The sequence below is a fragment of the Haliotis rufescens genome, unplaced genomic scaffold, assembly GCF_023055435.1.
Source record: "Haliotis rufescens isolate VD_foot unplaced genomic scaffold, xgHalRufe1.0.p SCAF_6, whole genome shotgun sequence".
NCBI classification, from domain to species: Eukaryota; Metazoa; Mollusca; class Gastropoda; order Lepetellida; family Haliotidae; genus Haliotis; species Haliotis rufescens.
The window spans coordinates 18,302,505-18,374,593 of record NW_025964334.1 but is presented as its reverse complement, the minus strand read 5'-3'; the positions used below and the strand labels follow the sequence as shown (position 1 = coordinate 18,374,593).

Genomic DNA, 72,089 nt, shown 5'->3' with positions numbered 1-72,089 from the left:
GAAAACATTCAGTGACACTTCACTATCACGAAGACACCTTGGATGCAGAAGAGTTCCATGACATCTCAAAGCATTGATTGCCAAGATTATATTGAGTGGCACCTCACTGTTATGAAGACACCCTTGAAACAGAAGACTTCGAAGGGGATATTTTTATTCATCGATGGCTAAGGATACGTTCCCTGACACTTCACTCTCAGGAGGACAGCCAGGAAGCCGAAGAGTTTGATGAGGACATTTCGAGGCATTGATTGCCAAGATTGTATTGAGTGGCACTTCACTGTCACGAAGACATGCCTGACACTAAAAAAAATTCGATGAGGACATTTCGAGGCATTGATCAGTAAGAATACGTTCAGTGACACTTAATTGTCACGAAGACACCTTGGATGCAGAAGAATTCCATGAGGACATTTCGATTCATTGATTGCTAAGAAAACATTCAGTGACACTTCACTGTCACGAAGACGCCTTGGATGCAGAAGAGTGCTATGACATCCCGAGGCATTGATTGCCAAGATTATATTGAGTGGCACTTTATTGTCACAAAGCGACCCTTGAGACAAAAGACTTTGAAGAGGATATTTCTATTCATCGATTGCTATGAATACATTCCTTGACACTTCACTGTCAGGAAGACACCTGAAATGCCGAAGTGTTCTATGACATCTCGAGGCATTGATTGCCAAGATTATATTCGGTGGCACTTCACTGTCACGAAGACACCCTAGAGGCAGAAGAATTCCATGAACACATTTCGATTCATTGTTTGGTATGAATACATTCAGTGACACTTCACTGTCACGAAGACATCTTGGATTTAGAAGAATTCTCTGACATCTCGAGGCATTAATTGTAAAGATTATATTGAATGGCATTTCATTGCCACGAAGACACATTTGAGACGGAAGAGTTTGAAGAGGATATTTCTATTCATTCATTGCTGAAGATACGTTCAGTGACACTTCACTGTCACGAAGACACCTTGGATTTAAAAGAATTCTATGACATCTCGAGGCATTAATTGTCAAGATTACATTGAATGGCACTTCATTGCCACGAAGACACATTTGAGACAAGAGTTTGAAGAGGATATTTCGATTCATTCATTGCTGAGGATACGTCCAGTGACACTTCATTGTCACGAAGTCACCTTGAATGCAGAAGATTTCTCCGACATCTCGAGGCATTAATTGTCAAGATTATATTGAGTGGCACTTCATTGCCCCGAAGACACCCTTGAGACAGAAGATGTTGAAGGGGATATTTCTATGCATTCATTGCTGTGGATACGTTCAGTGACATTTCACTGTCACAAAGACACCCTGGAGGAAGAAGAATTCCGTTGGGACATTTCGAGGCATTGATTGCCAACATTATATTGAGTGGCACTTCACTGTCACAAAGACACCCTTGCGACAAATAAGTTTAAAGAGGATATTACTAGGCATGGATTGCTAAGAATATATTCAGTGACACTTCACTGTCACGAAGACACCTTGGATGTAGAAGAATTCCATGAGGACATTTCGAGGACTTGATTGCTATGAATACATTCAGAGACACTCCACTGTCACGAAGACACCTTGGATGCAGAGGAATACCATGAGGGCCTTTCGAGGAATTGATTGATATGAATACATTCAGTGATACTTCATTGTCACGAAGACAAATTTGAGACAGACGAGTTTGAAGAGGATATTTCTAATCATTCACTGCTGAGGATATTTTCAGTGACACTTCACTGTCACAAAGACACCCTGGAGGCAGAAGAACTCCATGAGGACATTTCTAGGTATTGATTGCTCTGAATACATTTAGTGACACTTCACTGACACGAAAACACTTTGGATGCAGAAGAATTCTCTGACATCTCGAGGCATTAATGGTCAAGATTATATCAAATGGCACTTCATTGTCACGAAGACACCCTTTAGAGAGAAGAGTTTGAAGAGAATATTTCGATTCATTCATTGCTATGAATACATTCAGTGACACTTCACTGTCACGAAGACTTCTTGGATGCAGAAAAATTCTCTGACATCTCGAGGCATTGATTGCCAAGATTATATTCAGTGGCACTTCACTGTCAGGAAGACACCCTGGAGGCAGAAGAATTCCCTGAGGACATGTCGAGGCATTGATTGCTTTGAATACATTCAGTGACACTTCACTGTCACGAAGACATCTTGGATTTAGAAGAATTCTCTGACATCTCGAGGCATTAATTGTAAAGATTATATTGAATGGCATTTCATTGCCACGAAGACACATTTGAGACGGAAGAGTTTGAAGAGGATATTTCGATTCATTCATTGCTAAAGATACGTTCAGTGACACTTCACTGTCACGAAGACACCTTGGATTTAAAAGAATTCTATGACATCTCGAGGCATTAATTGTCAAGATTACATTGAATGGCACTTCATTGCCACGAAGACACATTTGAGACAAGAGTTTGAAGAGGATATTTCGATTCATTCATTGCTGAGGAAACGTCCAGTGACACTTCATTGTCACGAAGTCACCTTGAATGCAGAAGATTTCTCCGACATCTCGAGGCATTAATTGTCAAGATTATATTGAGTGGCACTTCATTGCCCCGAAGACACCCTTGAGACAGAAGAGTTTGAAGGGGATATTTCTATGCATTTATTGCTGTGGATACGTTCAGTGACATTTCACTGTCACAAAGACACCCTGGAGGAAGAAGAATTCCGTTGGGACATTTCGAGGCATTGATTGCCAACATTATATTGAGTGGCACTTCACTGTCACAAAGACACCCTTGCGACAAATAAGTTTAAAGAGGATATTACGAGGCATGGATTGCTCATAATATATTCCTTGACATTTCACTGTCACGAAGAAACCTTGGATGCAAAAGAGTTTGATGACAACTTGAGGCATTGATTGCCAAGATTACATCCAGTGAGACTTCAAAGTCACGAAGACACTTTGGATGAAGAAGAGTTTGAAGAGGATATTTCCATTCATTCATTGCCAAGGATACGTTCAGTGACACTTCTCGTCAGGAAGACGCCTAGAGGCAGAAGAATTCTCTGACATTTCGAAGCATTGATTGCTGAGAATATATTCAGTGACACTTCACTGTCACGAAGACACTTTGGATGCAGAAGATTTTTCTGACATCTCGAGGTATGAATGGTCAAGATTATATTGAGTGGCACTTCATTGTCACGAAGACACCCTTTAGAGAGAAGAGTTTGAAGAGAATATTTCGATTCATTCATTGCTATGAATACATTCAGTGACACTTCACTGTCAGGGAGACACGTTGGATGCAGAAGAATTTGATAAGGACATTTCGATTCATTGATTGCTAAGAAAACATTCACTGACACTTCACTATCACGAAGACACCTTGGATGCAGAAGAGTTCCATGACATCTCAAAGCATTGATTGCCAAGATTATATTGAGTGGCACCTCACTGTTATGAAGACACCCTTGAAACAGAAGACTTCGAAGGGGATATTTTTATTCATCGATGGCTAAGGATACGTTCCCTGACACTTCACTCTCAGGAGGACAGCCTGGAAGCCGAAGAGTTTGATGAGGACATTTCGAGGCATTGATTGCCAAGATTGTATTGAGTGGCACTTCACTGTCACGAAGACATGCCTGACACTGAAAAATTCGATGAGGACATTTCGAGGCATTGATCAGTAAGAATACGTTCAGTGACACTTAATTGTCACGAAGACACCTTGGATGCAGAAGAATTCCATGAGGACATTTCGATTCATTGATTGCTAAGAAAACATTCAGTGACACTTCACTGTCACGAAGACGCCTTGGATGCAGAAGAGTGCTATGACATCCCGAGGCATTGATTGCCAAGATTATATTGAGTGGCACTTTATTGTCACAAAGCGACCCTTGAGACAAAAGACTTTGAAGAGGATATTTCTATTCATCGATTGCTATGAATACATTCCTTGACACTTCACTGTCAGGAAGACACCTGAAATGCCGAAGTGTTCTATGACATCTCGAGGCATTGATTGCCAAGATTATATTCGGTGGCACTTCACTGTCACGAAGACACCCTAGAGGCAGAAGAATTCCATGAGGACATTTCGATTCATTGTTTGTTATGAATACATTCAGTGACACTTCACACTGTCACTAAGACACCTTGAATGCAGAAGAGTCCCTTGATATCTCGAGGCATGGATTGCCAAGATCATATTGAGTGGCACTTCATTGTCACGAAGACACCCTTGAGACAGAAGGCTTTGAAGAGGATATTTCTATTCATCCATTGCTAAGGATACGTTCCGTGCCGTGACACTTTACTGTCAGGAAGACACTCTGGATGCAGAAGAATTCCAATGAGGACATTTCGAGGCATTGATTGCTATGAATACATTCCTTGGCATTTTACTGTCACGAAGGCACCCTAGAGGCAGACGAATTTCATGAGGACATTTCGAGACGTTGATTGCTAAGAATACATTCAGAGACACTTCACTGTCACGACGACAGCTTGGAAGCAAAAGAGTTTCTTGATATCTCGAGGCATTGATTGCCAAGATTATATTGAATGGCATTTCATTGCCACGAAGACACATTTGAGACGGAAGAGTTTGAAGAGGATATTTCTAGTCATTCATTGCTGAAGATACGTTCAGTGACACTTCACTGTCACGAAGACACCTTGGATTTAAAAGAATTCTATGACATCTCGAGGCATTAATTGTCAAGATTACATTGAATGGCACTTCATTGCCACGAAGACACATTTGAGACAAGAGTTTGAAGAGGATATTTCGATTCATTCATTGCTGAGGATACGTCCAGTGACACTTCATTGTCACGAAGTCACCTTGAATGCAGAAGATTTCTCCGACATCTCGAGGCATTAATTGTCAAGATTATATTGAGTGGCACTTCATTGCCCCGAAGACACCCTTGAGACAGAAGAGTTTGAAGGGGATATTTCTATGCATTTATTGCTGTGGATACGTTCAGTGACATTTCACTGTCACAAAGACACCCTGGAGGAAGAAGAATTCCGTTGGGACATTTCGAGGCATTAATTGCCAACATTATATTGAGTGGCACTTCACTGTCACAAAGACACCCTTGCGACAAATAAGTTTAAAGAGGATATTACGAGGCATGGATTGCTCATAATATATTCCTTGACATTTCACTGTCACGAAGAAACCTTGGATGCAAAAGAGTTTGATGACAACTTGAGGCATTGATTGCCAAGATTACATCCAGTGAGACTTCAAAGTCACGAAGACACTTTGGATGAAGAAGAGTTTGAAGAGGATATTTCCATTCATTCATTGCCAAGGATACGTTCAGTGACACTTCTCGTCAGGAAGACGCCTAGAGGCAGAAGAATTCTCTGACATTTCGAAGCATTGATTGCTGAGAATATATTCAGTGACACTTCACTGTCACGAAGACACTTTGGATGCAGAAGATTTTTCTGACATCTCGAGGTATGAATGGTCAAGATTATATTGAGTGGCACTTCATTGTCACGAAGACACCCTTTAGAGAGAAGAGTTTGAAGAGAATATTTCGATTCATTCATTGCTATGAATACATTCAGTGACACTTCACTGTCAGGGAGACACGTTGGATGCAGAAGAATTTGATAAGGACATTTCGATTCATTGATTGCTAAGAAAACATTCAGTGACACTTCACTGTCACGAAGACGCCTTGGATGCAGAAGAGTGCTATGACATCCCGAGGCATTGATTGCCAAGATTATATTGAGTGGCACTTTATTGTCACAAAGCGACCCTTGAGACAGAAGACTTTGAAGAGGATATTTCTATTCATCGATTGCTATGAATACATTCCTTGACACTTCACTGTCAGGAAGACACCTGAAATGCCGAAGTGTTCTATGACATCTCGAGGCATTGATTGCCAAGATTATATTCGGTGGCACTTCACTGTCACGAAGACACCCTAGAGGCAGAGGAATTCCATGAGGACATTTCGATTCATTGTTTGGTATGAATACATTCATTGACACTTCACACTGTCACGAAGACACCTTGAATGCAGAAGAGTCCCTTGATATCTCGAGGCATTGATTGCCAAGATCATATTGAGTGGCACTTCATTGTCACGAAGACACCCTTGAGACAGAAGGCTTTGAAGAGGATATTTCTATTCATCCATTGCTAAGGATACGTTCCGTGCCGTGACACTTTACTGTCAGGAAGACACTCTGGATGCAGAAGAATTCCATGAGGACATTTCGAGGCATTGATTGCTATGAATACATTCCTTGGCATTTTACTGTCACGAAGGCACCCTAGAGGCAGACGAATTTCATGAGGACATTTCGAGACGTTGATTGCTAAGAATACATTCAGAGACACTTCACTGTCACGACGACAGCTTGGAAGCAAAAGAGTTTCTTGATATCTCGAGGCATTGATTGCCAAGATTATATTGAGTCGCATTTCATTGTCACGAAGACACATTTGAGACAGAAGAGTTTGAAAAGGATATTTCTATTCATTCATTGCTGAGGATACGTTCAGTGACACTTCACTGTCACGAAGACACCTAGAGGCAGAATAATTCTATGACATCTAGAGGCATTAATTGTCAAGGTTAGATTGAGTCGCACTTCATTGTCACGAAGACACCTTGAAGGTAGAAGAATTCGATGAGGACATTTCGGGGCATTGATTGCTAAGAATACGTTCAGTGACACTTCACTGTCACGAAGACACCCTTGAGACATAAGGGTTCTTAGAGGATATTGATGGGTCATAGGATAGTCTGTAATAAATCACAGAAAAGACACAGACGAGTTGCATGGAGACGTCTGGAGGCAATGTTTGCCAAGAAGCTGTTCAGTGGCAATTGACTGTCATGAAGAAACACTGGAAGCATTAGAGTGCCTGCCAACAAGACTTCTGGGGGCAGAAAATAACCAAGAAGACCTCTATAGGAATATGTCTGCAAATAAGACATCCTTGAGGCAAAATGCATCACCAAGAGACTCTCCGGTACCAGGTTTCCCACCTTCCATGGTCACTAGTACCAAAATAAGACCTCTGGCGACCTCTATCTAAGGGTCGGGTATGCTTCTGAGGCACGTTAGGTTCAGAGACTTAACACTGCACTAACCTGACTAACCCGCACTAACAACCTGAACGTAGGCGCATTACTTTATAGAAAGACACTTCCAAATTCTTTAGATTTAGGTTCAAAATCGGGGATTGTTTGGTTGTCAGAGGCTGTGTCAGCCTCTTTGTATCCGCCTGAAGCATGCCCGACCACTGGATAACGACGGTCACACACTGGAGGCAAAAGAAGGTCAAGAAGACATATGAATGCAGTGATGCTGCTAATAAGATAATCAGTGGAAATTGAATGTCACGAAGACACTCTGGAGGCACAAGAGATCAAAGTGCACATTTCGAGGCATTGATTGCCAAGAATTATTAAGTGGGACTTCTCTGGAACGAAGACACCCTGGAGGGAAAACAGTGACATGAAGCATCTTGTGGCATCAGTCAGGAAGGCAGAGGGATTCCATGAGGACATCTCGAGACATTGATTGCTAAGAATATATTCAGTGACATTTCCCTGTCACGAAGACACTAAGGATGCAGAAGAGCTCCATCGGGACATCTCGAAGCAATGATTGTCAATAATATATGTATTGACATTTCCCTGTCACGAAGACACCCTTGAGGCAGAAGAGTGCCAATAACTCCACGAGGGGCAATGATTTCCAAGATTATATTCATTGACAATTCCGTCACGACGACAACTTGGAGGCAGAAGAGTGGCATTTATCATGAGGAGGCAACGACAGCCAAGGATATATTCGGTGTCAATACATTGTCACGAAGACACCCTGGAAGCAGAAGAATTCCATCTCGAGGCATGGATTGCCAAGAATATATTGAGGGGCACTTTACTGTCACAAAGACACCCCGCATTCAGAAGAGATTCATAAGAGGACATTTCGAGGCATTAAATGCTGAGGATATATTCTATGATACTTCTTAGTCACGAAGACACCCTGGAGCCAGAAGAGTTCCATGAGGACATCTCGATGCATTGATTACCAATATTTTTTATATATGGCACTTCCTGTCACGAAGACATTTTGGATGCAGAAGAGTTCTCAGAGGCCATTTCCAGGCATTGATTACTAAAAAATTTAAATGACACTCCACTGTCATGAAGACACCCAGGTGGCAGAAGATTTCCATGAGGACAAATCGAGGCATTCATTGCCAAGAATATATTTTGCGTAACTTCACTTTCACGATGACACCAGGGAGACAGAAGAATTCAAATCGGCCGTTTTGAGGCATTGATTACGAAGAATATTTTCAGTGACACTTCGCTGTCATGAAGAGGTATGAAAGTTCCAAGAATGTTAATCTCGGAGCATTGATTGCTAAGAAGATATTCAGTGATAATTCACTGTAACGAAATTATTCGAGACTTCTTGAGGAAATGATTGCCAGAAGATATTCAGTGTCACTGTCACGAGGACACCCTGGAGGCAGAACAGTGCCTTTCACTTCAGTGTCTATTTCTGCAGATATTTGTTAGGTCACAGTGACCTATTTTCAATGAAAAGCATGAACCATATTTTCGTTGTGACATTGAATTCCACCATGAGACTTCATATTTGGTTTTATATACTGGTTAACCCTTGAAAATATTGCAGTTGATATTGATAATGTCAAGGTCACGTGTTCTCAATAATAAAAATCGTTCAATGTAGTTACAATTAATTGAAATGACGAAGACCTACTATAAGGTCTAAATGACTAGGCTATCAAATGCAATTTTCCATAATAATCCCCCAAATGTTTTCACGTCGAAGGTCAGCATTTATGTTTGTTTGTTTGTTTTTGTTAAGTGTATTCTAGATTCTCTGGACATGGCACTGAAAAACATTAAATGACACAAACCAATTAATTCCTAAGATCGATTGGTTGGCACGTCACTCGTTCAGCAATTATGATTTTACAACCAGTTCTCATCACCAGTTGTGGATGGACGACGTCCTGAGGGCGGCGATTTGAAGTGATGAGGTTTTAGTCACTGGATTGGTCTGTCTTAAGAGCTTACACCTATGTTTTCAACTAAAAATAATCAAACATGTGATTCTCTTAAATTGAGGTCAAGGTCATTACACCAAAAGTGCTTGTAACTTTCTGTTTATGGTAGCTAGTAGAATAACACTTTCTGTTTTGAAGTTGTCTTCTTTCCAAACGGGAAATGATGTCATTTAACTGGAAGTGCCAACAACTTTCTTAGTAATGTTGGTGCAGAACTGTTTTTAGGTTGTGATGCATTGAGCTTATGTTATGTTTGGCCTTTACTACAATTAAGTCAGTTTGTCTGTTTTCCCATTACAGAGGTGAAGGGTGCTTACATTGACAGCTTGAGGCACAGGACTAATTTCTACTGCATTTGGCAACATGAGGTATCCGTGATGAATCTAAAACATGTATTGATGAGGTCATCGCTTGAGTAGATGGACGTTAAAATGGGTCATGATACACGTTTGTTGTGGTAAAGTTTTCGCTATTCAAGAAAAATTATGTAGGGACTAGTTCTGTGTTGCATGTAATTTAATATATTTATTCATATATGTTTTACATGTTTGTCCTTGCATCTGTAGGTAGTTGTAGAATAGCATTACTGTTGTAAATATGTAAGCTTAGTGCCATAAGGTAGAAATGGATCCCATACACCTGGGAATATTGAAACAATTTAAACCTTTAAAATTATGGTCGCGGTTGTTTGATCAACATCCATGGCGAGATGAAGTATGAAATGCATTGTTTCGATGCTGTCAGTGCCATTCAAATTGATCAGCAGAGACAGATAGCATTAATTATGAGAAACAAAACGCGCTGATGGCTGAAAATCAATGTTACGACAATACTAATTCTACATGTCACCAATTTGTAAGAGCTTACTTGTAACGTTGTCTTTCTTTTTCATTCAGTATGAATCACTTGATCCACCAAGACTTGAACGAGCTGTGGAGGACAAGTAGTTGGTACCTGACAAAGGCCACTGTGATGGGCATTACTTGCACCGGGTACCACCTGGAAAAGTCGCAGTTGTGCCCCGAATGATTGTGCACCGTCCTCTAATCACTCGAACGTGATGCCACACTTACAACTACTGTGGGACTAGGTGGTTTCAATATCATACTTGTGAGGCTGACTTTCATGAACTATAGTGTCACGCCATTTTTCTGTATCAAACCATGTATAATAAAAGTATGAAAAATCCACCATTTTGTTTTCATTGTAGCTAATCGGGCATTTGAAGCCATGAGAGTATGAAATGATTTGTTGAAAATCTTGATATGATTCCCTAGTTTATCAGGCCAAATGATTTTCTCTTACTGCAAAATATATTGATTGACCACAGAACCTAATGTTTCAACACCAACGTGTTGTTTACTACAAAAATGACTGCTGAGCGATATTTTGAAGTACATAATACAAAGTGGTAAATAATAAATGTCTGGCAGAAATTTCTGGAGGTATAAAAAAGGTTCTTCTAGAAATTTCTGCAGTACAAAACAAATCAGTCAGAATTTTCTTCAGAAATGCATTTGAGCTCATTTGAGGAACATAAACTTTGCAATGTTATTAAGTGTGTTCCTGTAGGCTCGATCCCTTTATGGTCATGTTCGGACTGCTGACCATTCCAAAGTTGTATCGCCTCTCCTTCATGTAAGTTATATCCCAGCTTGTTACATGTAGGTTCATGCGGAGGAAACGTCTGAAGCGGTACAGAACGTAGGAGAACCCAAATGTCAGTAAAATGATAAAATGTAAAACCTAGCAAATTCGAAAATTAGGCTACAAAAAATACAGTGCTCTCGCTGTCAGTTGACAATGCATTTGTTTAAAAACAACTCTCGCAATGCGATTAATTTTGATTTTCTAACAAAAATGATCACACATATCTTCACACCGCGATTAAGTTGTAACCAGGGTGAAATATTCACGTGAAACGTGTGACGCACCGCCTGAGAAGGGATGTATCAGGGTGTTTCTGTTCAAATAATGTTTTCTCATCAACTGACCTGACATAAATGATCAAACGTGCGCCATTCATTCAATATTTGGCAAGAAATGACATATGTTCTCTTCTATGGAAACTCATTGAAACACAAAGAAAGTAGTTCCTGCAGTTTCGTTTTATTGGAAAAGTTTCCACTGAGGCGTACAGCAAAACTCAGCGTTCTAAATGAGCGAACACCACAACATGGCCAGATCAGAATATTTTAGTGAAGTGACTTATGCTTTGAGGACAAAAGACGCATCAACAGCCACTGTTTTATTCGACTATTTAATGTTACAAAAACATCAGTTGAAAAAAGAGGAAGTAAGAAATATAAGGAAACAAAAAGTGAAACATAAAAAGTAGCCAGTTCCTGGTACTACATATCACCAATTCTGAGTCACTCGGGTGAATGAGAGAGCTCAGCATTATTCCGGTCGTAAAATGTTAAAATTGCAGAATAAAGTAGTGTGCTGCTTGTTGGTCAGTTCGGGAAACATGCGTCTACGGGTAATTGATGGGTGGTGACACCAGAAACCCTGGATCTGCCTATGCCTCTGCTTGCTACACAATAATATAAAATATAATATCCGTCGCTAGCTTGTCAGTTTTTGCTGACTGTGTCGTGAAACAAAATTCAACATAATATACCACACATCACTTCACGTACAAAAGAATAATTGTGGATATCCTATCTTGTGTAAACGGGACAATTATAATAGCTTTTCGTCACAGGGATCACGTTTTACACATGATTCTTATTATTGACCATAAGAGAGAAATGTCCAGAGGAGATAATGCCGGACTGCACGTTCCACTCTTGCCTATGAATACATTACATTACCACTTTCACATGGCTGTCCAAATCGCCAAACATTAAAGCCACAGAACATTTGGGCTAGATGGGACCCAAAGCCTTCTTTAATCATGACGATGCGGATCAGTTTTGGAGTCACGTAGTGGTCTCAATAGCTACCGAGAACAAGGCCCATTTGTGAACTGACATCATCACTGCTTGAACTTTTATTGACTTATTTACAATTACTAACATTCTCACATTCAGGCCATCATTTCCATGTGAGACGTTGACTTGCCTTTACACGTGTTCGCAATGTGTGGGGCAGAAAAATCGCACCTTTTCGCAAACATCCGATGTCATCACTACTTTTCACAATTATTCATGAACACTTGATATGGTCGCACTCGTAGAATGTACATGGATGTCACTTTTATTTCCAAGTTCTAATTTTAGCGGTTACACTGTGTGTAACACTCACGCATATTAATTTAATTCTTCAGGGAATTGTGTTGGCGTTTGCTGTATATTACAAGATACATGTTGAATGGAGCAATGCCTTTGATCCCGTTTGTGACGTGGTATTATAACAGTGATTGGTGATTAATGAACTGTCATAAAAATATCGAGCAATTAAATTTGGAGAATCGACATCTGATGTGGACATGGCAAACGTTGAATTACGAATTGTTGTATAAGAGCACCAATTACTGCATTTTTAAGATATCACATAATCCCCAAATCATTAACGATACATCCAACAATGGGTATATATATCCAATCAACAACATTGGTATTCTATGTTAAAATAGAAAGCATGTAAGTCTCCTAAAAGCAAGGCTTGACCAACTTACTGGTACATTAGCATCAAATAGGATATCAATATGGTCTAATCAATGTATTGATGTACGTGGGGAAACCTGGCCAGCATACATGTGTAATAATATACAAAGCAATATGTCATCAGGTCGGTTCGTGCCCAGTGAAGATCCGGGGTAGAATAGATCTTCAGCAGCCCATGCTTGCCGTAAAAGGCGACTATGCTTGTCGTAAGAGGCAACTAACGGGATCGGATGGTCAGGCTCGCTAACATGGTATCCCAATTGCATGGGTCAATGCTCATGATATCAGTCATATATCATGAAACACTGAACATTGAACCATATATGTAATCCTGTCACAGGACACCTCACATTTGAAGTCAGGATTTGTGTGAGTCAGTGTGTTGGGTTTAACGCCGTTTTGAACAGTATCCCAGTTATATCACGGCGTGCCAGCTAGACGTGGGCTGAAAGCCCATAGTAATGCAGGTTTCAAACATTTATCACCTTGGTGAAACCCACAAGCACGGGTGTGGTGCTGGCAAACCTAGAAAGGTAATCGGGGCGAACAGGGATTCGATCTCACAATCATATGTTTTCAATGGACCTAACTCTGCACAGTGAATTGCTGAGCCTTAGACGACTGGGCCACCCATGGACTTAAATCAGAATTTGAGCAACAACTGTTAATGCAACGTTGCGAGGGCACCTTTTTAAAACGACGTCCAAGCTAATACTTGATTATCTGTTATTCTATTCATTGAACCAATGACCTGCATGCACAAAACATGATAATGATGTACGATGAAACTATTCCATTGTCACAATGGATGTTATGTGTGGATAGTGCTTGAATAGGATCCGACCCGTGAAGATCCGGGGTAGAATAGGTCTTCTGCGACCCATGCTTGTCGTAAGAGGCGACTAACGGGACCGGGTGGTCAGGCTCGCCGACTTGGTTGATGCATGTCATCGTATCCCAATTGCGTGGATCGATGCACATGATGTCAATCACTGGATTGTTTGGTCCAGACTCGATTATTTACAAACCGCCTTCATATAGCTGGAATATTGCTGAGTGCGGCGTTAAACAGCAAACAAACAAACTGTCGATAGAATTTTAGATCTTCACAAACACCGGGTGTGACCATATAGACAGAATCTCGTTAGGGTTTGTGATTTTTACATTTGCCCAATGACCATGGTGAGTGTTGTTGGGGATACCAAAGGTGACAGTTTACTATTAGAGGAAATTGGTTGTGAGTACTTATACCATTTGGATAGGATATTTTTAGGATTTTAATCCTTTCTTTCGCTGTGGGTAATCCTTTCACGTTGATGGAAGGAAGTCACTCAACCAGGTCATGACAATGGTGATGCGCAAGGCTCGGAATCACGAATAGATCACTAGAGGTGTTGATGCAGGCTGGACATGCAGCATACAGCATTTCCAGTGTAGGCTGGCACCTCGTATTTGTTTCACTCGGTATTTAAAACCTTGACCATTCACAGGTGCATTTGTCTATTTACAATGAAGTTGTTTGGCATTCCCAGTATTTATATAATATCTCACTGATTACTTGTTAACTGGTCACTGCAAGTGCCTTAATTATTTAAGTTTCAGTGAACTGAGTTTATTCACATGTTAGTTTCAAAGGTTGTGACAGATACTTGTAAAATCCTCAGTTGAGTTTACTCACTAACTACTGTGAGCGTTTTGGGCATGATATCTGTGGGAATTGTATAAACACAGTAACTACTAAAAGCGGCGTAAAACCATGCTCACTCACAGTAACTGCTAATCCTCTGCATTGTGCTGGCAAATTGGAGATAAACCTGTGACGATCAAACTCAGTTAGAATCCTTGTTTATCTGTGACATCTTCCAACTGGAGACATTTTTGTAAATTTGAAAAGGGATGATGAATTTTAATATTCATATTATTGAAACCGTCCTTTTTAAGGGACCGTTTATGCCTAGAATTGTTACGGGGAATTAACTCCAGGATCTCCACGCCTTCAAAAACAGACAGAGAGGTTCTCAGGCGAAATGCACTACCCATCTGTCCAGTTTGGAATTGATAACAATGGTTTCCCACATGGTGGTCAAATTATGCAAGTTTTGATGTGCTGACTTGCTTAGTTGATTGTTTATAGGCTGGTCGGCTGTGTTTGAAACTGGTCAGTCGGCTCTAGAATTTCAATACATGGAATTGATAACAATGGCTTCTCACATGTTGGTCAAATTATGCAAGTTTTGATGTGCTGACTTGCTTAGTTAATTGTTTATTGGCTGGTCAGCTATGTCTGAATCTGGTCAGCCGGGTCTAGAATTTCAATAGCGCTAGCTGATTAGCATCTGCCAGCTCGTTTGGTGAGTGAGTGAGTGAGTTAAAGTTTAACGTCACATCGGCAATATTTCAGCCATATCGTGACGATCCAGCTCGTTTGACTGGTTTCGACAGCTTGCATTTCCAAGCGCTACGTATTATGATAGACGTCCTGTAAACTATGTAGCGTTTACTGGCTTGGGAATGTGAAACTTAAAGTAGTAGAATATATTTGATTTTGATAAAACTTGAAGAAAAATATAATGATTTTCGCACTGTTATATTATTATACTTTTTCAAATTGTCAATAAAACTTTGATAAAATTGTGCTACACTGTCTGGAAAAAATGTATTGTCTGTGGGTAAGTTTATATGTCAGGTCACATCAGCATTTTTTCAGTTATATTGTGGCGAAATAATTGCAAGCTTTTGGGACTACATGTAACATGGCTGCTTTTAGACAGGTGCTTGACTGCCTCAGTAGTGCATGATCAATTAGATTTTTTTATTGTGTAAACAAATCAGTCAAGTTTGCAACAATAGATGAATAAATTAAATAAATCTGGACCGCAGTTACCGATTAACAACTTAAGACATAGAGACAGGCAGTCGATATATAACAAACGATATGGTCCTGTTAAGTTAGAACGTTGGAGTAAATGACCCTATATTGTAGGGTCAATCGCTTTTGACATGTTTAAACTCACTTTAAGGCACACGACAAGTCAAAGCTGGCCGCCCTGATTACGTTCTTATGTTTGACAGAAACTATGCCCGTGGATTTCAGAGAAAGATATGATTTTTTGCCTTGATCTCATTACAATAAGCGAAAATGTCTCCAAAGTCCACAGTTTGTTTAATAGTACAAAAAAGTGTGTTAAAAATCAACGTTTTCTTTTATTGAACACAATATTTGAACTGTATTGCTGTAAATAATCTAGCCTGCTGCCTATGTAACTTAAACATATTTATGTATGATCTTCTTATGCCACGTCTTATGACCTCTATTACCCCTGCTGACGCTATCATAATGTTCAATTTCAGTCTGGCACACCAAGCGTGAATAAGCATTATACATGTGTTGATAAAGCACACTGACGCATACACATTTTTATGTATATGTATGTACTGTGATATTTCTCATTTTTACTCATATGTATGTGACGTCCTGCGTGTCTCGTAGGCCATAATGGCCGGACACTGTACACACTATTTGTGTATTTTTATTGTCACTGCTGTACAGTGTGTGACACGAAAATAAAATAATTTTCTTCTTCTACATTTTGGTGGATATGAAACATTCTAGTTAATTGTGGATACACTGTGTACACTGGATACATAAGAAAACCACGTGACCGATGAATTGGTACCTTGATATTCAACAAGAAAGAATCTTGTTTATTTCAAGGCCATCCTAGTCATCGTTTGCTCCTACTTCATGCATGGTTAGAGGCAAGATCAAAGGCGCCGCCCAGCATTTATTAGCCAACAGACAGGGTTGTCTGTTTCGCTTTGAACCACAATCCCCACCCTGTCGGTAGGTGTTTATCTAATCGGCGAGCACATAACTGTGTCCAGTCTACCGCGGGGTTTGATGCGGTGTCAGTGTCGAATGATTTGGTGATAGTTGTGCAAATATGCGTTGTATATCGTATATTTTGTTACTAACTATCCTCTTATTTGCTAAACGAAAACGGATATTACCAACAGTAAGTTAGCCAACTGGAAGATCCACTGCCTGCTACATTCCTTATATAGGCTAAACGGTCATGTTTGTGTGTAGTAGACGTAACATCCGAAGACTAATAAAGTCAATTTTAAGACAGTACAGACTATGGAGCCGAAAGGTAATACATGTATGACCAGAACGCATCTGCTGTGTATCAGAGGATGTCTATGACCTGAAATGTTATAACGTTAGATCGCGAGGGCGAAACATTTACGAGCGTTGGGACACTGGCTGTGGTTTAAATCAGTCACTGACATAAGAGATGATGTTAATCAAACACACAATTTTGCTTTCATATGAAACATTATGAGAACTGGGGAGCCAATATGCCAGTATTACACGCATTCACACACGGAAGAAATTTATAGTTGATATTGTATATTTTTCAATCAATCTGAACAGATGTATATCAAAATAGCAAAAAAACAAGTCCATGGAAAATGCTGTGTTGCACGTTAATGTTTTTTTTGCTTTCACTTTGACATTATACATCATAACAGAGTAAGAGAAGGTTTGGGATTCCTCTTCAAAGTACTAAAATAACAACTGTTGTTTACTGACCAGAGAGTTTTTATGATAAAAAAACATTGACAATTAATTTCTTCTCTCATTTTTCAATGTAGTTCACTTCAAACATCGTCTCTTTTTCTAAACTGTTAAGAAAAAATGTTAACATGATCACAAGGTAAAGAGCCTGTTGAATGTTACCCTGTGAGATCTGTCAAATCCATCACGGATTTGACGCTATCTACAGGTTCAGCCATTTCCAATTTCCTCCACTAGTTATTGGAAACGTTCAGGAAAATATTTCCTTTCTCCCTTAATCCCATCTGTCATGCATGTAAAACATATACTTAGTGAGAGCTTTATATAATCCACACAATACACTAATGTTCATTCATTATGATATTGATGAGTGTAGGGAACAGTCCCTTTGAATGTATGATTTAACACACACACATTTATGTATAGTTTGACAGATTATAACAATATGAATATAAAAAATCATCTCCACTTCTCAAGTTCACTACAATGTCACCAGTGGGAAGTTGTCGGAGATAAACACGGATTCTAACCAAGTCTGATATTTTTTACCATGGAATGCATGAACTGGTTGAGTGACTTCTTTCCATCAGAATTACACACAGAGAAAGAAAGGGCTAAAACCCCTGAAGATACTGTATAGATGGTATTAAGTTTTCACTACCAATTTCCTCTGATAATAAAATATTCCATTTAACATCACTAAGCACCAATACTCAGCAGGATCATTTGGGCAATTGTACAAATCACCTCTAATGTGAAACCCCCAGTGATTGTTAAGATAAAAAAATCCTATCTGTAGTCAGACAACATGACAGTCTACAGTATATTCATTTCCAATATCCTCCAGTAAATAGTGGGTAATCCCAGAATAACACCCTCTGAAAAGATACCTCTAGTCCCCCACCAAACCTCCTCTTATTAACTTTTACCATAAACAAACAAAAAGTGGGGTGTGGGGAAATGTCCAGTATTGAATATTAAGAGAACTATTTTTTCATAACGAAATAATAAATACCCTTATGGACCTTCTATTATAAGAAATACATCTTTTTGTAGACCTTCTTATTTCAACGGTTATATGCTACTTACGTTTAAGTGTATCTAATTTTACCGTTAAAAAGGTGTAGAAATAGGTTAATGTGTCAAACGTATTCAATATATCTTCACACGCGTCGCTTGTTGCATTAACATTCATATATTATCATCATCATCAAGTTTAAGGTTTTACATCAACATCACAGTCCTGTATTACATCGACGGGGTAGGTCGGGTTGAATAATAAATAATATTAGGCCATGGGCTACTTAGGTCCACCGTACCCCCCCACCCAACAAAACATACTTTTCCTGAAGCCTTAGAGTGCCCTGAACATGGAATCATGAGTTAACATTGAAAATATAGGCATGCACTTCCTGTTTTCATCATATTTGTGGAGGTACCCTAAAAATCGCGATTTTGCATTCCACGTCAGCGTCATTTTGTACTGCATCAAAAAGGTCAATAAATGTCTTTAAAATTGTCCAATTTCCATGTGTAATCTATCAAAATAAAGCTGAAGTTATTACGGTTACGATTATGTTATTTTCATATAAATATAATAACAAGTATAGTGGCTATTAAACTTTTACTTAGTAGAACACATATATGGAAATTCACTCCACGCAGATCGCTCAAACTTTCCATAATTTTCTATTAAATGGAAAAATAAATACAAGGTAATCACAAAAACAAATACAGGCAATAATCTAGTGATATATAACTTGAAAAAAAATCATTTGAATAAACATGATAATTGGACACATGAGAATTCAAACTATCCATGGTACAATCCATAGAATTACCATTTACATTATAGATTACTTTTCACTTAGAATAGCTTTTGTTTGGCAATATAGAATATCTGGAATTACATTTGGGTCAAACAAATGAAATTTCAAAAAGACTCTTGGCCACATAAGCAGATATCAAATTAGGTATTACAGTGCATGTTTTACATATCATAAGTATAGTTTATATACATATGATTCCATGTTCAGGGCACTCTAAGGCTTCAGGAAAGCCGATAACAGCCGATAATCCCTAAGCTTACTCTGCTCCATTCGCCTTCTTCAAAAAAATTCTGCGAGAGAAGTTTCAGCTCTAGTGAGCTCTGCGAGAGTAGGCTTCTCTGCCTTCTGGCTTCAAACGACCGAAGCGTTTAGGCTTACATACATTTACACACACACGCGCACACACATAAATACACATACATAATTTACATACATTTAATCATACATACAGCCATACATACCATGCATACACACAGCCATGTAATCATACGTACATACTGAATAGGAAGCGTGTGTATTGATCTGTTGTCTTAACACTGACCCACCAAGAGTGTCAGTCCGGTTACAGGCCGGCAAAGCCACATTTCGAAAATAGATATCAAATCATTATATTGTGATAACTGTCACACCTGACTTATTTGTCAGCGACATGCGGTAACGCTTTGAAGTTTTAATCTGTTTACGTAAAGGAATAGTATGTTTTAACATAGGATTAGTATGTTCTCCATGACCACATCTGAGTAATTAATTATGATTTGATAATCATGCCATTCATAGTAGCATTTTCAATCAGTGTCAATCTTAATTAATTAAATGAGCATTATTAAAAAGCGAGAAGTGACTTGCAAAATGGCAAACGCTCAAGTTGACATCAAATTCATACCATCCCATCGTGGAGGTAGGATTCTTTGTTTTCATGGATTTATGTTCCGTTGCACGTGTTTCGACTGAAGGTCCTTGGTTACACCACTGGAGACATCTTTCGAACGACTTCGGCAACGACGGTCCAAGAACAAACAACTTGAGCACGACTGATGGATGGTGCCGTATCCAGAATGGAGTATGCCGACCATCGCTTCACTTGGAGTAATGTAAAATTATACATTGTTGTGACATTGTTGATGGTGTGTTTTGTGAATAAAACGAGAGTGACAAAACTTTTTATTATCTTATTGTGTTATTAAAAGAATAAATATATCTTATTTATGTGTCATATTTCGTGGTGATGTGAAACATGATATGGATTACTGTGTTGTTTTAAAACCTTAATGTGTTTTCATAAGGATTAGACATGGGAGCTTAAACGCATTGTGCACTAAATCCGACCTAAATTGGTTCGTTAGCAAATCTAACGCGAGAGCGACATACAAGTTGAGTCAAATTGAGCTATTGTCACGGTTCACTCCCAAAACTTCTACATGCCAAAACGTCTACATGCTAAAACGGTTATCTCCCAAAACCCCTACATCCCATTTCCCCTACAACCCAGTTCCCCTACAATTAGTTAAAACAACACGCGGCATTTACCTGTCTGGCATTATGAACTCACCTAAAGGAGAGATTAAGGTCTGGAGTAGAGGTAGTAGAAATGAAAGGGGTAGAGCTTTAGGGGATTAGGGGACTTAAAGGAAAGGTTAAAAAAAAAGAAGAATTAATGTAAGTGTAATGAAAGATGCCTGTATGATGAGAAGACAATATTTAGAAATTACAAAAATAACAGTAGGAAGAAACAAGTATTACACTGAGAAACTGAGATGAGACGATTTACAGTTGAGATGGCTAGGTTTAGTATATAGATACTTGAAACTGACTAACATGACATCAACATGGCTGGTCTTCGCAATGTTAAGGTTGTTATGTCACAGAGAGGAAAGCCCCAAGTCCTATTTGATGGTTATCTTCACACTAAGAACGTCGAGAGACTGACTTGCGTACACTGGAAGTGTGTCAAGTCCGCATGTAGAGGAAGACTCACGACAGTAGGAGCCGTGATGAGGATTGCTACAAAGCATAACCATGCCCCAGAGGATAGCCAGAAAGTCCGGTTTATGAGCACCCCTACTCCCCCAGAACAAGATCCAGGACACGTGGGTTGACGCAATGGACAACACACCAGATGTACCAAGAGCTGTCGCCTTCAACGACTACATCGTCACTACCTGGGTCGACCACGGAGCACGATTCCCCCTACCACTGTGGAACCATCACGGTACAACAGGTCCCAGGAAGAACAACAACCTGGAAGGCTTTCATAACCGACCCAACCGAAGTCTCCCTCACCGACATCCAAACATCTACCGATTTGTGGCGGTAGTCAGGAAGGTGGAACAGAGGCAGGAAGAGAGTGTACAGAGAGGTGGAGAACCGTCTCTGCCGCCTGAAGGACGAGTTAAATAGAGAGGTGAAATCCCCAATGCAGTTTCTAGATGCGGTTGGCCATCTCCTCAGGCCGGGATAAAGAGTGAATTGAACATTTGAGATGAAATTTATCATAATGTATTATGAATTTTGAAAAATGAACATTTTGTTATAATGTATCATGAATTTTGAATAATATCGTAATCGTAATCATATGTTTATCTCAATCTATTCGTGTTTCTTGGGTTGTTTCATTGTATGAGATAGGTAACAGACTAGGGATTAGCATAGCCATGGACCGTGAACTTTGTTGTCTTAAGCTGTAGGGGAAATGGGATGTAGGGGTTTTGGGAGGTTACCGCTAAAACATCTACAGAGAGTTGTCATGGCTGATTGAGTTTACCTATTGTAATAATGGTATAGACCTCCTTTAATTAAGAAGACTCATTAGCTTCTTTTCGATGTTGTTTTAGAAAGGCAAGGAAGGGTACTTTAGGAGGATTTAATAGTTACAGATGTACCTAATGAAAACAACTTATTTGTAGATAAAGAAGATCATAATAAAAAGACCCGTCACTTTTAATGAAATTAACTGGTTAAGGAAATCACAATTATACACTGTTTAAGATCAAAAGGTTTCATGTGTATGCAGGAAAAGCAACTTACAAGTTGTCGGGCTGAGAGTAGTTTGAACCTTAAATTGGGTTTACTCAATTTATTGTGGATTAACACTATAGTATATAACTAGAGTCCATCATGATGACATTTGACAAACCAAATTCTCTCTAAATCCCCCTTCACTCACTAACGAACCCCCTTTAGAAACCACCCATCAAATAAAATTCAATTTTCAAAAAGCCAATTGGCAACTCTTTACAAAACTATGCAACCAAACCGACCCCCCAAAAATACAAAACAGCAACAAAGACACATTCAACACCAACCTTACCAACACACTATTCGATATTGCAAGCCAATGCATACCCACAACCAAACCTGCCCCTTCCCACAACCCAGTCCCCTGGTGGAACGACGACATCCCAAACTCTAGAAAATTAAGAAAAAGAGCCCTAAATAGAAGTAAACGGGAAAAAACAAAAATCCCTGATTTCATTCATCTCAGAAACCATACTAAACAGCTTATTAAAACGGCCAGGAAAAAACACTGGCAGCTCTTCTGCAATACTCTAAAAATTGGCGAAAATAATTCAAGAAAAATCTGGAACAAACTTAAACGACTAAAAGGGACATTTCGAAAATCAGTCCAACCCAACTTCAATAACTGCCCATCCAATAAAGATGAAGCCAATAATATAGCTATCCACTTTGCCAAGACCAGCAGCACCGCCAACTACCCCCCCCCCCTCCCCCCCCCCCCATTCCAAGACACAATCAAAAAGCACCCCCCCCCCTCGCCCCCCTACGTACAGCGCCCCGACTTAGCCCATTTTCCCATCAATAAAACATGAACTTATACATGCACTCTATAACAAAACAAAAACACAGCCTCAGCCACAGGACTCGATAACATAAGTTACATAATACTAAATAAAATCACACCTCAAATACAACAATTATTACTACAACTCTACAACCAAATATGGTCAACAGGCACAACACCACAAACCTGGAAACACGCAAAAATCATTCCAGTCCTGAAGCCGGGCAAACCCCCCAATGACCCCGACTCCTTCCGCCCCATAACTCTAACCTCCCATATATGCAAAATCCTTGAATCAATTATCAATAATAGACTTAAGCATCACATCTCTATAAACAGACTAATAAGCCCAGACCAGAGGGGCTTCACAAATAACAGACAAACATTAGACCGCATTCTACACCTAGAACAAGACATTAGGACTGCGCAATCAATGAAACAATACACCCTGGCCATCTTTATAGATTTCAGCAAAGTTTTCGACATGGTTTGGCATAACGACCTCCTTAAAAAACTCGAAAACAATCATATCAATGGGAAAATACTAAACTACATTCACTCTTTCCTAACAGACAGACACATCACCGTTAAATCCCATCAAACCCTATCCGACCCCCCCCCCCCCCCCCCCCCCCCACATTGAAAACGGTACTCCACAAGGAAGCATCTTATCGCCAACACTATTCAATTTTATGATAAATGACATCTTCTCAGATTCCAAAAATAAAGAAAAAAATACCACAGCAAAATTCGCAGATGACGTTTCCCTTTGGACCTCCTCGGCCTCCATCAATTTATTAAAAACCAGAATGCAATCTGCTTTAAACAATATCCAAAAATTGGTTTCCAACTGGGGATTCCAAATCAACACCAAAGAGACCATTGGCATGCTCTTCAAAAAACAATATATGCAAAATTACACACCCAAACTTCACCTTAATGACAAAGAAATTACATACCAAAAAGAAGCTAAGTTCCAAGGGGTTACATTTGACCAACACCTTACATGGGGCCCCCATTATATCAAAATTGGTCAACTCTTGTGAAAAGGATTTAAACCTAATGAGAGCTATTAAAGGTAACAATGGGGGGTCTGACAAACAAACCCTCCTAAACATCTACAAAACACTTATTCAATCCAAAATCGACTACGCCGCTCCGGTCCTAAGCGGCATTTCAACTACTAACTACAACAAAATAAAATCAATTCAATATAAGGCCCTCAAAATAGCTACCGGCACCAGGACTGGTTCCTCACACCATGCCTTACTACTCATGACCAACACTCTCTCCATTACACACAGAATACAACAGACAATCCTCAACTACTGGGCTGGGGCACCAACACAATCGAATCTTTAAAATACTCAAACAAAAATATAACAACATTAACAAACAAACGGCACAAAAATTCAATAAATCCCCTGACCAAGCCCCATACATGACCCACCTACACAAGCTAATACACACCCACAATATATCACACACACACCCCTCCCTACAATACATAGCCGACCTCCCATCCCCCCCAGTTGACACAACGCTCCACGAACTTTTCATACAAAGCCCCGGCACCCCAACTGCAAAAAAGGCCGAAGCAACCCTTAGACACCTCCACAATAACTGGCCGACACACACTCACATTTACACCGACGCATCCCAAACCAATGGAAAAACAGGACTAGGAATACAAATAGACACCCCCCCCCCCCCCGTCACCACAAACTTTCACTATATAGCCATCCTTACAGCAATACACGCTATCAAAACAATTAACCAACAAAAATTTCTAATAATATCAGACTCACTAGCCTCACTCAAACAAATTCAAAACAAATACTCAAGAACACGCCCAGACCTCATCAACAACATTATTACTCTCATCAACCAACTTAACAACAACAACAAACAAATCAGTCTACTCTGGGCCCCGGGACACACAAATATACCAGGCAATAACACAGCACACAACGCAGCGAATATAGCCACCCAACAACCCTCATTAGAAATCTATTTCCATACCTCCAAAGCGGAGATCAAGAACAAATTTAAAAAGTCTATAAAACTTCAAAACTACAACAATATAATCCAAAACACTAACTCGCAATGGCTCAAAACACTTTTTACGCAATACAATCTACACAAACAAGGCAGACACCCGGACGGGAAATGTACATATTGTAATCAACAAGAAGACTTGTATCATATTTTTAACAGCTGTCCTTTCTATAACATCCTTCACTCCGAACTTTATCACGCTATCCCTCCTAACTATAAACAAAACCTCACACTACTTTTCAACCCTTCCAACCCAATCTTCAATGCAATAACGCAATTCATCATCCAAGCCGACCTTATAGACCGAATTTAGAACCTCCCAAACAAATCTATACAACAGGTTAGGTTAGGTACCTAGGAGATTTTACGTGCGCTTTCCGACTAAAAGCGTATTTCGCACACGGGGAAGCACTTTATACTATTGGGAGAAAAAAAGCGTAATAAATAAATAAAGAAGTGCGACCCAAAAAAATGTAACTTTTACAGTACTAATCTAATAAAGCTAAGGGGGGCAGCGGGTTTGGCTGGGGGGGGTGTGGGTGGTAATAAAATACTCAATAATATGGAAAAGTTGGGGCGTGGGTTGGAGGGGAGGGGGTCAAGCGTGGGAAGGCACGGCGTCGGCAGGCGAGCTTGTGTGGCGACGAGGGCGTTTACTGGGAAACGCCAGCGAGGAGGAGGTTGGCGAGCTTGCCTTCATCCTGGGAGAGGTCCTGGAAGGATCTGTTGATGAGGCGAGCTGCCATGGCGGCAATGAAGTGGTCTGGGCAGGCGAGGTCGCTCTGCTCCAGAAACTCCTTGAGGTCTGTGAAGTTGTAGATGTCATGCTCGAACCGTTCCCCCTCTATGGTCTGGACCATAACCAGGGATGGTAAGAGGCGACTGCTGGGATTGATCCAGTTGGACCGTGTGCCACAGACCGGTGGAGGCAGGCTCTTGTGGGCTTCCATCAGACTGGCCGCTTCCCGGGAGAGTGTTATCCGCTGGTCCTCTGGTTTCTCCTTTGGCACTCGGACCGGGCTGGTCTGAGTGTAGAAGTCATGGAGAATCGGGACTGGTGGTGTGGCGGTCTGGGTGTGGCTGTCTTGAAGCTCAGGGCCTGGGGGCTCAATGGTCAGGTACTCCATGGATTGGTTGGGAGGAGTAGGAGGGATGGAGTCGGGGGAAAATAGGCTTTTCCTCTTCCTCTTCTTCCTCCCATGTCCTGTCCCCTCGGGAGAGCGGAAGGGTTCCTCCCCCCTGGAGTCGACGGGAGCTGCTGTGGGTGGAGGGGTAATCTGGGAACTTAGGCGAGTTTCCATATTACTCCCGTTCCCCTTTCCCTCGGGCGAGCGGAAGGGCTCCTCCCCCCTGGAGTCGAGGGGAGCGAGTTCCTTTGCTGCTGTTGGGGGTGGAGGGGTGGAGGGAAGACTCCTCTTGGTGTCCTTGATGGAGACTGTAGGGGTCTTCTTTACCCGGGGGGGGGCCCCTTTTTCTTCTGCGCCGGGCGGGGAGCAGGAGGTTTAGGGGCTGGGGCTCTGGCCATCTGAGGCTTGGTCTTAGCCGGGGCTTTGACCAGAGGTCTCTTCCTTTGACCAAGGTCGAAGGAGATGGAGAGCGTTGAGGAGTTGGACTTGTAGGAAGTCCTGAGGGAGTAGTTCCCAACCCGGTAGGCCAGCAAGGGCTCCAGGATGGAGACAAGCTCCCTCGGCAAAGACATTGAGAGGTCTCTCATTGTCAGCTTGGTAGTTTGGAGAGCTTGGGAGGACGTGTGCGCGGGGCGAGAGTCCAAGCCAAGATGTCTATACAACATAACTATGCCCTAGTAAACAAACACCCCAACTTTCGGATCGGGATCGAAATTTCCAACACGAGTCGCCCTCTCCGACGTCCGTGCCTATAACCCCAGTTAACCATACACTAACTCAATAGAGTCGTTAAGCCAGCCGGCGCCAACAACAAGCCACCACCGCACGCCACCAAACCACATCACAACCCCCACCCCCACCCCGACCCCCACCCCCACCCCCACCCCCACCCCCCACCTTATACAGCTCTAACATTTAGCCCTTGTTTTTTTCTTTATTTAACTATTTCCCATATTTAAATAATGCAGCCCAAATGCATATCTTCAATTATCCAATATGCTATACCCTTACCTCACTGTCCCCCTGTAAAATATAGTAAAGGCCCTTAACGTCTCCTCCCAAGGATACCACCCATAATAATGATACTCTCGAAGTACATTCATTAGGATAATTTAGGTTACTCCCCGGCTAGTTACGGTTTTTTGGGTATGGTGATTTTCATATTTAATCTATTTATCTTTACTTCCCCACCTACCCCGTCCGCGAAATGCAATAAATGCGAAGCGGACGTAAAACCTATAAATCAGTCAGATGACATTTTATCACTATGGCTGGTATCAGGAAAGTGGAGTATGTCAAGTCACAGAAGGGTACTGTGCAGGTATTCCTAGATGGCTATCGTTATAACAAGAATGTTGTTAGACAGACATGCATTCACCGGAAGTGTGTAGACTCCACTTGTAAGGGCAGATGCACCACTGTAGGTGACTACATCAGAAATGTCTCAGCAGTAGAGTAAGATTCATCAGTACCATGAGGAAGAGGGACAGAGAAGAAACCATGTCGATGCGTACCCTGTACAACGGTGAGGTAGCTACAGAAGACCAGCCACAGCTGCTGCCATCGTTCCCATCCATGAGCAGTGCCTTGTACCGACACAGGCGGAAGAACATCCCAGCACTCCCACAGATAAGAGCTGAAGTCCAACTTGAAGGAAACTGGACTGAAACAACAGACAGCCGCCCATTCCTGCTTTTCACTGATTGAGATGCCAACAAGATTGTTGTATTTTCTACCCATGACCAACTCCAAGCTTTGCAGTCTGCAGACATTGTATACATGGACGGAACATTTACATCTTGCCCAGATCTGTGGAACCAGGTTTCCATCATACATGCAAGAAGTCGTTCTTGTATGTGCCCATTTGTCTTCGCCCTCCTGCCTGTCAGACAGACCACAACTTACACCAGACTGTTCGGCCGACTCAAAACAGAAGTCCAACAGAGATTCAACCGTCCCCTCGCTCCTGCCACTGTCCAGGCGGATTTTGAGAGGGCTGCCATTCGTGCCGTCAACACAGAGCTCCCGAATGCCGACGTCAAAGGTTGTTTTTTTCATTATTGTCAGGCGATCTGGCGGAAGACACAGGGTCTTGGATTAGCAGTACAGTACAAGGAAGATCCTGGATCAGAAGAGCTGCTGGACTTGCCCTCCTGCCCTTGCTTGATGTCCAGGACACCTGGTTGGATGCTATCCAGGCAACTCCACCAGTTCCGAGAAGACTTCAATGACTATATGGTCATCAACTGGGTTGACGATGATGCTCGGTTTCCAATACCTCTATGGAATCACCACCAGACAGCCGGCCCTCGCACCAACAACAATCTTGAGGGATTTCACCATCGCCTTAACAGAACCTTACCCCACCGCCACCCGAATATCTACCGATTTGTAGAAGTGATTAAGAAGATTGAGTGTGCAGACAGGACAAAAACAGTTAGACTTTGGTGCCGCCCCACCCAGCAGGAAGCGAGTTTACAGATAGACTGAAAATCGCCTGAGACGTCTTAAGGACATGTTGACTCAAGGACAGAAAACCCCTATCGAGTTCCTTGATGCTGTTGGTCATCTTCTCAAACTTGGTTAAGAGACTTGAAATATAGTAGTTTTAGTGCTGTATGTGACAGAGTGAGGCCAGTTGTGACATTAAATTAGTGTGTGTACTATTTATTTATACCAGTGCTATATGAGTAAATTGTCTTCATTGTCTTCAAATTGTTTTGTTTTTTGTATGTTGTACACTTAATTAATTGGACTGTTCCAATCAATGCCAAACAGGTAATAGCCAGGAGATTAGTGGTGCAGTGGACCATAAACGTTGTTGTTTTAAGCTGTAGAAGTTTTGGCATGTAGAAGTTTTGGGAGGACACCATTGTCACCCCAATGTCGCTCTGGCGTGCATAAACCCTGAAAACAAGGGGTGAACCGTTACACAGTAACTCGGGGTAACGATTTTCTGTGCTATAGAACCATGTGTATGGAGTACATATATCTCGCGATGATGTGTCATTCCTTAACCAGTACGATGTATGACATAAGTATATACACTTAAAAGTAGACACATGTTAACGATAATAATGACAGAGAGATAAATAAACGCAGGTCGGGTAAGTATTATTACCTTGGTTAATTATAAGTTGCCATTTTTAAACAGTTTTTCATAAGATGAAAGAAATGATGAAATGATGGTGCAGAAAAAAGGCTAGCAATTAACATTATAGCCGTGATGCAAATGCGTTACTTAATACAGTCCACAAAGAACAATATATAGGGCGCCTTTTTACTATTTATTCGTTATATGATATCAATAATTCATATATGGATACTAAAGAATGAATTTATATCACAAATTTGATTGTGTTTTATCATGAAATGTTTATTAATATGGAAAATCGGTTTTTAGATATCAATACTTGAATTCATTATCAAATGATGTACTTTATCATCTAAAAAATAAAATATGGTATTGTATCTATAGCTTTCGTCTCCGTGAACTTTATGCCCATTTTTTAATAATTCGTGAAGATAGGTAGAGTTTCGTAACATTTGCATATATAGTCATATTCAGATGATGTCTCTACATATATGTAAGGGCAAGCTTCTTCCCTTTGTTTAGTCAGTAGGTGTCCTCCTGACTATGAATGTGGAACACAGGCTTTAGGGTTACATATGAATCTTGTTATCATTGTATTTTAATGCGATTTGAATATTATTATTTACTATCGTACTTACTTATTGTTTTAAATGAGACGTTTAAATTTAGATGTCACCACAAATTACAATTATTGCTTGTACGTTCAACACAATTGACAAATACTCTAAAATTTATGACTAGTAAACCATTAATGTACGTTGAAAAATATTATAATGTAAATGCCAAAATGATGTATCCAGGATCAAGTAGAAGATATATGGACAGCAGCGCTGGAAATTTATTCAACAGGCCCGTGAAAACAACACTGCTTTAGCTCAATGTTTAGCACTCCTGGCGGCCATTATGCGACGGCCATCTTACACACAACCCCGTGCTCACGTCTACGGTCTCTTCCTGTGGTACGGTAATTAGTATAGCCCTCTCCCTCAAGTGTATCCTCCAGGATATATTCTACTCTCATCAATGACATGCTGCCCTTTCCCAGCGTCACGGCTATGGAGCTGAGACGAAGAGGCCCAACCATCATAAAGTAATTAGGGTCCAATAAAAACAATGCTCCACCAAACCTCATAAACATGATCACTGAAAGTCGTACTACAGACGCTTAATGTCAAATCACAAAAAAGCATTTGAATAGCAATAACATGTAACAGGATCATATATTCTCTTAACACCATCGCAAGACACCATGTAATCACATCTAAAAATGAAACATCAGCAAGTACATATAATAAAATGTGTATTAACATTTTTCGTCAGGAAATCAAAAAGTTATCTCCTTGTTACCACCTCCAGGTTCAGCTAGACATGCTCATGGGTCCTCCTTTGGTCAAAAGTTTGTTCCCCCTCTAATGAGTGTGACACGCGTTGCACACGGGTATCACACGCGTGGCGGACTGGTTCCACACGAGTGACCAACGGGGTGCACACGGGTTGCGTAACGCGTTGCCCATGCGTGTAAGGGGAATGAACTTCTAGGCAGTAGTGTACCATAGCGTGAATTAATAGTTGTACTGTTTCCATTTAGTTGAGCTTTTGCTACATCCATGAGTGACCTGAAATATGCCTTCAGCACAGCAAGCACATGTAAAATCACCAAAGTAGCTCAAGTCATGGGAACGAGGTGTGGCGGAAAAGCCAAGATTTGATGGAGTTGGTTGCAAAATATTTTCAACATAATGCCCTGCTTGGTCCCTGCGTTTCGTTCATGATTATTTCACTTATACAATGTACATTCTACCATGAATTTGGAATTTACTCGATTCTGATTGGTCAATCAGAGGCTATTAAATCACAATAAACCCCCTCTGATTGAAACAGCTGGTTTGACGGCCGCATCACCGCGGAAGCTAATATTCATAGAATAGTACTATTTTCAGTCATTGTCGGTAGGCATATTTAAATAACTATTTCTACAATTACAGGTTACAAAATGCACATATGCGGTTACTACAATATTCAAAGGATGTGTGGCAATACAGTTCGTGCAGAAAAACACGACATAAATCAACAAAGGGAATGTATTTACGTTTTGGAGACAACAGAGAGCTTGAAATTTTGGCGCTTTTCTATATACGACTGTGACGTCATATATTTTGCGTCACGATGAGCGATATGACGTCATAATGGTGACGTGAGATGTAGAGCGAAAGACTTGCAAAGCTTGCTTTGTTTTCTTAGGGATGGCCACCTCATGTTAGCTTACCAAGTTGCCGTGCTTATATGCTTTTAATGCCTGTCATATGTTCGAGTGAAGTATTACGGAGTAAACAAACTGCTTGAGTATATACAGCACCATATTTTGTTCGGTGATTCCGTAATTCAGATCGATAACCCACTCAAAACACTGAACTCAACCCATGCCGCTTCACTCAGTATATTTGCTAACACCAAAGAGTTCGCGTTTTATTTAGTCATGGTAGAATGGAGATAAACATACTGTGTTTTCAATGTAGAGCTAGGTTACCTGTAGATTTAACCGCGCTAAATTTAACATTTGAAACCTCACGCTGCACGTTCGGTTCCAAATTCAATTTAGCGAGGTTAAATCTACAGGTAACCTAGCTCTACATTGAAAACACAGTATGTTTATCTCCTAAATGTATGGGGCTGCCTTTACTGGAAACCTCCCCGGTGTCATCACACATCAGACCGCTTCCATGGTCTAGTGGTAGAGCGTCCATCCGGATCCGGAGAGAGGAAGGTCCGGGGATCGAGTCCCGGCCGCGTCATACCAAAAGACGTGAAAAGGGAGTATTGTTACCCTGTCTGGCGCTCGGCATTAAGGGGATGAAACAAGGCGAGTGAGTTGGGTTTACCGCCGCTTTTAACAGTATTCCAGTTATATCGCGGCGTGTTAGCTTTATGTGGGAGGAAAGCCCGAAGTGATGCAGGTCTCAGACGTAATATAGTAGTTTTAGTGCTGTATGTGACAGAGTGAGGCCAGTTGTGACATTAAATTAGTGTGTGTACTATTTATTTATACCAGTGCTATATGAGTAAATTGACTTCATTGTCTTCAAATTGTTTTGTTTTGTTGTATGTTGTACACTTAGTTAATTGGACTGTTCCAATCAATGCCCAACAGGTAATAGCCAGGAGATTAGTGGTGCAGTGGACCATAAACGTTGTTGTTTTAAGCTGTAGAAGTTTTGGCATGTAGAAGTTTTGGGAGGACACCATTGTCACCCCAATGTCGCTCTGACTAAGGTGACCACTTCGGTGAAACCCACGAACACGGGTATGGTGCTGACAAACCTAGAAACAATCGGGGCGAACTGGGATTTAAAGGGCAAGTTCACACGGAAATTAACCTATTTTTCTTGTACTTTTTCCACATTAAAAGTGTTAACCTAGAAGTGTCATAGACAAAAATATAAAAATATCACAATTAATTAACATATTTTTCCCATTAAAACGATTTATATTTTTCACATTTACCAAGTGTTCTATTTCCACAACAAAAACACCATGGCTTATGCCCCTTGCAATATGACGTCATTGGTGCCAATTGATAAACATTATGACGTCATCATGCTTTGTTAGAGCCTCTTCACGTTGTGTAGGTCTAGGTGTGTGATTCTAGCGTCTCAGATGCCAGCCAGCATAGTGTTATGCTAAGTCACCACTGCGCCGGAGTGTGTCGTAGGCCATGTTGTTTTACCGCAAACTGGTACTTGATATCTTTTGCGTTGAGAATAGACAGGGACCCAGTTGAATTGGCACCAATTACGTCATAATCTAAGGGGGATAACTCAGGCCTGTTTAGCTCGAAAAACGAAGGCCTCATAACGGCATATCATTTTCACACAATTGTGAGCTTCCTTGGTGCCAATTCAACTGGGTCCCTGTCTATTCTCAACGCAAAAGATATCAAGTACCAGTTTGCGGTAAAACAACATGGCCTACGACACACTCCGGCGCAGTGGTGACTCAGCATAACACTATGCTGGCTGGCATCTGAGACGCTAGAATCACACACCTGGACCTACACCACGTGAAGCGGCTCTAACAAAGCACAATGACGTCATAATGTTTATCAATTGGCACCAATGACGTCATATTGCAAGGGGCATAAGCCATGGTGTTTTTGTTGTGGAAATAGAACACTTGGTAAATGTGAAAAATATAAATCGTTTTAATGGGAAAAACATGTTAATTAATTGTGATATTTTTATATTTTTGTCTATGACACTTCTAGGTTAACACTTTTAATGTGGAAAAAGTACAAGAAAAATAGGTTCATTTCCATGTGAACTTGCCCTTTAAGGGACGCAACTCTGCACAGCGAATCGCTGCGCCTTAGACGACTGGGCCACCCGTGCCCCCAGATGACGCAAGGACTGGTCGGCTCGGCGTCAGTATACGGTGTCTGAGTACGTATTCATGTTAAACTGCGGGATGGTATCTCAGGGGGCGAGCACTATAAATCGGCATTAATCCGGACTAGTACAAGCAGCCACACACACACACAGGTGCATGCACGTCGCTATATAAGTGCAATAATTTTGGACGCGACGTTAAACCCCCTTTCACTTCACCTCACCTCATCACACATCACTATTCCGTGCATATGACATACAGTGGTTAACCCTTAGTTCGAGCTTAATTCACTCGGTATCGTTCAAGACACTTTTTACTTCAGGTCCTGATTAGACTAACATCTAGTCTCTGAAATGAACATATCGTACAGAAAAACCAGTTGTTCAGTTATCTTAATAAAAATATAATAAAAAGGAGCCCAGTGACTCTCTTCATTTTCAGTGATACTGCAGTGATCTAGACTTACCAAACATTATAGACTTGCATGGGCTATATTTGATATACATGTTTATTTGTATCAGGGTCTGTAAGACAGACTATTAGAGCGGCAGCCCAGAGCACTTGGTCAAACGAACAAGGTACCAATATCCGAACACAGGAACATTTACTGTGTAACCCAACATATTCATATATGGATGTCTGCCGGGGAGCCCCTGCTGCGTGTGGCCCCTGGCCCCCCAAAAGAAGGGGCTATTCAAGGGCTGGATCAAACATTGGAGGTACCTCATGAAAGTAAGTGTAAATGAACTGGTACATCTCACAGAGTACAGAATGGGCCACGCCAGACAAATCTTCCTCTGCAAAAGGCCTGCCAGACACCCCAAAAGAGGGTCCCAAAATTTGGGCTGGGTTAAACATTGGAGGTACCACATAAAATCAACATAAAATGAACTATTTCACTCTACTAAAAATAAAAACCCCATTGCCAGACAAATCGTCTGCTGCATAAGGCCCGCCAGACACCCCCAAATGTTGACCCTTAATGCACTCAGTGGACACTCTGGTAAAATTTGACCAGAGTATACATTCAAAGTACCAGATGAAAGTAAGTTTAGATCAACAGGTACATGTTACTGAGTACAACACGGCCCATACCTGACAAACTGTCCTCTGCATAAGGTCTGCCAGACCCCCCATAGAGGGTCCCAAATTTTGGGCTGGGTTAAACATTGGAGGTACCACATGAAATCAACATAAAATGAACTATTTCACTCTACTAAGAAAAAAAAAACCATTGCCAGACAAATCGTCTGCTGCATAAGGCCCGCCAGACACCCCCAAATGTTGACCCTTAATGCACTCAGTGGACACTCTGGTAAAATTTGACCAGAGTATACATTCAAAGTACCAGATGAAAGTAAGTTTAGATCAACAGGTACATGTTACTGAGTACAACACGGCCCATACCTGACAAATTTTCCTCTGCATAAGGTCCGCCAGACCCCCCAGTGAGGGTCCCAAAATTTGGGCTGGGTTAAACATTGGAGGTACCACATGAAACCAACATTAAATGAACAATTGCACTCTACTTATTGCACAATACCCATTGCCAGACAAATCATCTTCTGCATAAGGCCCGCGAGACACCCACAAAAAGTTGACCCTTCAGGTATACACGGGTAAAATTGGTCTGGAATATATATCGATTGTACCACATTAAGGTACGTTTGAATGAACAGGTTCATATCACAGCGTACAGAATGGGCCACAACAGATAATTCTTCCTCTGCATAAGGCTTAAACATTGGAGGTATCACATGGAACCAACATAAAATGAACTATTACACTCTACTTATTACAAAATACCCATTGCCAGACAAATCCTCTTCTGCATAAGGCCCGCCAGACACACCCTCACCCCACCCCACACAGTTGACCCTCTGTAATCCCAGTGTGCATAATGAAACATTGGACATCAGCTCTGAGAGTCAACAGATGGTCAAATTTATGTTTTGTTCTTAAAGATGGAAGGATTTTATTGAGATTAAAATCACGTATTTATAAAATCAGGTCTCTGAATACTAGTATTGATATCATAGATTTGGCCTATCGTTGAAATAAAAAAAAGGCATGAATCTGATTCTTGTGAATATATATCTGATCAGCTATGAAGTCCTCAAAGCCTGCTATAGCCTGATAGCTTGGCTATGGATTCCTACAAACCCAAACATGCTTAGGTAGTCCTCAAAGCCTGCTATAAGAATGGTAAATGACAGTCCCTAATACCATTTGGAAATCTTTTGGTGATAATTGTGTTTAAAAACCTATGATCTCCGTTTATTTAGAAAGTTTTATCATCTAAAAAGCTGAATTCCAGCCAGATATTTCCATATTTATGGTCGGTCCCGAAAAGTTTATCGTATCGAGAAACCTAACAAAATCGTTGCACAGACCTGTGTGAAAATATCAAGTTTGTCAGGTCACGGAAAGAGATGAACAGGGTTTGGTGACACGAAAAGATGAATGTTCTATTCTTGATGTGTATGATGTATACAACTTTTCTCGGAGTGTCACGGTTGGATACAAAAATATTTTTCTGTTCAAAAGAGAAGGGCCGTTACTGATATTCACCTCGTCAAAACTATCGCACCACCAAATGTGAAATGTAATTACCCATCATGTTTTATGATTTTGTTCTTGTTGTTAAATGTAAATGTATGTTCATAATGTGACATGGTTTTGATTTCAATACTCAAATATCTGTTATGAAACCTCCACTATATATCTAAATGTTCACAAGGCCTTATGTCTCAGATTTGCCATCTATCTGTTTGAATAAACGTCTTACACTAGACAGAGAGTCATGATATTGGCGCGTTTCTGTTTTTGAATACCCTCAATAAAGAAGGGAAAGCCATACACAATAAATTTGACTTCTTTTGAGGTGTGTGACGAGCACGTCACTTCTCTCGAGAAATCGACATCAAGCTTCCCGGGAAAACTTTTCTTACCTCCCGGTAAAATGCCAAGAAAGGTTGCATTAACCTGATCCATTTTAGGGTGTTTTCCACAACACAAAATTCTAAACAAGCAATTGTTGATCTGTCACGATTGACTGAATTTTGTATAAATTCCCATATCATTGTTACCATAGAGCTGTGTTTTCAAGCACATGTGAATTCTTTTGTTAAAAGAAAAGCCGTTTCCAAACCACACCTAGCCTTTTCTTTTCTGCCAACCTCTGAATGCAAATATGAAATCTTAATAATAGTGCTACTGACGTTATAATCACAATATAACTTGAAGCATTTATCAAATCATAAAACACTTTGAACTGAATAAACATGATCATACATGAAGGTCGTGAGAAACCTTCCTTTGACACACCCTGGTTTGTCATGGCATTGTAATTATCTTAATGGCGTGATTTCCCACTTGAACTAGAATTTACATGATCATACTTGCAGGTCATGATAACCTGTTTCTTGGACTCCCCTGGTTTGTATTGCAATTGTTATAATCTGAAGGCGCAGTGTGGTACCTCCAATGTTTTACCCAGCCCAAATTTTGGGACCCTCACTGGGGGGTCTGGCGGATCTTATGCAGAGGACAATTTGTCAGGTATGGGCCGTGTTGTACTCAGTAACATGTACCTGTTGATCTAAACTTACTTTCATCTGGTACTTTGAATGTATACTCTGGTCAAATTTTACCAGAGTGTCCACTGAGTGCATTAAGGGTCAACATTTGGGGGTGTCTGGCGGGCCTTATGCAGCAGACGATTTGTCTGGCAATGTTTTGTTTTTTCTTAGTAGAGTGAAATAGTTCATTTTATGTTGATTTCATGTGGTACCTCCAATGTTTAACCCAGCCCAAATTTTGGGACCTATTTTGGGGTGTCTGGCAGGCCTTTTGCAGAGGAAGATTTGTCTGGCGTGGCCCATTCTGTACTCTGTGAGATGTACCAGTTCATTTACACTTACTTTCATGTGGTACCTCCAATGTTTGATCCAGCCCTTGAATGGCCCCTTCTTTTTGGGGGCCAGGGGCCACACGCAGCAGGGGCTCCCCGGCAGACATCCATATATGAATATGTTGGGTTACACAGTAAATGTTCCTGTGTTCGGATATTGGTACCTTGTTCGTTTGACCAAAGTGCTCTGGGCTGCCGGTCTATATGTCCTCATATGGACATCTACAACAGAACCTTGGTCTGACATCAGCATTCTTCTTTACTCTAACTACCGATAACTCAAATTATATGAGACTATCCCCAGTGCTTACTTATAAACGAGACCAGTGAAGATCCGGCTAGAATAGGTCTTCAGCGACCCAGGCTTGATGTAAAAGGCCACTATGCTTGTTGCAAGCTTAAGAGGCGACTAACGGGATCGGGTGGTCATGCACACTGACATGGTTGATTCATGTCATCGCATCCCAAATGCGTGGATCGGTGCTCATGCTGTCAATCACTAGATTGTCTGATCCAGACTCCATTATTTACAGACCGCCGTCCTATAGCTGCAATATTGCTAAGTGCGGTGTTAAACAACAAACAAAAAAACAAACCTAATAAACGAGGTTTCGATGTATACCTGTTTACTCCCACCACATATTACTGTGACCAAGAGTTGGAATTATAAACAAAACAAACACACAAAAATTCGTGATCAGTGCCGTTTATTTCAGTGGAACAGCTGATATATACAATCAGTAACTCAACACGTCATCAGGGCACGGACCAAGTGGGTTGAAATATTCAAACACCATCCGCGTTCTTATATACTGTAACACAATATGTCACAGTGTATTTTGTATTTGTTAGACTCATTAGAAAATGTTGACATACAATGATGAGAGGTATTAACGTCATGCATTGCGCCAATTTTGTTCTCTCGGGGATGTTGTCACGTGACCAATATCAAACATACAGCTAATACGTTCTTGTCAAATAATATACAATAGTTAGTTCCATTGTGTGAACTGTCCAGGGTATTTTTTATCACTATCGCTTAATTAATGTATTGCAGTATATTATAGGTATTACGGTGTAAGGCCTTCCAGTTTGTCGGGACATAAGAAAGGTAACAATAAATATATTAGTTTCAATTTCTTACTTTTACATTGAGGTATACAGTAAGTCATTGAGATATTAAACAAATGTGATTAAAGTTTACTGAGCGTTATTTGAGCAACTTTTGAATTGGAGTTTAAATCGATTGGTTGGTATTAGTTTACAACGTTTCTTGTAGTATGCATTAGAATATTTTAATGTGGTCAAGTTACTGCGGTCAGTGACAAGCGACAGATCGCCGGACACGTCATAAGCTTCGACCATATCATGAACCAGACATTGCATTCTCTAATTGTTTACCGTATACTGACTACATACTGCAATGTATTAATGTTAAAGTGTGTACAATGTTTGCATAAATCAACCCGATTTGCCATGCGATTAAAGGATTGATAGAGTAGAAATAGCATAGAAAGTTCTAAGAAAATTCTGGATACTGTAGACACAATCTATGAAATTATTTATGTGAAGGATGTTCATTCATAAGACCTTTAAGTGATTCTGAAGAGCAGCGGTCAGAACAACTGAGGAGAAGGAGCAACGAGGAGCAATTGTCGACTTCATGCACGACCGGTTGAGGCTTTTACAGAAACATGCTGGCAAACAGCGACACCAGCAGTGACGTCATCACAAAGGTCACGTGGTCTGCGGCACCTGAAAATAAAATTTCCAAATTTTGTTTAGATCATCAAATGATTGGCGGTTGCAGAGAGTAATGAGAACATGCAATGGCGGCCGGCATGTAATTACATAATCGGTTGGTTGGTTTGTTGTTTAACGCCGCACTCAGCAATATTCCAGCTATATGACGGCGGTCTGTAAATAATCGAGTCTGGACCAGACTATCCAGTGATTGACATCATGAGCATCGATCCACGCATTTGGGATCGATGACATGCATCAACCAAGTCAGCGAGCCTGACCACCCGAATCCGTTAGTCGCCTCTTACGACAAGCACAGTCGCCTTTTATAGCAAGCATGGGTTGCTGAAGACCTATTCTACCCCGGGTCTTCACGGGTCGTAATGGCAGAATGGTTAAAAGTAACACTTACACTTTGCTGTCGTGTACATTGTCACTGTGCTGGCGAGCAGGCTGGCCTGGGTGGTGCTGGTGCATCCGGCCTCGGTGGTAGTGGTGATTGCGGACAGGCAGGTTTTTAGGTCCCCGAGCAGGCTGTAAGACCAAGACGATATTCTTTATCAGTCAAAACATGTACACCCCAACAACATAGAGATGATGTGATATACATACATGTACATACGCCCCTTGAAGATCCGGGTCAGAATAGTTCTTCAGCAACCCATGGTGGTTGTAAAAGGCGACTATGGGAAAATTAACCAGCAAATCCTGACACAATTGAGGGACACAACTCTGTACAGATAATCTCCGCGCCTGTACATGTGCACTGTGGTGATGTTGCATGCACGCTCAAAAACATGCTGGTTGTTGCAAGGTATGCCATGAGGCCCCTCACGCATCTTACAACATGGCATGTTAGTTCCTATCAGATGCTTTCAACAACCATCTCAAAACTTGAAATCAATTACACATCCTCGGCCCCGAGAAGATACGGGGTAGAATAGATCTTCTGCAACCCATGCTTGCCGTAAGAGGCGATTAACGGGATTGGGTGGTCATCCTCGCTGACTTGGTTGATGTATGTCATCGATCTCAACTGCGTGGGACCCGTGAAGATCCGGGGTAGAATAGGTCTTCAACAACCCATGCTTGCCGTAAAAGGCGACTATGCTTGCCGTAAGAGGCGACTAACGTGATCGGGTGGTCAGGCTCGCTGACTTGATTGATGCATGCCATCAATGATCCCAATTGCGTGGATCGATGCTCATGATATTAATAACTGGATTGTCTGGTCCAGACTCGATTATTTACAGACCGCCGTCATATAGCTGGAATAATGCTGACTGAGGCGTTAAACAACAAACAAACAACAGAAGGTGTATTTGCCACAGTTTATAGTTCTTCAATTGACCTACGAAATGTCAGTTAGTTCTAATCCTTAAACCACGTTTAGATATACATGTCTAAAGTAATAGCTTCTAAATTTAACATAATCATGATTACGATATTATGAAGCGGAGCTTACCGGCAGTAATTGGTGGAGTCGCTGTTATCTTCCTTGGCCGCGGTAATCTGACACTGGCAAGTACTTGATGGAGCTAAAACATAAAACCACATCAAACTCGAATATGTGTTTTTAGCATATCGAACTCCAATAAACTTGTATTCAGGGACACTGAACTCGAATTTGCAAGCTTTAAGGCACATCAAACTCGAACATTCTGCTTTTCAGTACATCAAACTCGAATATGCTTGTTTTGAGCACATCGAATTCGAATATGCTTGTTTGGAGCACATCAAACTCGAATATTCTTGTTTGTAGCACATCAAACTCGAATATGCATGTTTTAGCACATCAAACTCGAATATGCTTGTTTTCAGCAGCACTTCCGTTTGAGACTGGGATCTTGGATTCGAAAACACGTTCCCTGCACGCTAGACTAACATTTAGTGTCTGAAATCTTATATTACACAATATCCTTATTCTGTGGAATAGAGGTAGCTAGAGCTGGCTAGACTTGCTTTTGTATGCGTTTCTAGATTATTTTTTTTCATAAAATAAATATATTCCATAGTCATGGTGCAGGACTACTGGCACACCAAAGGGCCACAACTCTGCACAAATAATTGCAGTGCACCCTGGGGTTCATGTAACGCCTGACACTGAGTTGGTTGAGGCTTCCAAGACCAAGACAAACATATTTGCTTAACATTTTTCATTGTGTCTATGTATATAAGCTGACTCACCTGGACAGTCTGTGGCTGAGGCAGTGGTTAGTGCGGCGCGTGCGGTCTCGGATGCAGTGGCAATAGCGCTTTTGGAAGTTGATCCGTCGCAGCCAGTAGATGTCTTTGCTGTTCCGAGGCAGTTCAGTTCCGCCTTTCTCGCCCTGCACCAAACATAGATGTAAGTACAATACACAGATACATGCGTACCTTCACGCACGCTACGCGATCTGAGCGAAAGTAGTATGATAAGTCTTTGAATGGCATTTAGAAGTGATACACACGAGGAAGAGATTTTATGGATATTAACTTCTTTATAATGAGGAACACAACGTTTCGGAATATATACTGTACTTACTCCTTCATCGGGTGAATAAATGCTATGCTTGTTGTTTGTTTGTTGTTTAATGCCGTACTCAGCAATATTCCAGCTTTATGACGGTGGACTGTAAATAATCGAGTCTAGACCAGACAATCAAGTGATTGACATAATGAGCATGGTACACGCAATTGGTATGCGAAGACATCCATCATCTTGACCAGACAATCCACAATCTCATTAATATCAGATCTTAGTTTTCGCTACCGCTAAACAAAGATCTGAGGACATCTCTTTACGGGTCACGTCAGAACGACCTTTCGCGAACTTTGACCGACCAATGAGATGACTGACAAGAAATCGACATTAGCCAATCAGAAGGCAGCTTTCTAAAGCTTTACGACACTAGTTTCAAACAGGAGACTACGCTTCGAAACATATTTTGACGTATTCTCGATTAAAACTTTTTAAACTGACCAAGAGATTATTCTGGAATGGCTTATAGTTGGTCTAGGTTGTATGGATATAATCATAAATCCCGTGACTGTCGTTCGGAATACCCCCTGTTAAATATTTCGAGGTTGCATGGTTAGAAAAAGCGACGCTCTGACTGGTTTGATGAAAGGTCGTTCTGACGTGACCCGTAATGGAATGTCCTCAGATCTTTGGTAAGCGGTAGCGAGATACATACGATGTGGTCAGGTCAAGGATAGCAAGTGTCTATTTATAGAACATCCAGAATGTTCAGTGAAGAACATTTTGGACAAATGACTTTTTTTCCGGAAATTCATTATGTTTTTCAAAAAACATCCCTGCCCCGCACCTAACCCACCAAATATTAAATGGCCTCCCCTCAACAGCTATTTTTTTATGAATGTGTTGTTTGTCCTTTTTTGTCCAATCAAAGCTAAGCGCACGGGCATCTGTTGAAATAACGTTAACCAAACTAGTTTTATAATCCAGTAAACTACGGTTATAACGAATACGCTTATAACGAACTGACGGATAAAACGAACTCACTTTTTTGTCCCGACTATTTGCTGTAGTTATACTGTATATATGCTTAAAACGAACTACGGTTATAACGAACAGAAATTAGTAGTCCCTTTGAGTTCGTTATAACCGTACTTTACTGTACTTCTATGAGTGGTGAGATTATATCGATTATAACATACGTGCACTTTTCTGCATCATTACTCTTGGCGGCAGCATCATAGCTTCTCTGGCATGTACACGTGTCATCGAAAGCTTCAAAGAAAAAAATGCAAATTTAAATCAATATCTATTGTTCAAATAAATGTAAATCTTTCTAAAAACACGTCAACTTTTATTTTAGGTGATGTCAGGGTATCTACTGAAGCAATCGACTCGTGAATGTCCGGGGTAGAATAGGTCTACAGCAACCCATGCTTGCCGTGAGAGGCGACTAACGGGATCGGATGGTCAGGCTCGCCGACTTTGTTGATGCATGTCATCGCATCCCAATTATGTGGATCGATGCTCATGATGTCAATCACTGGATTGTCTGATCCAGACTCGATTATTTAGACCGCCACCAAATAGCTGTAAATACAAACAAACAAACAAACAAACAAAACTGAATGAATAAGTGAAGATAACCATCAGAAGAAGAATAGAAATGCTAGCAACGCCCCTGCATCAACAATACTCACTGCATGAAGTTACTCCAGTGACAGAAGCTGCAGCGGAAGTCTTCAGAGCGGCGAGAGTCGTCCCTGCATCACACGTGTCCCCGGCACTCAGTCCATACAGGCAGCTAAATTGTGCCTTGTAGGCACTGCAACATGTAAATATGTGATGAATAGTATATTTAATCGGACATATTAAGCTATTGTCAAGTAACAATATTCATGTTTCTCCCATAACAGGGCTTGATCTTTAATCGCCAGCAGTGGTTTATTTGCAGCGGTTTATTTTTTTTTACCCAATCTGATTGGCTGGCTGAGAGTGGAGAGTTGTGTCATCGCGTTTTGATTGGCTGGCTAAAAATAATTGACGGCACTATTTTCGGATCGGGGATACCCGAGGTCGTCCAGTACAGGAAATCCCCAGCTGGCAAAACATTACCGTAGTGACGATGTTTCCATCTCCGAAAGTTGGTGACCGAGAAAAAATTTGTAGGGGAAGAAGGGGTGTGATATGTGGAGATATATCAGAGAATTCCGGCTTCCCCATGTACCAGATTCAGTTGCAGAATGAGAAGACGGTAACCGAAGCGAGATACCGCATCGATTTTACGGGACCAGGTGAGCAACTCCGGTACATTTTGTATTGGGCGTTTCCAAGGCTAATAACAAAGCTAATGAAACAGTTAATTAATTCATGTAAAAATACCGATGAAATAGTGAAACAAACATATTGTTTGGTATTTTTTTTTTAAATAACTATCAACCACATACGAAATGTCACGTTATAACGAAGTGTTGATCTAGAGCCGATCGATCAAAAACATATTTTTAGGTAATATTAAAATAATCGAGGCTTAAATTTCATACTTAAACATACTATCTCAGGACAATTAAGAAACTCATTATGAAAAAAACATTACCCCGTTTAAACTTGAATGTATTAAGTCATACCTCAATCTATATAAACTCAAGAAAGTAATATATGTATTTATATTTGTTCTTAACTATTTTGATTTCTTAGGGAGCAGACAAAATGATGAAGATAAAGATGGTGGGCACCAATCAGCCTTATTAGGTATTTTTTCAAAAACAATATTTTTGTTTCAACGCTGATGTACATTTATGCATCTCAAAATATATTTTATATTTTAGATAGGATGAAATAATCTCAAAAATAATTTCATATTATTAGTTTTAGGTAGAAACTCAATATATCAGTTAATTATTTTCAGAATTAACAGACAATACAGAGCATTAAGGCATGTAGAATTATGTTTGTCTCAAGTATATTCTTTAAACCAAAGATTTATTATTTACCATGTTTACTAAAAAAACACTTCTTTAATAATGCAATTGTTATATTATCATAGCAGATAAAGAGCCCCAATATGCATAGCTAGCTTAATTTTAATGATAATTATTTAGCACTTCTTGGGATGATAAACTTGACATATGACAAAATAAGAAATGTATTTTTATTTATTATACTCCCATTACAAGGTGTACAGTGATTTATTTTTTTGACATAATCTAATTGGCTGCCTAGGAGTATAAAGCTGTGTCGCTATTTTTATCAGAGACATTAAATTATTCTCATGTGTAAATTTTCAAAACATGGTAAGTAAAGAAAAACTGAAATTTATGGGTGATGAAGAAATGACTAACAAGGCGTCCTCTTATAACATTTTACCATAAACCTCATTTCTTTACATTAGCAATGTCTAATTTTAATTTTAATACTTTTTACAAAACAAAATTACATATAAACAGGTCACTGAAATACATATTTATTATTATGTCTTGTTTTCATGAAGATAAAAAAAAGAAAATGTTAATTTTTAATTACCTATTATCAGTAAGTCTTAACTTCTAATCAGATAAAATAACAAAAGAATAAAGTTTGGAGGTAACTGTTGCAGTAAAATACCAATGTAAAATTACAGGGGTATTAAAATGCAAATATTTGTAGAACTACTGAAATGATAATTTATTGTTTACATATATCCTATGTATTTATGTTTCACACACAATAAATTATTGTGCTTGTCAAATTCACATTGTTTCTTCTCATTCACAAATATGGGGAAATTATATGACTCATTTAGTAACAGTTTTGGTTTCATGATGTTAAATATTATGTTCAAAAGAAAAATTGTCCATTGAATAAGTTTTGTTAATTTTTAATTAATTAAATTTAATAAAAACCCATGTGCTCACCATGTTCAGGAACCCCCCCCCCCCCCCCCCCCCCCCCCCCCCCCAAAATGACATGAAATAATCATCGTTTAACATATTAAATTATTCACTGTAAAATTAGTTTTAAAGAGGACAATTCGTCCAAAATATTACAATCCATTGATGCATTTGAGAAAATTGAGAAAATCGTGTTCTTGTAAGAATACTCGGAGTAACCTGAATAATCAGTCCTAAGTATCAATTATACATACGTGCATTTCTTGACGTCGGTGGACATGTCCGCTTTCATGGCAGTAATCTGACACTGGCAGGGTGGGTTGATAGCTGAAATGTATACCGTGCGAGTGAGTTAAGTGTAAATCATTATAGTTTACATGATTTCACTATTTTTCCAGTTTGTTGAGGAACCCGATTTTGTTGGTTTGTTTGTTGTTAAACGCCGCGCTCAGCTGTGCAGAGTTGCGTCCCTCGGGCACGCCAGAAACCTATGATTGTGGGTTCGAATCCCGGTTCGCCCCGATTATGTTTCTAGGTTTGTCAGCACCATACCCGTGCTCGTGGGTTTCCCCGAAGTGGTTGAGACCTGCATCACTTCGGGCTTTCCTCCCACATTAAGCTGACACGCCGCGATATAACTGGAATACTGTTAAAAAGGGCGTTAAACCCATCTCACTCACTCACTATTACAATCAAAATTATAACAGACCATCCATCCTTCAGTGTGCTTTCATTTTATTGGTTTGTTTGTTTGTTGTTTAACACCGCACTCAGCAATATTCCAGCTGTATGTCGGTGGTCTGTAAATAATCGAGTCTTGGCCACCAAATCCAGTGATTGACATCATGAGCATCGTACACGCAATTGGGATACGGTGACATGCATCAACCAAATCAGCGAGCCTGATCACTCGGTCCCATTAATCGCCTCTTACGACAAGCATATTTAAATCAATAGTTATTGTTCAAATAAATGTAAATCTTTTTAAAAACACGTCAACTTTTATTTTAGGTGATGTCAGTGTATCTACCGAATCAATCGACTCGTGAATGTCCGGAGTAGAATAGGTCTACAGCAACCCATGCTTGTCGTGAGAGGCGACTAACGGGATCGGGTGGTCAGGCTCGCCGACTTTGTTGATGCATGTCATCGTTTCCAATTATGTTGATCGATGGACCCGTGAAGATTCCGGGGTAGAATAGGTCTTCAGCAACCCATGCTTGTCGTAAAAGGTGACTATGCTTGTCGTAAAAGGCGACTAACGGGATCGGGTGGTCAGGCTCGCTCACTTGGTTGATGCATGTCATCGATCCCAATTGCGTGGATCGTTGCTCATGATATCAATCACTGGATTGTCTGGTCCAGACTCGATTATTTACAGACCGCCGTCATATAGCTGGAATATTGCTGAGTGCCGCGTTAAACAACAAACCAACCAACCAACCAACCAACCAATCATGATGTCAATCAGTGGATTGTCTGATCCAGACTCGATCATTTAGACCACCACCAAATAGCTGTAAATACAAACAAACAAACAAAACTGAATGAATAAGTGAAGATAACCATCAGAAGAAGAATAGAAATGCTAGGGAATTGCTTAGCAACGCCCCTGCATCAACAACACTCACTGCATGAAGTTACTCCAGTGACAGAAGCTGCAGCGGAAGCCTTCAGAGCGGCGAGAGTCGTCCCTGTATCACACGTGTCACCGGTACTCAGTCCATACAGGCAGCTAAACTGTGCCTTGTAGGCACTGCAAAATGTAAATATGTGATGAATAGTATATTTAATCGGATATATTAAGCTGTTGTCAAGTAACAATAACCATGTTTCTCCCATAACAGGGCTTGATCTTCAATCGCCAGCAGTGGTTTAGTCGCAGTTGTTTATTTTTTTCACCCAATCTGATTGGCTGGCTGAGAGTGGAGAGTGGTGTCATCGCGTTTTGATTGGCTGGCTAAAAATAATTGACGGCACTATTTTCGGATTGGGGATACCCGAGGTCGTCTAGTACAGGAAATCTCCAGTTGGCAAAACATTACAGTGTGATATGTGGAGATATATCAGAGAATTCCGGCTTCCCAATGTACCAGATTCAGTTGCAAAATGAGAGGACGGTAACCGAAGCGAGATACCGCGTCGATATTACGGGACCAGGTGAGCAACTCCGGTACACATTGTACTGGGCGTTTTCAAGGCTAATAACAAAGTTAATGAAAGTTAATTAATTCATGTAAAAATACCGAAGAAATAGTGAAACAGACCATATTGTTTGGTATTTTAAAAAACAAACAAACTATCAACCACATACGAAATGTCACGTTATAACGCAGTGTTGATCTAGAGCCGATCGATCAAAAACATATTTGAAAAGTAATATTAAAATAATCGAGACTTAAATTTCAAATTTAAACATACTATCTCACGACAATTAAGAAACTCATTATGCAAAAACATTACCCCGTTTAAACTTGAATGTATTAAGTCATACCTCAATCTATATAAACTCAAGAAAGTAATATATGTATTTATATTTGTTCTTAACTATTTTGATTTCTTATAGGGAGCAGACAAAATGATGAAGATAAAGATGGTGGGCACCAATCATCCTTATTAGGTATTTTTTTCAAAAACAATATTTTATTTCAACAATGATGTACATTTATGCATCTTAAAATATATTTTGTATTTTAGATAGGATGAAATAATCTCAAAAATAATTTCATATTATTAGTTTTAGGTAGAAACTCAATATATCAGTTAATTATTTTCAGAATTAACAGACAATACAGAGCATTAAGACATGTAGAATTATGTTTGTCTCAAATATATTCTTTAAACCAAAGATTTATTATTTACCATGATTACTGAAAAAAACACGTCTTTAATAATGCAATTGTTATATTATCATAGCAGATAAAGAGCCCCAATATGCATAGCTAGCTTAATTTTAATGATAATTATTTAGCACTTCTTGGGATGATAAACTTGACATATGACAAAATAAGAAATGTATTTTTATTTATTATACTCCCATTACAAGGTGTACAGTGGTTTATTTTTTTGACATAATCTAATTGGCTGCCTAGGAGTATAAAGCTGTGTCGCTATTTTTATCAGAGACATTAAATTATTCTCATGTGTAAATTTTCAAAACATGGTAAGTAAAGAAAAACTGAAATTTATGGGTGATGAAGAAATGACCAACAAGGGGTCCTCTAATAACATTTTACCATAAACCTCATTTCTTTACATTAGCAATGTCTAATTTTAATTAATTTAATTTTAATACTTTTTACCCAAAAAAATCACATATGAACAGGTCACTAAAATACATATTTAATTTAATCGTGTTCTTGTAAGAATATTCGGAGTAACCGAGATGTTCTTGTCAAAGTAATCAGAATAATCAGATGTATCAATTATACACACGTGCATTTCATGCCGTCGGTCGACATGTCCGCTTTCATGGCATTAATCTGACACTGGCAGGGTGGGCTGATAGCTGAAATATACACCGTGCGAGTGAGTTAAGTGTAAATCATTATAGTTTACATGATTTCACTTTTTTTCCAGTTTGTTGAGGAACCCGATTTTGTTGGTTTGTTTGTTGTTAAACGCCGCGCTCAGCAATATTCCAGCTATATAACGGCGGTCTGTAAATAACCGAATCTGGACCAGACAATCCAGTGATTGACATCATGATGATTGATCCTCGCAATTGGGATACGATGATGTGCGTCAACCAAGTTAGCGAGCCTGACCACCCAATCCCGTTAGTCGCCTTTTACGGCAAGCACGGGTTGCTGAAGACCTCATCTACCCCGGATCTTCACGGGTCGCGTGTGAATGGAGTATGATTGAGGTCGAGTGTGAATGGAGTACGTTTGTTGTCGAGTGTGAATGGAGTATGATTAAGGTCGAAAATAATATTACATGACTCGAACGGTACAGCGCTTGACTGCTCGTATGAGACAGGAACTGGGGAAATGACTTGTGATGATACGTAAGGATTTGAGAGTGCGACTGGTTTAATGTATTTTGACACGATCCACACAGGTCGATACACATTGATGGAGGCTTTGTGGAAGTTTTCAATCGTTTTCATTAAGTTAGCATTTTTATTTTCAAATGAATTATTACACATAAGGAGGCTCGGGTGGCCCAGTCGTCTAAGGCGCCGCGATTCTCTGTGCAGAGTTGCGCCCCTTGGGCACGCCAGAAACCTATGATTGTGGGTTCGAATCCCGGTTCGCCCCGATTGTGTTTCTAGGTTATTTCAGTACATTACCCGTGCTCGTGGGTTTCACCGAAGTGGTAAACGTCTGAGACCTGCATCACTTCGGGCTTTCCTCCCACATTAAGCTGACACGCCGCGATACAACTGGAATACTGTTAAAAGTGGCGTTAAACCCATCTCACTCACTCACTCACTATTAAGATCAAAATTATAACAGACCATCCATCCCTCAGTGTGCTTTCATTTAATTGGTTTGTGTGTTTGTTGTTTAACACCGCACTCAGCAATATTCCAGCTGTATGTCGGTGGTCTGTAAATAATCGAGTCTGGGCCACACAATCCAGTGATTGACATCATGAGCATCGTACACGCAATTGGGATACGGTGACATGCATCAACCAAGTCAGCGAGCCTGATCACTCGGTCCCATTAGTCGCCTCTTACGACAAGCATAGTCCTTTTTTACGGCAAGCATGGGTTGCTGAAGATCTATTCTACCCCGGATCTTCAAGTAGTCAGTGCGCTTTCAAATTTGATTCTCTGATCCATGGGGAGTATACAATAAATGTACATACTGCATCCAGTGAGAGCCTTCATCCTTGTCTCCACACCAGCAGTCAGAGTAGCAACAGAGGAAGTGCCGTCACAAGCCGTTGCGGTCTTCCCCTTCAGACAAGTCAGGTACACCTTGGCTGCCCTGTGGACAAGAGTCAAGTTGCAATTGGTTGGTTGGCTTGTTGTTTAACGCCGCACTCAGCAATATTCCAGCTATATGACGGCGGTCTGTAAATAATCGAGTCTGGACCAGACAATCCAGTGATTAATGTCATGAGCATCGATCCACGCAATTGGGATCGATGACAGGCATCAACCAATCCCGTTAGTCGCCTTTTACGACAAGCATAGTCACCTTTTACGGCAAGAATGGGTTGCTAAAGACCTATTCTACTCCGGAATCTTCACGGGTCACAAGAGTCAAGTACAATAGATGACACTGGTGTCTCAGTGGTCTTACGACACAATTTGTTGTTTCTTAGATGTGTTACTTAGCCGTGTCAGTATCCGCTGTTAGTGGTGTTGGTGGATTTCACCAAATGTCTACGTCCTGTTTCTCATTGGCGGTTCACCCGAGCTATTATTTTTCATGCCACAACTAAAATAATTTAAGCGACCTTAAACCAAACCAACTCACTAAACTACAGCAACGTGTACGCAACGCGAGGAGATCGAGGTTTCTTTATGTGTTTGTTTGTTGTTTAACGCCGCACTCAGCAATATTCCAGCTATATCACCGCGGTCTGCAAATAATCGAGTCCGGACCAGACAGTCCAGTGGTTGATATCATGAGCATCGGTCTACGCACTTGGGATACGATGACATGCATCAACCAAGTCAACGAACCCGACCACCCGATCCCGTTAGTCGCCTCTTACGACAAGCACAATTGCCTTTTACGACAAGCATGGGTTGCTCAAGTTCCTGCAGCTTCTGACTGCCCTATTGTCGACAGTATTGCTTCATAGACTGGAGACCCGTGAAGATTCCGGGGTAGAATAGGTCTTCAGCAACCCATTCTCGCCGTAAAAGGTGACTATGTTTGTCGTAAAAGGCGACTAACGGGATCGGGTGGTCAGGCTCGCTGACTTGGTTGATGCATGTCATCGATCCCAATTGCGTGGATCGATGCTCATGATATCAATCACTGGATTGTCTGGTCCAGACTCGATTATTTACAGACCGCCGTCATATAGCTGGAATATTGCTGAGTGCGGCGTTAAACAACTCAATCTGTCAATGAAGAAAATAAAAAGTATGTCGGACACAAGACTAAATCCAAGATTTGCATAATTTAAAGAAGGCATTGACTTACGTGAAATAAGCGTTACTTGACACAGAATTTCTTATCGTCAAGAAAGAGGTAAAATATCATTTATTTATGTATGAGAATGTAAATTTGACAACTTTTCAATGGATGAAATCGATACTGAGAGGTTGTGTTATGGCCGCTCATCTTCACCTTCGTTCTGATGTGACTGAATATTCGGTATAGGCACGTGCAGGTAGCAGCGTCATCTGCTTGGACAGTTTTCCAGAAGGTCTTCTGACAGATACAGGTGTCGGTGAACGAGCTCGCTGCAACAGAAAAATGTCATCGATTCATATCGATTTTTTTGTTTTGTTTGTTGTGGGAACGATGACATGCATCAACCAAGTCAGCCAGCCTGATTTTCGCCTCTTACGACAAGCATAGTCGACTTTACGTCAAAATACCCATGTGGAATCGGACACAATCTGTTGTTTTAACCATTAGGCCACCCCACCGCCCGTGTTGGTTGATACGAAACAGTATTGTTTATTTATCAACTGTTCCCGATGAAAGATTTGGTTGGTTGGTTGTTTAACGCCGCACTCAGCAATATTCCAGCTATATGACGTCGGTCTGTAAATAATCGAGTCTGGACCAGACAACCCAGTCCCGCTGAAAGACATATCAGTCACACCTGTGAAGATCCGTCTTAGAATTGGTATTCAGCAAACTAAACAAACAAACACAGATGATTAAAATATGTTCCTACGTGAACTTACAGCAAGTGGCGGCTGTGTAATCAGTCTCGATGGCGCCTGCGTCAGCACTTGGTAGAGGACACTCAGCTTCACCTTTAGCAGAGGTCTCGAGACAAGTCAGGTAGCTGCCGAGGGCACTAAAAAAGAAGAAGCAACAACTGGTTCTTAACCCAGATATGAGTTAAAAAAACTCAATGAAGGTACGGTGGAACCAATCAAATGTTTGTTTGTTTATTTGTTTGTTTAACGCCACACTTATCAGTATTCCAGCTATATGACGGCGGTCTGAAAATAATCGTGTCTGGACCAGACAATTCAGATGTCACGAGGATCGATCCACGCAATTGGGATCAATCGCATGCATCAACCAAGTCAGCGAGTCTGACCACCCAATCCCGTTAGTCGCCTCTTACGAAAAGCATAGTCGCCTTTTACGGCAAGCATGGGTTGTTAAGGACCTATTCTACCCCGGATCTTCACGGGGCTAAAGATACAGATCAGGATTACTCCTTACGTTATCATTCTGTTGGTTTCAATCGAATTAAAGTTTCGTTTAATTAAAATCTGTATTGTATATGGTCGTTTTATTCATGTTATTCCTGATTTAACGGATTGGTTTCATTTTATGAATTTATCATTTCAGTTGGTTGGTTGGTTTGTAGTTTTACGCCGCACTCAGCAATATTCCGGTTATGACGGCGGTCTGTAAATAATCGAGTCTGGACCAGACAATCCAGTGATTGACATCGTGAACATCATATTTTCAGTTGTCAGGTCACACGTGTCTAAAGTTTTGTCAAGATCCTCTTAAATTAGATAATTGGTGTTGTTTTAAATAACATTAGTGTACTGCCTGACTTTGACCAATGAGACATATCATGCGTAAAATGAAACCAAGCCTCGATTCAGTGCAAAGCCTCGATACAGTGCAAAGCCTCGATTCAATGCAAAGCCTCAGAAAAACATCCCAGGTTCCGAGTATCAGATATCAATATTGAGGTAACATTAGCTACCGTGTCCTCAGAGGGATCAATATAATTCCCAACTTAAGTCCACAATACAAGAAATACATATTCTTGATCAGAACGATTGTTTGTATTAATCACTGCATCACTGCATTGTCTTGTCTGGATTATTTACAGAGCGCTGTCGTACAGCTGGAATATTACTGAGTGCGGCGTTAAATAACAAACAAACAAAAACCAGTATTTGTTAAAAAAAAACCTAACATAAACGGGCCAAAATGCAGGAAATAGCGTTTTAGAGCATCTATTTTAAAAACATTTCTAGGGGGACATCACGCCCATCGCCAAACCCCTAGCGGGCATTCGTATGTTTAGTTTTGCTTACAGTTAAAATTAGCCAAGTTGCGCCCCTGGGACAACATAGCAATAAGGTCCTGGTCATGTCTTGAAACATGCAACAAACATAATAGGTTATGCTTGCTGTTGGGAAAACACGCTTGAGTCAAACCAATTCACTCACGTGCACTTTTGACCGTTGTCAGTTCCTGCCGTAGTCTTAGCTGCGCCATACTCTGTCTTGCAAACAGTGCAAGTCTTTGACAAGGCAGCGGGAAAGAAGACTGGAAATAGAAATGACATAACATTACAAAACAGTGTTTGTTGTTGTTGTTGTACACAGTCAACAGTATTCGAGCTATATCACTGCGGCGTGTAAATAATCTAGTCAGGCCTAGAAAAAGCAGTGGTTGTCACTATGGTAAAAGTCCCACAAGCAATCAATCAAGTCACCAAGCCTGAGTGCTGGGATTACAGTTGGTCCCCAGCAGCCTGTGCCAGTGGTAAGAGACGACCAAATGGATCGGGTGGTCAGGCTTAGTTGAGTGCTTGCCACTGTTCCCTGACGGCGTGGATTACTGTTCCCAATAGTTTGTTTGTTTGTTTGTTGTTTAACGCCACACTCAGCAATATGCCAGTTATATGACCGCGGTCTGTAAATAATCGAGTCTGGACCAGACAATACAGTAATTTACATCATGAACATCGATCCAAGCACTTGGGATCGATGACATGATTTAACCAAGTCAGCGAGCCTGACCACCCGATCCCGTTAGTCGCCTTTTACGGCAAGCATGGGTTGCTGGCGACCTATTCTACCCCGAATCTGTTCCCAATACATGACAATATACACAAGTCTGTTATATTATCCGCACCCCTGATTGCGTGGATCGCTGTTCCCAATAGACAATATACACAAGTCTGTTATATTATCTGCACCCCTGACGGCGTGGATCGCTGTTCCCAATAAACAATATACACAAGTCTTATATGTTATCTGCACCCATTACAGCTAGGATCGCTGTTCCATATAGACAATATACACAAGTCTGTTATATTATCTGCACCCCTGATTGCGTGGATCGCTGTTCCCAATAGACAATATACACAAGTCTGTTATACTATCTGCACCCCTGATTGCGTGGATCGCTGTTCCCAATAGACAATATACACAAGTCTGTTATGTTATCTGCACCCCTGACGGCGTGGATCGCTGTTCCCAATAGACAATACACACAAGTCTGTTATATTATCTGCACCCCTGACGGCGTGGATCGCTGTTCCCAGCAGACAATATACACAAGTCTGTTATATTATCTGCACCCCTGATTGCGTGGATCGCTGTTCCCAACAGACAATATACACAAGTCTGTTATATTATCTGCACCCCTGACGGCGTGGATCGCTGTTCCCAACAGACAATATACACAAGTCTGTTATATTATCTGCACCCCTGACGGCGTGATATATTTAATTATTTTATTGATGTTACAGGACATTTTCTATCATTTGTACAATTCACGGAGAAATACAACACTGAATCTAATTTTCTTAACGATCTAAGTCTGATGATTTGTTTGTTTGTTGTTGAACGCCGTACTCAGCAATATTCCAGCTATATGACGGCGGTCTGAAAATAATCGAGTTTAAACCATGCAGCCTAGTGATTGACGTCATGAGCATCGATCCAAGCGAATTGGGATACGATGACATGCATAAACCAAGTCAGCGAGCCTGACTACACGATCTCGATCGTTAGTCGCCTCTTACGACAAGCATAGTGGCCTTTTACGGCAAGCTTGAGTTTCTGAAGACCTATTCTACCCCGGATCTTCACGGGTGCCAGAAACCGTAGGTTGATCGTGGGTTTGAATCCCTGGATTGTTTCTAGTTCCAGCACCATGCTCGTGGGTTTCATCAAATAGTTCAACGTCTGATTCCTCCATCACCTCGTGTTTTCCATCCACATTGAGCTGATACGCCATGTATAATGATATAACGGAAATACTGTTCAAAGCGGCGTGAAAACAAACTCACACACTAATTATCTACGCGTCTGCGTATGTGTAGTGGCTTGACAGCTCGCCTATTGGACGCTTTGGCTTGGCAGCTTATCAGCGAACACAATTTGAATTTAAGAAACATTAAATTAGTTTTTATGAATGATGCAAATACCTTGATCATTACGGGGTTCTAAAGTATAGTATTCTAAAGATTCATTATGGTAACATTCCAACCAATTGCCCTGTTGAAAATTGATTTCCATTTCGAATAAAATATCCTTTGGAAATTCTTTATAATTAGCCCAGAGGAAATTGCGACACCTCATACTTCAAGGACTACTACCGAACTCAAAGAATGCCGGTACAACGACTGGGAACTAAACTGGGCGGCAAAAGAAAGTATAGGTCGAGTTCCATGATCGATAAAAAAAATAACAAGAAGAGGTTTTGTTGTGAATTATAATATAATCTAGGGAGGGGTAACAAATGATTGATCAACCACAGTTTGAATGAAATTGTGCAATAACAGGTAATGTACGTTCAAGGTAAACAATGGTTGGGTAAGAAATTTCATTTTCAAAAGTTGTCTGAAATATCACCAAAACATTGTCAGACACACTACAAGTTCATTGTCGACACAGTTGCCTTCAGTAGCGTGTATGACCTCCAGCTGCCTCATCGTTGACGCCAGTCTTCGGATAATGTGGACTGGAATCCGTTGCCACTCGTCTCTCAGGGCCTGCTGCAAATCTTGTCTGTTGACGGGAGGCTAATGCCGTGCTCTAATCTGTCTGTCAAGATAGTCCCACAGATGTTCAATAGGATTCATATCGGGTGAGTGGGCAGGCCAGGGCGAAACGTCAACGTTCTGCTGGTTTAGAAAGATCTGAGTCAGTCTTGCAGTATGGGGCCTGGCATTGTCGTGTTGAAACAATGTCCCCTGCTGTTGGTTTTGTAAGAACGGAAGCACAACTGGCTGCAACACTTGGTCTCTGTACTGAACAGCGTTCAGGTTTCCCTGTATAATCACCAAATCGTCTTCTGATCTCCACAAATACCGCCCCACACCATGACACCTCACCCGCCGAATGGATGGATCTCTCGAATACACACCAGAGCCAAACGTTCCCCTCTGCGTCGATAAACTCGTTCTCTGCCGTCATTTCGAAACAAGTTAAACCGACTTTCATCAGTAAACAGCACTCGACGCCAATTTCTCACTTGCCAGCGTAGAACCTGCCTCGCCCATCGCAGTCTCAGGCGTCGATGTTGAGCAGTCAGTACCATTCCTCGGAAAGGACGATACGCTCGGATTCCAGCAGCACGAAATCGTCGTAGTACTGTACGTTGGCTAAAGGGATGTCCCAACGCTGTTGCTGCCGTCGCCGTCGCCGTTACGGATCTGTTTCGCAGGTGGATGAGCCGCATCTGACCGTCTTCCAGTGGTGTTGTGGCTCGGGGTCGTCCGGTTCTAGGCCGCTCCTGTGTCCCCCCTGTCTGCCTGTACCGTTGAATCAGCCTGGCTACTGTCAATGGTCAAACCTTCTGGCAATTTGGACCTATGTTGCCCCCATGTCGGCCATACCGATGGCTCTCTCTCTCTGCTCCTGTGGCAGTCGTGGCATTTCTTTTGTGAGCTTTCATCACGTGTTGTTATACCCTGCAGACGAACGCATTTATACGGCTAACGCGCGCGTGCTGTATATGCCATAGGCGGGAAACCTGTTTCACCATTTTTTTGTCACCGCACAAGCGCCGTCAATGGTGGCGCGTTCGGGTGAGGTGTTTTTTGGAACCTGTTCCTGGACAGTCATATTCCGAATACCCATTTTCCACCAGTTATCGCTGGAAACTTACAAACTGCCAACCTATACTTTCTTTTGCCGCTTAGTTTACTTTCATCGATTTGATCTTTTGTTTGATTTTCCATCTCCTCATTTATTAATGAAGCAAGCCGGGCGCCTTTCCTGTGCATTTTGATTGATGAGTTCTGTTTTCAAACAATGCTTCTCTTTTTTTTACTTTCCCTCGATCGATACCCGCATGTAACAACTGCCAAAGTCAAATTAACCTACAGTAACTTTTTTAATTAGTCTGCATAGGCCTACGTCTCCCATACAATTCTTTCATGTTTGTTTGTTGTTTAACGCCGCGCTCAGCAATAGTCCAGCTACATGGAATAATCGCGTCTGGGCCAGACAATCCAGTGATTGACATCATGAGCATCGATCCACGCAAATGGGATACGATGACATGCATCAACCAAGTCAGCGAGCCTGACCACCCGATCCCGTTAGTCGCCTCTTACGACAAGCATAGTCGCCTTTTACAGCAACCACGCAACTGGGATACGATGACATACATCAACCAAGTCAGCGAGCCCGCCACCTAATAATTGTTGATTGTGGCATTAAACAACAACAACAAACAACAACAACAACAAAGAACCGTTTCTGACAAGAAAGTAACAACCAGATGAACAGAAGGAGCAATAACCACCCGATCCCGTTAGCCGCCTCTTACGCTTTTACGACAAGCATAGCCGCCTTTTACGACAAGCATAGCCGCCTTTTACGACAAGCATAGTCGCCTTTTACGACAAGCATAGCCGCCTTTTACGACAAGCATAGTCGCCTTTTACGACAAGCATAGTCGCCTTTTACGACAAGCATAGCCGCCTTTTACGACAAGCATAGTCGCCTTTTACGACAAGCATAGCCGCCTTTTACGACAAGCATAGTCGCCTTTTACGACAAGCATAGCCGCCTTTAACGACAAGCATAGCCGCCTTTTACGACAAGCATAGCCGCCTTTTACGACAAGCATAGTCGCCTATTACGACAAGCATAGTCGCCTTTTACGACAAGCATAGCCGCCTTTTACGACAAGCATAGTCGCCTTTTACGACAAGCATAGTCGCCTTTTACGACAAGCATAGTCCCCTATTACGACAAGCATAGTCGCCTTTTACGACAAGCATAGCCGCCTTTTACGACAAGCATAGTCGCCTATTACGACAAGCATAGTCGCCTTTTACGACAAGCATAGTCGCCTATTACGACAAGCATAGTCGCCTTTTACGACAAGCATAGTCGACTATTACGGGTTGCTGAAGGCCTCTTCTACCCTAGATCTTCACGGCATTATCCCTAGATCAGCTATCTCATGTTTTTATTTGGAATTTCTTCAACCTCATGTTTTGATTTGGAATTTCTTCAGTGTTATGGTAGAATTGATGGCGTCATGGTTTCCCTTCATTTCACTTCCTGTATGTATTGGGGACATTCAAAAGAATGCATGGTGTATGGCTCACACTGAATAATACTGGGGAACAAGTGTAAACACGTTCTGGAGATTAGGTGCCTAACTCTGAGAGTGTGGGTTCGAATCCAGGATCGAACTCATCCCTGAAAAAGTACTAGAGTTTGAACTAGAAGTCTAAATACGTTGCCAAAGACAATCCTAATCATTTTTAGACCCCAAAGCACCAAATGTTGGGACAAGGAATGCAGTTAGGTGTGTGTTTAGGACACATGTTTACAGAACAGAAATCAACAGAAAATAAACTTTATTTAAGAATTGAACGTCAGTTTGGATGGGTTCATTGAAGTGTGAACGATTTAAAAGCGCATGTTAAACTGTGTGAACCTCCGAGCTTGCGAGTTCCCCGTCACTCCTATTGTGCCGCCGCTTCTCGGCCTAGAATGCACGGAGAAGGTCGGCCAACTCAGAAACCGGAATAGTTTATTTCTGATTTTTTTTACGGATATTTTCTCGTCTCCGATGACCAATCGGTAAAACAGGTAGGCAAGTTGGTTTTTTTTGGTTTTTTAAAATTTATGTTTATGTTTTATGGTTTCTCAAAATCCTAGATTTTTTGCCCGATACGATAGTGAATCGGGTTTTAGTTTGGGATTGATCAGGAGCAGTCGCGTTTGCTCTGTGACAGCGGCCACATCTGAGCAGGGTACTACATTGTTTTCATTGTTGCTAGATATCTGTCATTTCCGAAAACAAGACATCAAAGTTAATATCGCTCAATAAATCAATTTCGTTCACCTCAGTAATTTTACAGAATTAATTTTCCTTACTTGCGTTATAAGTATTGAAAGAAAGCCATTCCATATATAAATCACCGTAAGGACAATCCATTTTGTTTCATGTAAACTCTGTAAAGTTCACACGATCAATTTCACAATAAATTGTTCACATCGTGTGAACTCCAAATATCAGATCTCGTGACTGCCCATTCAACCAATCAGCATAAAAGAAACAGTGTAAACTTCCAAGTATTAATTTTTTTAGACTTGAACCAACTCCTTCCTGGTCCACAAATATACATATACATGCTTTTACAGCGTATATCGTTACTTTTTGGGTGTGAGCTACTAGGGCCTATTCAGACTACCGTGAAGATCAGGGGTAGAATAGGACTTCAGCAACCCATACTTGTCGAAAGAGGCGACTAACTGGATCGGTTGGTCAGGCTCGCTGACTTGGTTGATGCATGTCATCGATGCTCATAACAATTACTGGATTGTCTGGTCCAGATTCGATTATTTAAAGACCGCCGTCATATAGCTGGAATATTGCTGAGTGCGGCGTCAAACAGCAAACCAAGCAACCAACCAACCAATTGCGTGGATCGATGCTCATGATGTCAATTACTGGATTGTGTGATCCAGTTCAGTTGATGCAGGAAGGTGTCGATTGATGGAAAGTGAAAAAAAACACTCGTATTGTTTGGAAACTGAACTCATGCAAAATGCACAAGAATGATGCACAGCCTGCTAAATCAATAAATGTGATGATGGAAAATAAAACGAAAATTTAAATCGATAAAAAGTAATTAGTTCCCAGTCGTTGTATCGGCATTCACTGAATTGCGTCTCTAGACCACAACGTAGTCACTGAAGCACGACTGAAGCACGAGGTGGCGCAATTCCCTCTCGGCTAATCATCATGAATCGTGGCACCTCGTGTGAAATAAAACATTTCTTAAAATAAATAAATAAAAAGTATCATAAATTTCTAAAGGATGGTTTTAACGAAATGGAAATCAATTTTCAACAGGCTATTTGGCTGGAGTGTGAACATTTTCAGTCTTCACTACTTTAAAACTTGTTAATCCGTGTTTGCTATGATCGAGGTATTTGCAATCATTGCAAAACATAATTCCGTGTAACTTAAATTGAAATGGTGTTGTTTGATCAGCTGCCAAAGTATTGTGATGTGAACACATTGTTTACGGTGTTTATCGTTACTTATTAAAGGATGGGACCAGCGACGATCCGGGGTAGAATAGGTCTTCAGCAACCCATGCTTGCCGTTAAAGGCGACTATGCTTGTCGTAAGAGGCAAGTAACGGGATCGGGTGGTCTGGCTCGCTGACTTGGTTGATGCATGTTATCGTATCCCAATTGGCTTGGATCGATGCTCATGACGTCAATCACTAGACTGCATGGTTTAAACTCGATTATTTTGCAGACCGCCGTCATATAGCTGGAATATTGCTTAGTGCGGCGTTAAACAACAAACAAACAAACAAACAGTGTCATGGCGCTTCAGATGAATTTGTGACGAAAGGCTATATGAGTTTCGACATTTACCTCTTTGGTGACACACACAGAATCGTAATCGGAGTTCTGATTCAAACAGCAATCAGCTTTTGGTTTGGTTTGTTGTTTAACGCCGCACCCAGCAATATTCCAGCTATATGACGGCGGTCTGTAAAATAATCGAGTCTAGACCAGACAATCCAGTGATTGATATCCAAGTCAACCAAGTCAGCGAGCCTGACCACCCGATCCCGTTAGTCGCCTTTTACGACAAGCATAGTCACCTTTACGGCAAGCATGGGTTGCTGAAGACCTGTTCTACCCCGGAATCATTCAAACAACAATCAGCGGATAAGGGACGAAGCAAACAGATCCACGGTGCCTTAGATCCACGGTGCAAGGGTCATGATGTTGGGATAATTAGGACAGAAAGTCGAAGTAATATTTTTTCGTTAAGATTAATTATTTAGTAAGGATAATAAACTTTTCGAAAGTCAGTACTACTAACTCTAAGAATGTGCACAACGGAGTACATAGTTTACTGTATGAAATATGTAAGTGTCTTTTGTAAGCATGCCCATGTTGGTGTGTTATGGTGTTCACGGCGTACCTCGAACTGTCGTGTATGAGTATCGCTTTAATGAAACATTGTACAGTAAACTACGGTTATAACGAACACGCTTATAACGAACTGACGGATATAACGAACTACTTTTTTGGTCCCGACTATTTGCTGTAGTTATGCTGTATATGCTTATAACGAACTACGGTTAAAACGAACTAAAATTAGTAGTCCCTTTGAGTTCGTTATAACCGTACTTTACTGTATGTCACTCCATCGCAGATATCGAATGGCATAATCGGGCAAGCGCAAACTAAACTAACATATCGTCAAATATATGTCATCCTGTGAAATATTCACGACCGGCCCTCGTGGCTTAAGACAATAACATTTGAAAAGTAACTATATGTTCTTTGACTAAGACAGCATTGTGACATCATAACACCAAAACATCGCTACACATTTTAAATGTAAGGGCATATCTGTTTTTGCAAGTTTTTTTTTAACCTTTTGCATATATAGTACAACGCTAACATTTGGAATTGTGTTGTAAAGGTTTTGTTTGATCCATTTAAACGACCACCATATTTAAGGTTTTGCGATTAGTGCACAGCCACTAGTATGTCTCTAATATCGTTGCACTTTGAGGCACTATCGCAAGTCTATCGTGTCATTTTCTAGAATCTTTCGCGACATTTTTGCAGCACTTTTAAGCTTTTTGCAAAAACGTGTTTCATATTGTCTCACCAGTGCCTCAAATGACATCTAGTGTTAGGTAATTTACGAACAACCTCCGTATCGACTTACCAACACGGAAATGAAATATTTGCTGCATTTTAGTAATTTATTTAACGATCAACATCATGGCTCAAAAGGCTTTGCAGAGAAAAGTAAGCACATTTTTGGGAGGTAGAATGCTAAGTACGTATAATGCTGTAACAACACCATAAAGACAAAATCAGGCATCAAGATATACATTTGCCTCTCTACCGATTTCGTATCTAAAGAACTATAGTCGGGGGATGAGTTGGGTTTAACACCGCTTTTAACATTATTCCAGATATCTCACGGCGTGTCAGCTCAATGTGGGAGGCAAACCCGAAGTGATGCAGGTATCGGATGGTGCTGACAAACCTAGAAACATAATCAGGATGAACAGGTATTCAAATCCATAATCATAGGTTCCTGGTGAGCTCAAGGGACGCAACTCTACACAGATGCATTTAAAACCTGAGCCACCCGTCCCTTATATAGTTATAGCACAGTTAAAACTGATAAAAAAATTTTATAACAATGGCGTACACAACACGTAAATTAACTGCGCAAACTGTCAAAAATAAATAAGTAAGTACAGAAATGATATTAATATGATTGATCAAAACAAGGATTTTGAGCCATATAAGGTTTCAGCCCCAGTCGAATTCTGCGGTAAAATTACCAAAATTCTGCAATAAAATGTGGTAAAAACATAATCATTTTCCCCGCAAAAATAAATACAAACTCCTTTCTTTCTCTTTTTTAAACATTTTTATCTCTTGCATTTTGACATATCAGGTTTGGCTTAACATGTCAACTTTACATGTATGTAGTCATAATACCACAAGAACATTTAAAAGTGAGCATTATCTATTTCAAATTTCGTTTCATTGCAGGATTCATATTTCGTATGTTTGGATGTGCTTGGTCATCATTCGAGGGATAAATTTGACAGAAAAGCTTAAAATAATGAAACTTAGTGTCTCGATTGATAAAAATGCAAATTCTGCGATTTCTCTGCAATTTTGTGGTAAGTTACATTTTCTGCAAATCGCGGAATCGCAGAAATCCTCGATGACTGATAAGGGTAAGAAAACAATTAATTCACCATCGATGCAGGTTGTTGTGTCTGCTTTGTACCATTATGATTGATATTTCTCGACACCAGATCTCTTTCTAACTTAAGCAACGGCAAAATATGACATATATGCCTATTTCTCCCATGCATCATCCAGTAATTGGGAGGAAATTGTTCATCAGTAAACTCATGATCTTTATACTGCGCAGATTCTTAAATACACGCCCGTGATGAGTCATGAACTACCTTGTCTCGTTCAGTCAGAACTTCAGAATCGATTAATCATGTCAGCACATTTCATAACATTGCAAGCTGGTGCTCATATGCAGGTGCTCGTTGCCATGTTACATCATGACATTAAAACGTTTTGTTTGTTTGTTTGTTTGTTGTTGGACGCCGAACTCAGCAATGTTCCAGCTATGTGACGGCGGTCTGTAAATAATCGAGTCTAGACCAGACAATCAGTGATTGACATAATGAGCATCGTACACGCAATTGGTATGCGATGACATGCATCAACCAAGTAGGCGAGCTACAAGCATAATCGCCTTTTACGGCAAGCATAATCGCCTTTTACGGCAAGCATGGGTTGCTGAAGACCTATTCTACCCCGGATCTTCACGGGTCCTATAACTAAGGTTGGTCTATCGAGCAACATTGTTTTAAACAATACAACTCCGGATAAAGAAGATGTTCCCTTGTATTTTGGGTCAGATGGTAAACGTTTACCACTTTGGGGAAACCTACGAGCACGAATGACAAACGTAGAAACATAATCGGGGCGAACCGGGATTCGAACCCACGATCATAAGTTTCTGGCGCGCGGAAGGGACGCAATTCTGCACAGCTAATTGCGGTACCTAAGACGACTGGGCCACCCGTGGCCCCCGAGGGACAAAAGAGTGTATTCCGAGTTTTTTTTTGTATGTAATTGAATATTGAGAGAACTTTTGTGAAATGTAATTTAACCATTTAACCATAACACATTCTTGCAACAGTTTTTAAAAGTAATGTGTGACTGGGTAATTTTGTAAAAAATTAATATGGTACAATAAAGACTGGGGTCAGAAATGAATTTGCTACTATATGACGCCCGCCGTTTTTGAAATGTAAATTTGTGCCGAAAAAAATATTTATTGATTTTCAAAAATGAGATGTCTAAGTTCTGTAATATACGAATTATCTTTTAAATGTCAAATCAAATTATATTCTTTAAGAAAAACATGTAGAAGCTTTCTTTGAGTATCGACTAAAAGCCGTAAGTTAATTTTATGGATATAACATCACTAAGTTAAGACATTTTCAATTGAAAATCAAACGCTTGATAAAATCATCTGAGAGGTATAGTTAGTTTTGCTCGTCAGTTACATCTTAAGCCGCATGTAAATTCTGAAATAAGAATTTGGTAAATAAAAGCACATCACCAAAACACTTGAACCTTTCTCTGCAGCAGTAAAGTAAAATAATCTGTAAACTTTTATGACGACTGTATAGTTCCAATGTCTCAACGATACAATTATCATTATTTATAACACAGAGAGAGTTATTTCCCGCAAGTACGTGAATATAAAAGTACAATGAAGATATCTTACCAAGAAGGAGAGCAACTGCACCCAGTCTCAACATGATTGATGATTGACACAGACAACCCTGCAGTGGAATGCTGGGTAGGAACTGCAACCTGGCACAGCGCGCATGCCTATAAGTAACACCCGCTACCATGACACCGACATTTTCTGTCACATGATCTTCGTCATTTACGCCAATACCTCTCAGTAATTGGACAGTTTTTCAAACAAGGAAGTTGTGTTGAATATTTATATATTTGGGGACCTAACATCTTTCTGGGTATAAAAATCAAAGGTTTACGTAAACTTGTTCCTGCAACCATGCATGCAAGCTGCAGCCAAGCTTCGTCGACCAGAGATGGATTAACAATAGACGGCGTGTGCAATAGGCCATATACACAAGTCTGCTAAATGATCTGATAGCTGAGGTGGAACTGCCCATCCCAGTCAGTACATGTGCTTGCCAACATTGACTAAACTATTTATTAAAATATTAATAATAAAATGATGCACTATTATGAACCGACCCTAAAGATCGAGGGGAGAATAGGTCTTCAGCAACCCATGCTTGCCCTAAAAGGCGACTATGCGAGGCGACTAACGGGACTATTATGAACCAATAAGCATTGGACATAATTTGTTTGTTGTTTAACACCGCACTCAGAACTATTATAGCTATATGACGGCGGTCTGTAAGTAATCGAGTCTGGACCAGGCAATCCAGTGATTGATATCATAAGCATTGATCCGCGCAATTGGGATCGATGACATGCATCAACCATCAACCATAAATCCACGGCCAGGCAGCTTGCTTCAGACCAGCACTCAACATCTTGCTGCAAGGGGTGACTTTAATTGATCAGGTCGTCACGCTCAACAATTTTGCTTGCGTGGCATCGTTCCTCGACGGTTGTGCACGTTTCTCGTGATATCAAATACTGGTCCAGACTCGGTTATCTGAAGGCCACCGTCAAGTAGCTGGAATACTTATGAGTGCGCCGTTAAACAAAAAAAAAATAACAGCCTAGAACGTTTTCTAATTACAAACGCTTGAAATGAAATTTCTACTTTTAATGGAATCCAAAATGGGCAATATCTGAGTCCTATAGCGACGGGATGGAAACTGTAGTGTTGTTCCAGAGAAATGTGATAGCAGTACCCATGATTAGGAGATAAACATCTTTTCGTTTTCAATAAAAGTTTCTAAAGATGATTCAAACTATTAAATTGAGATATAATATAGGTCATAATATTTGCAAATCACTAACATATTACATTTTGGAGGCAAACATTTACAGTGCACCAAATAACACAGTAAATCGATCTTATACAGCCTAACCTGTACTGAACATCGATCTTGTACACCATCACATCTGCTTGGATGAACGGCTCCTGGTTTCAATGCCCCATTCGAGTGTTTGTGGTTAGGGTTAAATAATAATGACTCCATTACATTTCCATTAGCTCCACTAAAGTCGTCAACGAAAATACTGGTCACGTGATGGACTTCAGCTGGCAATAGTCCCACCTATAGCTGTGGCCATCAGCAGTGACACAAGCGCTTCTGATGACATGGGCTGACATGTGCAAGTCAGATTGCGAGTAAATTAAATTATCATGAGACGACCCCTCTTATGTTGTCATCCCCCTTTACCGTTACCGTACTGCAGTGCGTGTTGGCGCTATTCCTCATACCGTTGTCCCACCTCCGTTCAGACCCGTGAGGGTCCGGGGTAGAATAGGTCTTCAGCAACTCATGCTTGCCGTTAAAGGCGACTATGCTTGTCGTAAAAGGCGACTAACGGGTTCGGGTGGTCAGGCTCGCTGACTTAGTTGATGCATGTCATCGATCCCAATTGCGTTATCAATTGCGTATAAGCTTAAGATAACATCGGTTGTCGTAAATACCAACGAGAATGTTTGTCGTAAATTCTCATCGTTCTCATTTCTGACATATAGGTAGCATTACGAAAAATTGGCCACCGTTAACATTAGCTTCCCAAACTATGAAATAGAAAGTTTAAAGTTAGCAATAAAATTCCAGCTTTTAGGGTTTCTATTTCCTAAATCATCTTTACGGAAGTGGAAAGTAAGACGCGAAAGAGAGTTATGGAGCTCCTAATCATTCCAGAACGGTTTACGGAAGATTTGTTTGTTTGTGTTTTTAACGCCGCAATATTCCAGCTATATGATGGCAGTATGAAAAATAATCGAGTCTTGACCAGACAGTCCAGTGATTGACAACATGAGCATCGATCCACGCAATTGGGATTGATTGATTAGTTTGGTGAATTTAGTTTTTGCGTGTAGTAGTTGTTTTATTTTAATCCGGTCCGTGAAGATAGAAAAGGTCTTCAGCAACCCATGCTTGCTGTAAAAGGCGACTATGCTTGTCGTAAGAGGCGCCTAGCGGGATCAATAATAATTTCGGAAGTGTGAAGTAGGAATCGGTGTACAGCTTTCAATCTTTTCAACTTTCAAAATTTACCTGGACCTTGTAAAACATAGCCGCTCCCAGCCACATGACGGTAAACCCTTACCCGATTGTAGCTACTTGATCAAAACTCAGTGATGATGGATATTTCATGAAAAGCCCGCTTTGCGATTTTTGTCATCACTGTAATTATTTCTTATTGTGGGGAATATTGTCACTTTATAAGCATTTCAAGACATACAACTATTTTCGTTAATTATAAACGCGATATTTCGTGATTCTATATAAAAAAACCTATCCCTTGTCACTTTACCCATTGGCATCAAGGATGTAGGTTTCCGTCCCCTGGCTCTGCGGCGGAGATACTGACCATGCGACCTTAAACTAACTCACTCTGTAGGAAATGTCATAATCAGAAGGTTTGTATTCTGAGAAGGCAGACCCGGATCCTGCTTGATGCACCTCGACCTCTCTCTCTGCACCTGGACTCGGGTCTCGCCAACTCCACCCCGTTCTATGCACCTGGACCCGCTCTCTCCAACTCGACCCCGTTCTCTGCACCTGGACCCGCTCTCTCCAACTCGACCCCGTTCTCTGCACCTGGACCCGCTCTCTCCAACTCGACCCCGTCCTCTGCACCTGGCCATGGACCCGCTCTCTCCAACTCGACCCCGTTCTCTGCACCTGGACCCGCTCTCTCCAACTCGACCCCGTTCTCTGCACCTGGACCCGCTCTCTCCAACTCGACCCCGTCCTCTGCACCTGGCCATGGACCCGCTCTCTCAAACTCGACCCCGTTCTCTGCACCTGGACTTTGCTCTCTCCAACTCGACCCCGTTCTCTGCACCTGGACTTTGCTCTCTCCAACTCGACCCCGTTCTCTGCACCTGGACTTTGCTCTCTCCAACTCCACCCCGTTCTCTGCACCTGGACTTTGCTCTCTCCAACTCGACCCCGTTCTCTGCACCTGGACTTTGCTCTCTCCAACTTGACCCCGTTCTATGCACCTAGACTTCGCTCTCTCCAACTCGACCCCGTTCTCTGCACCTAGTTCCTGCTCACTTCAGCTGGACCTCGTTTTGGAGACAAGCATTTAAACTGCACCAAATAAAGCTTCAAGTTTCTATCGATTGTATTCCGCTTGATCTCATTTCAACATCGATCCTACACAGCACAAACTCTGCCTGGGGATACGATCCACCGGTTTAATGTTCCATTCGAGAGTTTGTTCCGCATAACATCGTTAAATATTAATTCTTCACACTCCTGTTATGTATTTTAAAGGGAAACAACGCTCCAACTCTCAGACGTCTAGCCGGCGCTGTTTTGATTAACCCACGCAATCACCAGATGCCAATTCGTGTCAGCGGCGTTTGTCAGATACCCCAGTTGTCTGACAGTTCACACATATCGTGGTTGAGTACCCTTATTACCAACAGCTATTACCCAGAAGGAAAATAGGCTAGTCCCACTCATTCCCAAGTTGTCAGATACTGTACAACACCATAAAGACGAAAGAGATAAATTCATACTGCATTTAATCATTTATTTACTTCATATTTCAGCTAAAACATATTGCACATGTGTATAAATAAACCTAAGCACTCATCCTCAGTCATCAAAACACAAGAATATAACTTACAAGACTCACAAAGTTAGTGTCTACATTAAAGTCAGCCAAGCCTCAAACGTTTCCCAACAGAGTCCAAATATTGCAGTGGAGTCTTGATACCTGACACCAACTGTTCTTTAAGTCTGGTAAGACGGTTGTTGACCTTGCGATAGATTCTTTTATGGGGAGGAGGAGCAGCACCAAAGTCCATCTGTAGCAGCGGGCCCTTGAAGATCCGGGGTAGAAAAGGTCTTCAGCAACCGATGATTGTCGTAAAAGGCGACTATTCTTGTCGTAAAAGGCGACTGACGGGATCGTGTGGTCAGGCTCGCTGACTTGGTTGAAACATGTCATCGACCATATTCCTCAGGCCATTGTAACTCTGCCGCTATTCTTTCCAACTGCCTGAAGAAAACCTCCATCTCAGACTCATCAAGTTAGGTAAAGATCAGTAAGAATCAGTGACTCTATCAGAAGAACCATCCTGACTTCTAGCTTATTTCTAAATCCTTTAATTTGAGCTCATGTGCTAACCTTCGATCCTCCGTTTTGTATCCGTTGTGACGAAAGAATCACTGTAAAGCATGTCCTCCTTGACTGTGTTGATTATTCCCTCAATTGCCACTGGAACTCAATCTTAGTTTTTAAAACATTGAAGTTAGAAATATGTAATATTTCATTAATTAAGAAACTATTTACTATTTGTTGTTGCCCACGGGGATAACGGGGGTATGTGAGCTTTGCTCACTTCTTTCTTGTTGTGAACTGAGATTGTTATTGGCTGTGCCCTTAATGAGGGTTAAAGTACTGTAAAATTATTGTCCCCTGAGAGGGCATAGTAAGTCCATATCATTCGAAGTACGTTATTCCTATCATACTTTTAATCGTAGAATATGTGTTCTTTTAAATTCGGCTAAATTTCATAATCGACCCCAACAACTGAAGGGATGATGTAAATCCTGCTGGGATCCATGCAGGTAGCAAAGGTACTGTAAATGCCCATGGTCCCCAGTATGGTGATCTACCTTCAGTTGCTGGCGATCTATAGCTCTTTTTTATAATGTATTGTCCTGTCTAGTGATGTAATTTTATGGTTCCATGCTAGTTTTAAATTATGATCTGTGATAAGTATAGTTATTTTACTGTCCCTTGTTGACAGGTTTTTATAGTTTACATGTATTTATTATGTATAACCTTTGAAAGTCACGATATGGCTGAAATATTGCTGATGTGACTTAAAATCTTAAGTCACTCACTAACTCCCTTTCAGCATATACCTGTTTCTCCTCTCTTTGAGCCTCAAGCTCTAACCTCCTTTCCTCTGATTCTAGTAACCTCAACTCGAACTGTTCAGCAAAGTGGAGACCTGCGCTATTTGCATCAATTTCAACCTCGCCGTGTACTCCCCACCCCGTTATGATCCGAGCATAACTCGGAGGTCACGACTTCCCAATTTGCCGAACACGTAAGCCAAACTGTAAATCTACTTGATAATGAACAGCCATTTCCAGCAATTCATCCTTAGAAACCATCTTAATCATAGCTTCGGAAGGTTTACTTGATTCTGGCATTTAACCAACTGTGAACCACGAATACTGCCCTACCACTGAGACGCAAATTCAACCACTAAAAGACCCGTGAAGATTCCGGGGTAGAATAGGTCTTCAGCAACCCATACTTGCCGTAACAGGCGACTATGCTTGTCGTAAAAGGCGACTAACGGGATCAGGTGGTCAGGTTCGCTGACTTGGTTGATACATGTCATCGATCCATATTGCGTTGATCGATGCGCATGATGTCAATCACTGGATTGTCTGGTCCAGACTCGATTATTTACAGACCGCCGTCATATAGCTGGAATATTGCTGAGTGCGGCGTTAAACAACAAACCAACCAGCCAACTAAAACCTGGTTTGGCCAAAGAACAAAAATAACCCTCTAATCATAAAACTGAGGTATCCCGGCCGAGCCCCCAAATAACACTTGTCCTGTGACGGATCTGTGCTCCTTAGACTTTGGTGTTATTAAATAAGATTCTAAGAAATTACTAATAGAAAACGTGGTTCACAGTTTTACTATTATCAGCTAAAAGTAACTAAAGAGAGGTAATCTGCACGTTCTAGACCCCGGTTGACACTGACAAAGATCATTGATTAATAAACTATAAACAAATATACAAACTGATTAGCGAAGCAACTGTATTACAGTTATTACAAAAGATAGCTTAAAGAACACGCTATCAAGACAATCGACAAGACGTGAGTGAGTGAGTATGGTTTTACGCCGCTTTTAGCAATATTCCAGCAATATCACGGCGGGGGACACCAGAAATGGGCTTCACACATTGTACCCATGTCGGGAATCGAACCCGGATCTTCGGCGTGACGAGCGAACGCTTTAACCACTGGGCTACCCGACCGCCCCTCGACAAGACGTACAGAGAGCCAATGAAGCCGGTGTCCCGGTATGACCTCTCCCCCGTACAAATTCTCCCCCCGGAGATTTTATACCGGTACAGATTCTCCCCCGGAGAATCTGTTCTGAAATAAAATCTCCCCCGGGCGGATATATTTCGCGCCCCCCTCAGTATAAAGTCTCCCCTCTGATTATTCGGTTTGTTGCAATGTCTTTAAGTACTATAGTCTTTAAATAGATATCTTTAATGTAAGTAGGGTTACTTTAAAAAATAGATTATGAAATATGGTCATAATGAATTGATATTTCAGCATATTCTATTTGGTAACTGTACCTTCCATCCTAAAATAATTATAAGACATAATCATACCAAACAAATTTGAATGAAATGACTTAATGTAACAAATACATGTACGGTTACTGTC

At 40.9% G+C, this 72,089-nt stretch overlaps 2 protein-coding genes and 1 long non-coding RNA gene across 5 annotated transcripts; 2 read left to right on the top strand and 1 right to left on the bottom strand.

Moving 5' to 3' along the window:
* Positions 1–9,412: 9,412 nt before the first annotated feature.
* Positions 9,413–10,293, top strand: LOC125374612. Its single transcript, XR_007218690.1, has 2 exons — positions 9,413–9,471; positions 10,000–10,293. It is a non-coding gene; the product is annotated as an uncharacterized LOC125374612 (long non-coding RNA).
* A 17,595-nt stretch (positions 10,294–27,888) lies between these two features.
* LOC125374801 lies at positions 27,889–28,599 on the top strand. Its single transcript, XM_048386455.1, has one exon. It carries the CDS (start codon positions 27,889–27,891, stop codon positions 28,597–28,599), a length of 711 nt encoding a protein of 236 aa, XP_048242412.1.
* Positions 28,600–38,189: 9,590 nt separating this feature from the next.
* Positions 38,190–65,384, bottom strand: LOC124140544. 3 transcript variants are annotated; one of them, XM_048385961.1, is made up of 14 exons: positions 65,228–65,384; positions 53,863–53,962; positions 52,399–52,514; positions 51,867–51,945; positions 50,388–50,509; positions 49,005–49,077; positions 47,201–47,325; positions 45,824–45,896; positions 43,401–43,525; positions 42,903–42,975; positions 41,430–41,572; positions 40,708–40,780; positions 39,655–39,776; positions 38,190–39,254 (listed from the first exon to the last, which is right to left on the bottom strand). In XM_048385961.1, the coding sequence occupies exons 1-14, from the start codon at positions 65,355–65,357 to the stop codon at positions 39,184–39,186; spliced, it is 1,425 nt and encodes a 474-aa protein (XP_048241918.1). In that variant the 5' UTR covers positions 65,358–65,384; the 3' UTR covers positions 38,190–39,183. The 3 variants fall into 3 exon arrangements, with proteins under 3 accessions (XP_048241918.1, XP_048241919.1, XP_046364126.2); XM_048385962.1 differs by lacking the exons at positions 43,401–43,525; positions 45,824–45,896; XM_046508170.2 differs by lacking the exons at positions 47,201–47,325; positions 49,005–49,077.
* Between the last annotated feature and the right edge of the window lie 6,705 nt (positions 65,385–72,089).

What these genes read in the sequence shown, in the direction of transcription:
- LOC125374801 (XM_048386455.1), top strand. Translation starts at nt 27,889, where the DNA reads ATGGACGGAACATTTACATCTTGCCCAGATCTGTGGAACCAGGTTTCC.
- LOC124140544 (XM_048385961.1), bottom strand. Translation starts at nt 65,357, where the DNA reads ATGGTAGCGGGTGTTACTTATAGGCATGCGCGCTGTGCCAGGTTGCAG. An exon ending in TGCAGTTGCTCTCCTTCTTG is followed by an intron (nt 53,963 to 65,227) that starts GTAAGATATCTT and finishes TTCTATTTCCAG; the next exon opens with TCTTCTTTCCCGCTGCCTTG. An exon ending in GACTCCACCAATTACTGCCG is followed by an intron (nt 39,777 to 40,707) that starts GTAAGCTCCGCT and finishes TTGGTCTTACAG; the next exon opens with CCTGCTCGGGGACCTAAAAA.